General features: G+C 34.1%; 2 protein-coding genes and 1 long non-coding RNA gene across 11 annotated transcripts; 1 reads left to right on the top strand and 2 right to left on the bottom strand.

Moving 5' to 3' along the window:
- Nucleotides 1-16,092: 16,092 nt before the first annotated feature.
- On the bottom strand, nt 16,093-25,249 carry LOC124885601. Its single transcript, XR_007042862.1, has 2 exons — nt 24,765-25,249; nt 16,093-19,188 (listed from the first exon to the last, which is right to left on the bottom strand). It is a non-coding gene; the product is annotated as an uncharacterized LOC124885601 (long non-coding RNA).
- A 14,414-nt stretch (nt 25,250-39,663) lies between these two features.
- LOC107877820 (nascent polypeptide-associated complex subunit beta) lies at nt 39,664-42,522 on the top strand. 3 transcript variants are annotated; one of them, XM_047393643.1, is made up of 7 exons: nt 39,667-39,818; nt 40,168-40,246; nt 40,973-41,040; nt 41,580-41,728; nt 41,817-41,873; nt 42,073-42,111; nt 42,202-42,522. In XM_047393643.1, exons 3-7 carry the CDS (start codon nt 40,973-40,975, stop codon nt 42,384-42,386), a joined length of 498 nt encoding a protein of 165 aa, XP_047249599.1. In that variant the 5' UTR covers nt 39,667-39,818; nt 40,168-40,246; the 3' UTR covers nt 42,387-42,522. The 3 variants fall into 3 exon arrangements, with proteins under 3 accessions (XP_047249598.1, XP_047249599.1, XP_047249600.1); XM_047393644.1 differs by having other exon boundaries at nt 40,168-40,252; XM_047393642.1 differs by lacking the exon at nt 40,168-40,246 and having other exon boundaries at nt 39,664-39,818.
- Nucleotides 42,523-50,996: 8,474 nt separating this feature from the next.
- Nucleotides 50,997-69,469, bottom strand: LOC107877822 (pathogenesis-related homeodomain protein). 7 transcript variants are annotated; one of them, XM_047393639.1, is made up of 12 exons: nt 69,253-69,467; nt 68,247-68,352; nt 67,528-68,016; nt 57,048-57,213; nt 56,703-56,826; nt 56,434-56,546; nt 55,969-56,328; nt 55,645-55,881; nt 55,463-55,552; nt 52,655-52,705; nt 52,196-52,438; nt 50,997-51,486 (listed from the first exon to the last, which is right to left on the bottom strand). In XM_047393639.1, the coding sequence occupies exons 3-12, from the start codon at nt 67,986-67,988 to the stop codon at nt 51,214-51,216; spliced, it is 2,118 nt and encodes a 705-aa protein (XP_047249595.1). In that variant the 5' UTR covers nt 67,989-68,016; nt 68,247-68,352; nt 69,253-69,467; the 3' UTR covers nt 50,997-51,213. The 7 variants fall into 7 exon arrangements, with proteins under 7 accessions (XP_047249595.1, XP_016580061.1, XP_016580060.1 ...); XM_016724575.2 differs by having other exon boundaries at nt 68,247-68,295; XM_016724574.2 differs by having other exon boundaries at nt 68,247-68,292.
- Nucleotides 69,470-72,089: the final 2,620 nt, after the last annotated feature.

The raw sequence follows: 72,089 nt of genomic DNA, 5'->3' as shown, positions 1-72,089 counted from the left end.
GATTTCAAAAGTTGTATGCTTTACCCAATGTCATATAAATTTTTGAGCCTCATGTCGCCCTTTCTTTCTAACCCTTTCCAAAAGTCAAGTTACAACCAAAGAAAAACCTTCAGATCAATCTTAGAGAATGTCAAGGCTTAACATCTTATAGGTGCATGATATTTCATATTTTGCGTGTTATTTTTCATCAATAATAAAATTAAAAAATATCTTATTGGTGAAAATCCTATGGGCACTATAAGGCGACTGTGACTTGAGAAAGAAATGAAAATAAGATAGGTTCATTGGCAAAAACCCATTGAGATGCCATTAGCCGAAGGAGGGTTGTTATCCAGAAGGAACAAGTTCCAGATTGACTTAATTTCAAGATTCAATAAGTGGACAAAAGTTGTTAATGATTGGTGTAACTAGATTAGGTTGTTTAATTCAAAATGCATGTCATAATCATCGAAATCGGTTTCCTCATTCAGATAAGTTTTCCTTTTTATTTTTGAAAAAAAGATGCCTATTGTTTTTTCTTTTTTCTTTTGTTTTATTTTATTTTGATTTTTTATTTTTTGTGTCCTTGTCATCAAATGAAAAATTATTGTCATCTTTTGTGTATTTTGGAGTCAAATTTGTGTCAAGTTGAGTGACAAAGGACTCAAAACTTGCTACCAATGGTACAAAGCAAGACGAAGGGTCGATGCACAAAGACAACATTTCAAAGTAAAATAAAGTACTAAGAATAATTGTGATTTGACAATTTTGGACTCGTGAAAAGATAAGAGGTATATTGTAGTTAAATCCAGAAACATCATACAAGAAATATGCTTTGAATTAAGAATTTTAGTAGTCAGAATTTGGATCAGAAGTATGAAAGGTCAACAAATATTTATCAAAGAGTCAAAAAGGAGTTGAGCATGACAAGTGCGAAACCAGTCACTTCAAGAGCCAAATGTCACAAACTAACCACCACATGTTTTAAAACTCAGAATTTTTCTTTGTTTGAAACAGAGATGGAATGTTATTTTCATATAAAAGGATGCAATTTCACAATAATGTCAACAGAAGGAGCATGGTTATAGCACACGATGCTAGATTTCGATTATGGTAAATTTTATTCTTTGCGAGATGTATTTACTAAAGCTATTCCAACCATTGATTTATTCTTTCACTATATTTTTTAAAACATTAAAATTCAGTGACACACAAATTTTTCCAATTCAAACTGGGCAAAAAGTTTTATGTGTGAAAAATAAAAATTTATTTTTTGCTCAGGACCCTCCTGAAGAATGGGAAGTTATTTTTGCTCAGGACCTTACTGAAGAATGAGAATTTATTTTTTATGCTCAGGACCCTCTTGAAGAATGGAAATTTATTTTTTATGCTCAGGACCCTCTTGAAGAATGGGAATTTATTTTTTATGCTCAGAACCCTCTTGAAAAATGGAAATTTATTTTTACACAGGACCCACCTGAAGAATGGAAATTTCCTGAAGAATGAGAATTTATTTTTACACAGGACCCACCTGAAGAATGGAAATTTATTTTATGCTCAGGACCCTCCTGAAGAATGAGATGTTATTTTTCTGTTTCACTATTTACTTTGAGTTCAGGAGCTCGCCTGAAGAATAGGGTGAAGAAAAAGAAAGTCCAGGAGTCCGCCTGAAGAACAGGGTGAAGAAAAAGAAAGTTCAGGAGCCCGCCTGAAGAACATGATAAAGAAAAAGAAAGTTCAGGAGCCCGCCTGAAGAATAGGGTGAAGAAAAAGGAAGTCCAAGAGCCCGCTTGAAGAATAGGATAAAGAAAAAGGAAGTTCAAGAGCCCGCCTGAAGAACATGGTGAAGAAAAAAGAAGTCCAGGAGCCCGCCTAAAGAATAGGGTGAAGAAAAAGGAAGTCCAAGAGTCCGCCTGAAAACAAGGTGAAGAAAAAGGAAGTTTAATAGCCCACCTGAAGAACAGGGTGAAGAAAAAGAAAGTCCAGGAGCTCGCCTGAAGAACAGGATGAAGAAAAAAAAAGTTAAAGAGCCCGCCTGAAGAACAGGGTGAAGAAAAAGAAAGTCCATGAGCATGCCTGAAGAACAGGGTGAAGCAAAAAAAGGTTCAGGAGTCCACCTGAAAAACAAGGTGAAGAAAAGAAATTTTAGAAGCCCGCCTAAAGAATAGGGTGAAGAAAAAGTAAGTCCAGGAGATCGCCTGAAAAATAGGGTGAAGAAAAAAAAGTCCAGGAGCTCGCCTAATAAACAGGGTAAAGGAAAAGCAAGTCAGGAACCTGCTTGAAAATAGGGTGATTTTTCAAGATTCAAGTCATGAAGATTTGAATCAAGATTCCAAAGATTGCAATTTTCATTTGTATTTTTTATTTTTTATTTTTTATTTTATTAGTCATTTAATGTAAAAAGAAGAAGTCATTAACCAGAAACTCAACGAAATGTCACTCGACGTCTAATTCATTCTCTCACCATGTTACCTTTGAACTACTCGTGACCTGATTCCCTTATAACCCGGGATCGATAGAAAGTCCAAAACCAGGACTCGGTCATATTTTTTCTTTTATTTAAATTTTATTTTATCCTTACCTTTTAAATAATTGCAGGCTAAAAAATCATATCTTGTCTACTTCTTTATATGAAAACTCTTCGAGATTCCACACAAAGAGGGTCAAAAATGTAGACACGTGATTTTTTATCCTCCTCGAATTTTAATTTATTTATGAATATTAAATATTTATATCGATCCGATATTATTTTAAATCTTACTTCATTTTAGTAAATTTTTAGTTAAAAATGAATAAATTAAATAAAGTTAATTTTTAGATATTTTATTTTTTATTATTATTATTATTTTATTTATTTATTTTTATTTATATATTATTGTTATCTTTATCTATTATTATTATTACCTTTTATTTAAAAAAATAATTAATTTAAATTTTAAATCTCTCCCTCTCCTATCTGATAACTTTAACCGTTCCCCCCCCCCCCCCCCCCCCCCCCCCCCACAAAGAATCCCCCTATTAATGGACTCTTCATCCCCCCTCCCAGAAAAAGAACGGACTATCTTTTATCAGACACTGCAAAAAGAGAAAAAGAGAAGGAAAAAGACAGAGTGAAAATCAGAGAACAACAAAAAAAAAACATCAGATTAAGAAGTGAGAAAAGAGAGTTTTCTAAAGGTTTGTGGGTTGGAGTTCGGCTTTTGATTCCTATTTCGAGTTTTCGGCGAAGGCGTCCTTCTTTCTATTATAGTTATTTTACTGAAGAGGTTAGTATTCTATTCTTGTTCTATATTTCTAAGTTTCGTGTACATTTGAAGATGTGAATGTCATTCTCTATTTCAATTTCATGGAATAAATATAAGTTTCGTGTAAATCTGGAGATGTGAAGGTCATTCTATATTACAATTTTATGGAATCTGAAGGCTTTATATGTGACCTTATCGTATTCAAAAATACATTTTTCTATTAGTACTGTGTGTAGATATGTTCTTATCTGACATGAGATTATCATTTTCTTTATATTTAACTTTGTTTACTATAACTAGATTTGAGTTCATGTTAATAGTTATATCATTCTATTAGATAATGTTTATCAAGTATTTGTGTAAATCATTTCGGACTTGGTTTGTGTCCTGATGTTAGTTGTTTTAAAACAAAAATCTTTCTTTGAAAACCTTCAAATGATACGTGTTTCTTTTCGGATAATAATTAGGTTAGTTTATATAAACAATAATAAGGATTTTTTTTTAATTTTTTATTTTTTTTATTTTTGTTCTTTACTTAAGCTATTTATCAGAAGCATGCGGTCATTTCCTTTTAGAATAAGTTTTCTTTTAGCAAGTCTTTCACGTCTAGGTCGTTCTTGCTAAATGTATAAACAAGTTATGAAAAGAGCACTTAAGAAAAAGATAAGAATTTTGTTTTTCTTTTGGGTGTAAAGGTAAGTCACTGTTATGCTCTTAACATTTTGTTTTGTTTTGTTTGGTTAAGTTTTCTCCTCCTTTGTGTATTATTTTGAAAATCTAAAGATACAAAAGTTCTCCATTTGCATGTGTTTCCGTAAGTTAATGGCATTTTAAGTTATTATACTACCAGGTTGCTGGCATATCTTAGCAAATTATGACCTTTTAATAATATATATATTTGCAGTGATATATAGTGTCAAAATAATTAGTTGGGATCCTAAGGTCAATGGAATAAACTATTTTAGTTGTGTATCTATGAAGATTTTGTAATTGAAAATATCTTTTTTTTTTCCTCGTGGAGTTTAGATTTGCTTGGGTTAGGCGAGAATAAGTGTATTTTTGGGCATGTTATACTCAACATATTTTTATTTATTTATTTTATTTTACAAAAATAAAAATTATTTTTATATTTATTTTCGGCATTTCGTTTCTTCATTTCTTTCTTCGTGTGCCACAATTTGGTGTTAAGATGTTATATACTATCATTTAAATCTGGTTGTTTCTACTTTTTTTATTTTTAATGAATTTCTATCGGACATGAAGTTGAACTAACCTGATTTGAATCAGATCATTATTTAATCAGTAGAAGTTCTAGAAAAATGGAATTTGAGCCATGAAAATACAAGACCCTAAATATTTCATTAACATTTGTAAGGGTGTAAGATAAGTTGCGGATTAACCCAAAACTCATTGTAAATTTGAGAAGAAAGAGGAAACATTAATAAGAAAAATCATCTCGAGTTTACAAGAGAAAAACCAACGTCTTTAATGTTAGGAAAGTTTAAACGCGTTTAAAATATTCATCTCAATTAAAGAATGCGGCGTATGCATCTTTTCGAGATATTTTAAAATTCAAGGATGCAATAATGCACCTTGAAAAATATTTTTTAAAAATTAACTTTTCACCGATTTATTTAAATAAGATAATAGACAAATTTTAGATATTAAAAATGAGCAAACTTAGGCCCTTAACATAATTTAGCAAAATAGTTTAAGTCAAGATAAGTCAGTAAAAGCGACCGTGCTAGAACCACAGGACTCGAGGGGTGCCTCATACCTTCTCCTCGGTCAACGAAATTTCTTACCCGATCTTTTATTTTCGCAGACCAAATAAAAGAGTCATTTCCTTTTTATTAAGGATTCAAAAATGTGACTTGGAACACCATAACTCGATTTCAAGTGACGACTTTATAAATCAATTAATCCATATTCAAAACCATCACTTTAATTAGAAAGACCCTTTCGACTCGAATCTCGAGCATAAAAGGGGTGTGACAGGCACAACAACCATCTCGGTTGGATATGGTGGGCCTTTGGCAATTGACTCTTTATTCAAAATAGGGTGGCTCTCTTGGCCACCCATGATATTTTGGATAAAACGGTACCTATAACTGTTTGTGTTTTTGCTTTATATGATAAACTTCTCGGCTACCAGTAAGTTTTTGTATTTGATACGATAACCTTCTCAGCTATTAGTAGTGATCTTTTGCATGTGACCTCAGGTAAATCCTGCGCATCTTTTGTTTCGACACGACTCATAAATATCCCTCAAATTATCAGCCTTTGGGTAATATTATGTATTATTCAATGTTGGATATGAGACAACTTACAAATATCCTTTGGGTTGATAGACTTTGGTTAATACTGCATATTATCTAAACTTGGATAAGAGATGACTTAGAGATATCCCTAGAATCACCAGTTCTCGAGTACTCCTGCACATCATCCGATCTTGGGTACAATTTGGCTTATAGATATCCCTCAAATTGCTAGTCTTTGGGTAATCCCACTCATAATCAATCTTGGATATGGTGCAGCTTATAGAGAACCCTCAAACTATCAATTTTGGGGATCTTGCACATCAACTGATAAGGATTTAGTTGTGGATCACTATTAACATTCAAGCTGTCAATATTTGGGTAATCTAGCATACTATCTGATTAGGAGGTTGTCGCAACTTATGAATGACCCATACATTACAACTCATGGATAATCTTGAACACTATCATATATCAAATATTATGGATGATAAAAGACCCTCGAATTGTCAAATTCTGGGAAATCTATTATGTCATCCACCTTCAGATAGTGACTTAAAGACGTCATTTTCGATGATGTTCTTTTTCAACTTCATATGTTGATGCATTCAAATGTTGATAGATAAAATGCTGAAATATCCTCGACCCTGGGCTACATCACCTTTTGCGTGGTCAACAGATATAAATACGGAGATATCCTTGATGGCAGATTGTATTATCTTTGTGTGGTCAATGAATATGGTGCTCCAAAGCATCTTTCAAAGTAGACCTTATCGTCTTGCATGGTGAGCAGTTACAAAGACTTATCTGAATGGTATGATGGCCCTCTTGGCATAAAATGAAATGGACCTCTCGGTAGTGGAATGAAATGGCCCTTTTGATATGACCCTCTCGACAATGGGATCAAGTGGGCCTCTTGAAAATGGAAAGAAATGACCCTCTTGACATGGAATGAAATGACCCTTTCGATATGGATAAAATGGCCCTTTCGGCAATGGAATGAAATGCAATGCAATGAGATGTGGTTGAATATAATAAAGTGTAATGGAATATAATGGAATGCAGTGAGTTGCAATAGTATATAATAGAATATCATGGTATGCAATGACATTCAATGGGATTTAGTGGAATGCGATGAAGTGTAATGAAATGCTATGAAATGGAACGGGATGTAATGGGATGCAATGCTATGTAATGGAATGTAATAGGACACAATGAATTGTAGTAGAATGCAAATGAAATACAAGGGTATGTAATGGAATGAAGTGTCCCTCTCGACAGTTGAAGCAAATCTTTACCCGAATCTTTTTGTCAGTGTGTTAGCTTTCTGCATGAACCTGTACTCAAGGTAGATAGTTAGTAGGCACAATGTCACTCTCCCTGGTAACCATAGTCAAGCTTTATGAAAGTTTACAAATAAATACTCAGCATCACAATACGAATAATTTAGTATGCTATTAATCTTCTCTTTTCAAGGAAGTATTTAAAAAATAAGTCATCGGATGTAAACCAATGGGTGAAATCCCTTTCTGAGGACATCTCGAATACCGCTTGTTTTGACTCGCGGTGAATTGGAGAAGGACTTTCTGCTCTTCTTCCTATTGAATAATCCTTTTGATTGTGTCCATATCATGCCGTCTCTATTGAATGTACTTGCGCTCAAGGTAAACTTTTAGTAGACATAGAGTTGCTTTAGCTAGTGACTATTTTTAGAAAATATTCTGAATTAGATATTCATAAAGAGGATAAGACGTTTGTGTTTGTCATCCATAGTCTCTTGAAATGATATGGATAAGTCAAAAGGTCCTTGATAAATGGGTAATTGAACTTGTCTTTGGGGCCATCCAAAAGTACCATTCTTGAACATTACATGCTTTGGTGCAGTTCTCAATTCACTTGGGGATTTTTAAAGAAGACCCTCATTTTTGTGCATTGCTCCTTACATCCACAATTATTAGCTTTAGGTAAAACTACTCCTTTTTGGCCTCCTTCGATCTTTGATTTGGTTCTTGCCATCTTTCTGATGTTCCATCTTGATTGGACTTTAGCCCTCACTCCCCATTATAATAGATGTAAGGTAAAAGTAGAAAAGTAGAAAACATGTATAGATTTTCTAATATAGTTATTTTTGAAAATTTGAGTTTCAACAAACTTGTGTAAAAGCTTTTAAAAAATCTCTTCTTGTCATGTCATGTGCTATCTCAATGAACGTCTCCTCTTGAGGTTTGACTGTATCTAACATTTTATGAGGGATTTTTAGAAACTCATTATCATTGGTGGGAAGTTCCATAACATAGTTTTGTAAAAGTTTTGTCAAAGTTGTAGATTTAGTTTATTTAAACTCAGTCGCAGCTGGTGATTTTTGAAGGTTGGCTTTGACCTCCTAATGCTAAGGAATTTGGAATTCATTCTGGTATTTTTGTAGAAATTTTGAGGACCTCCTCAAAATTTTTGCCCCAGTTTGATACTGTCTGAGATAATCTGAACATGCGACGATCTCAAGATTTCTCCCAAAATCCGTGTTGGTGTTCCTTCACTCTGCCGGAGGATGATCTTCTTCTTTTGAACTTTTGAGATTTCTTCTCAAAAAATTTGCCCAATTTTTATTTTCTGGGGTGATATAACTGAGCCGTTGGGGCACCTACATATCTCATTGAAGCAGGAATTAGGTCAAACGTAGTTCAAGACTACGTTATGGGGACATAGGAAAAATCTAAAAGATTGACCGAAGTCGACTAGGCCACCTACGTATCTCATTATAGAGAATTAAGGTCATCACGTAGTTCATACATAAAAGAAAAGGTAAATTTTCATAAGGAATTGATCAAAGCTGACACAGACCACCTACACATCTCATTCTATAGAATTCAAGTCAAACATAGTTTGTACATAAAGGAAAAGGATAGATTTTCCTAAGGGATTGATCGAAGCCGAAATAGGGCACCTACGTGTTTCATTCTTGAGAATTAAGGTCAAGCATGGTTCATAAAGGAAAAGATAGATTTTGTTAAAGGGTTGATCGAAGCCAACATAGGCCGCCTACGTATCTCATTCTTGAGAATTTAGGTTAGATATAGTTTGAACATAAAAAGGGGGAGATAAATTTTCCTAAGGGATTGACCGAAGTCAACATAGGCCGCCTACGTATCTCATTCTTGAGAATTTAGGTCAAACACAGTTCAAACATAAGAAAAAGGGAATTTAAGCTACTATAAAAAAGATCACATTAAGAAAAGTATGAATACAAAGAAACAAATACAAAGAGAAAGTTAACTTCAAATGTAGTATCTCTTGATAGCGCTAGAGTCGATTAATCTTGGCTACTCTTGATGTCCATCTCAGACAAAACCATGATGTTTCTACCATTTTGGTGCAAATTCCCTTTTGCACATATATCAGTGTAGGAAGGATTGACCGTCCATTTCTTTGGATTGAATTTAGGATCAAATGGCGACTTGTGGGCACAATGTATGTGCTTAGCTTTAGTATACCACTATAAGACCATTTGAATACATCAATGTATTCTTTGAGTAGCTTGGTAAGCTCTCTCTTCCTTGTTTTTTTCAGATAAGTACCAATTGTGATCTCGTTAACTTCGTTGTACCCAGATTAACCATCTCAGTCTACTGAAGGATGGGGCTTTCCCAGCTCTTAAAGTCTTTCAATTCTTCAGTTAATTATTCTATAACTATTGCCTTTTTGTCATACTCTTGCCATTTATTTATCTAACTCATTTTATTCATTTAACTCTTGACATGACATCATATTAGCAGGTTTTAAATTACTATTATTGAAATAAATAAACAAACAAAGTCAAATAATTAAAAATTAATTTAAAATAGAAAAATAAACCTAACATAATTCAAAATAGTTTTCTAGCTAAAGGGAGACCCTTTTATTGAAATTTAGGAAATATTTACAAACTATGGCTCATGACCCACATAAGTACGGGCCCATCCTTTATGAAAACATTAAAAATGCAAAAAGATAATTTGTAAGATAAAAAATGGATCATGGGTCCTCCTCTGAATCAAAACTAATTTAAAGAAAAAACTAGAATTAGCCTTTCATCTAGCACAAAAGGCGAGAAGTCATGAGTAGAGTGGAGGTCCAATTCTGCAAAGTCTCTCCAGATGTTGGTTTCCTCACCCCACTAGCTTCTAGGAAATATTCCAATATAGCATTACAACCTTTGAACAAATTTCCTATCCCATTCTTTAGACCATCGTCTGTCGATATCTCACGTATAAGGAGTGACTGGTATAAGTGTGGCAATGCCTTTGGAAAACACATCTTTGCCTTGCCTTCTATCTTCTATAGCCCCTCTATATTGATATTGATGATATACTTACTATCCAACCATTCCTCTTCTATTTCAATCATATTGACAACAGCTCCTCCGTGGTTAGGCAATAGATTACTATTGGTATTCAATGTTGGTGCCTGAAGAGTAATAACTTTATGATTAATCAAGTCTTGGATCTTATGTTTCAATTTAATACAATCTTTGGTACTGCGCACGACTTCTCCTGAATGCTAAGCACAATTTTAATCAGCAGTAAGATTAAAAATTATTATTGGTGGGTTTTGGTTGAATAGGTTGGAGATAGCCGGCTGCTCTTAATCTTATGAAAAGTTGGGTGCGACTTTCAGCCAGTGGTGTGAAGTTTCGGGGAGGTTTATTTTCAATATTTGGACAAAAAAGGTTGTAGTTGTTTTAGTTGGTGGGAGGTAGAACTTGATGATAATTTGGTGGTGCTTAGACATTGTCCTGGTGATTTGGGATGGTGGTTTGGACACTAGGCAAATAATTCAATTGTGGATCTTGATATTGAGGTAATATATTTGGCTGTGGAGCTTAGTATTGAGGTTGGGAATAGAAGACAAATTGAGGACTCGGGGTGGTAGAGAAGAAAGGGTATTCCTGGGTATAAATTTCCTTTTCGACTTAGTAACAGGATCAGCGGGTACTGCAATCACATCTTCTTCTTCTTCTTTGAGAACTTAAAAGACCTAGATGATATTGGAGTCTTGATAATCTTTCCCATTTGAATGACTTCTTCTTGTGACTGGTTAATCTTTACTAAATCTGCGAATGTCACACTAACCGTCGACATTATTGTAGTATAAAATTCTTTTTCTTGAGCACGGGAAACACTGATACCGTCATTGGAGGTTGTACTTTAGCAGCTTCCTTCCTCCAGTGATAAGCATAGTCTCGAAAATACTCATTATTTTTCTGCTTAATCTTGTCTATGAATGTCAGTCAAGGACTATTTCTACATTATATGCAAACCTGTCAAGAAAGTCTTTGACTAGTGCCTTCCAATTGGACCATTTTTTCAATTCCTGGGATGTAAACCATTCCAGAGCTTCGCCGCTTAAACTTTGACTAATTAGGAGCATTAGCAACACCTCATTCCTTTCTATTTTTGATTATTTGGTCATAATATCTCCTTAAGTAAGTCATGCGATTTTCAGTGCCATCGAGTGTTTCCATTTTGGGCATCTTATATTCTTTTGGTAGGTCTACATCAAGATGGACACATAAATCATCATAACCAAGGACATTATTATCCACTATCCCATAAGACTTTTTGATGCTCATAATATCTTCATTCATCGCCAATAACTTTTTTCATGCTCGATCCTAAATTTTTTTCTTGCTCCTCATAGTGGTCTACCTCGGGGGTTAGGAAATGGATTATAAAGATCAAAAGGTATGACGACATGACGGGGCTCAAGTGATTTACTAGAGCGACGAGACCTTGAAAGCTACTTTTTCAAGTGTCAAAAATATTTTGTCAATTGGGGAAGGTTTTTGGTGACAAGACCTGGAGATATCAGAAGTGAAAATGCTGACATGAGTAATAAAAAATCCTATGACAAGCAGATAATCTCCCATTTCTTGATCTGGGGGAACATAGTCAAGAAAGAGAAGCCCATTTTTAGTCCCTGCTTCTAGAGCCTGTATCTTGCTCAAAAAGGGTTTTTCATGACCGGAGTCAAGGCATAAAGCATAGCACTAGAATTTCTATGTAGGCATTTTTTTATCGAGGGTTATAATCCCTCTCTTTCCACACTTTAACCTAATCCACTAATGTTCAATCATTTGTTGACCTTTCCTTGAACCAATCACAGAATTCTCAACTGAGTTGTTTAGGTTCTGTAATTCCATCTCTAGTTAGGGCTCATCCTAACGACCTGTCACCAGTCCTTACGACTTGTATCCTTAAGTCGTAACCAAGGCAGAAACCTAAACACCATCCACTGGACACCTTATGACTAGGGACACCTGACCCGTCAAGACACCATACGACTCATATGGTCAAGTCGTAATCAAGGCAGTGAGCTTAGAGCTCAAGAAATATTCAAGGTCCAAAATTTAAGGTGTTTTTATTCTCCCCCACTTGGATCATTCGTCCTCGAATGATGGTACAAGGTATTGACTAGCACGATTAACCCAAAACATCTCTACTCTTACCTTTAAGAAAGAAAATAGAATACCAAGGAATTCACAATCTTCCTTTAACAAAGATAGAAAACAAAGATTTTAAGAACAACACATACCTCAAGAACGATTTTTCCGAAATAGGGAATAGAAATGGATACTTGGGCTTCATGTCCTCTTCGTCTTCCCAAGTAGACTCTTCAACCTTGTGGTTCCTCATAGAATATTTACCAAAGTTATGTCCTTTTCCCACAATCAACGAACTTTCCGATCCAAGATTTCAACGGGTATTTTCTCATAAGCTAAGGAATCCAAAATACCAATTATGTTGGGTGTATTTATGTATTTCAAGCGTTACTGTTCTAGCTTTTTAAGCCTTGTTTTGAGGATGATTCATGTTCTTAATGTGTTAATAATGAGATAAATGAGCATTTATGTGTCCAAGTATGTGTTTTCACATGAGTTTTGACTCAAATTGATCATTTGAAATTCAACCGAGAAAACTAGTGTGACTAGCTTGAGCTAGGTGTGTGTCTAGTCTATCGTGTTGGGTTCTAATGTGTTTTAATAAGTTACTAAGGATGTTTTTATGTATTTATATGTGAAAAATCTTGATTATAATGTTCAAGGGTCAATTGGATCAATCCAAGGGTCAAAACAATGAGTTAAAGATCAAAATGAAATTAGCCTATGCTTAGCTCGTGTTTTTGATTCAACGTTTTGGATGTTGTGTTGTTTTGAGCTCTAAATTGTTGTGTTTAATGATATAGGATGCTTGGTGGATGGATTATTATGATATATGAAGGATATACAAGATTCAAATCAAGTGGAAAAAACTCAAAAAGGCTTGGAATGAATTACGAAAGCATAATACACAACTTGGACGCAATCTGGACCCCTAAAATGTTTTGTGCGCGTGTGGGCTGTGTGATTGGCCAATGTGCGCGTGGTGCACACCATTGGATTTAAAAGGGGCGCAAAATGGTAAAACACCACGTCGCGATGTTGAGTAAATAGGCATTTGTCCAAAAATATTAGCTCAACATGATAACACTGCTTCGCAGTGAGCACCAAAATCGGGAAAAAGTGCCCAATGATGGCATTTGGCACTATACCGCGACGCGGTGATAACCAAAGTCGGGAAAATTCTGCCCAGCTGAAAGAAAATACCATGAAAATCTAATCCAAGTCGGTTTATAACTTGTCTACTATAAATATAACGTCCCAAACTCCGTTTTGGACATCTTGGAACTCCTAGATTGCTTGGAACAATATTGGAGACTACCACAACTTCTTTTTAGGTTTTTATTTATTTAATTTAGCTTTTTTAATGGTTTTAATCACTCATACAATTATTTGGATGTTGATTACGACTATGAGTGGCTAAAAACTCCATTTCCGGGGTTGAAGCCAAGAACATGAGTACTATTGTTTTGGGTTAAATTCGTTTAATTTGCTTATCATTATTGGTTGTTTGTTTATTCTTGTTTTAATTATTTTATGGATTGATCACCCATAAAATACATATAATGTAGGGAATAGGGAGATAGAACATGGGACTAAACAAAGTTTGGGTTTTTATTCTTTTATGAAATAAGGAATTAAACTAAGCACCTAGGACAGGGATGTACTTAGGAGCCTTACTTGATTCAAACATAGGATAACGTTAATAACCTAATTGGATTATTACATCTCCGCTCAACTATGTAGTTGTAATGTCCATATTAGGTAAAATATTAGAGGTTGGGAGACCATGATCATGCAATTAACCCTATGAATCAACAACCAAGATAAGCAAGTTAACGAATAAAGTTCAATTGCATAGTATGATTGTTCGAAGTGCTTTAACCCTGGATTTTCTCCTATTGATTGTTCCAAGACTTTTAATTTACGCATTGTTCCTTTTCTTTATTTTACAAATTACAAACTCTCTTTTTGGTTATGCTTGCACCAATTGAATCTAAACTGTGAACTGAAATTAAATAGTTGTTAGATCAAGTCCCTGTGGGATCAATAACTCGGCTTTCTTAAAGGACACTTTACTACTTGGTAGACTACGTACACTTGCATGTGCGCTTAGGTGCTGTCAACTAATATCCTTGATAAGCACAATTAGCGATGGATCACCCACACACTTCATCAACATAGATACGTAGAACACCGGGTAAACGAAGCTCAAACTAGAGGGAAACTCCAATTCATATGCAACATTACTAACCCTCTTCAAAACCATATATGGACCGATATATCGGTGACTGATCTTCCTCTTTTTCCCAAACTGCATTACCCCTCCATAGGAGATACCTTCAAGAACACCCTATCCCTAACCTCAAACTCTAACTTCTTACGCCTCATATCTGTATAGGACTTTTGGCGACTTTGGGTGAACTTGAGACTATACCAAATCACCTTCACTGTCTCCATGGCTTGGTGGACCAAATCTAGGCCAAACATCTCTGCCTCACCGACCTCAAACCACCCAATAGGATTCCTAGACCTTCTACCATACATGGCCTTAAACGGAGCCATCCTAATCCTAGAGTGGTATCTATTATTATATGCAAACTTTGTAAGAGGCAAATGTTCAACCTAACTACCACCACAGTCAACCATACACGCCCAAAACATATCTTTCAATGTTTGTATAGTCCTTTTCGCTTGCCCATCCTACTATGGGTGGAAAGTCATACTAAGACTCAATTTAGTCCCCAAATCTTTCTGAAAGGACTACTAAAAGTGTGATGAGAACAGAGCACCATGATCGGACATGATAGAGACAGGCGCCCCACGCAACTTCACAATTTCTTCATAAATAATTTGGCATAATCCTCCGCCGAAAAATTTGTCCTCACTGGAAAAAAGTAAAGCAGACTTAGTCATCCTATCCATGATGACCCAAATCGAATCAGCCTGATCCTATACCGAGGAAGACCGGTAACGAAATCTATATTAATCATTTCACACTTTCACACAGGCAACTCAATTACTTGATACAACCCTTCGGGCCACAAATGCTCAACCTTTACCTATTGACACAGCATGTATTTAGCCATAAAACTGGCCACATCTCACTTCATATTATTCCACTAATAGATTTCCCTAAGATCATGAGACATATTCATCAAACCAGGATGAATGGCATAGCGCGACTCCTGAGCCTCGACTAATATTCTCTCCCACAACCCATCTATGTCAGGAACGCACAATCTCCCGTGGTACCGCAAGGTACCATCACCACTGATCTCAAAGGCCATCACTTTCTGCCCACCTACATCACCCTTTAATGCATTTGCATTAAGATAGGAACTAACATTTCCTTCTCTTTCACCTCTGCACCAAGAGATTAGTTTGCTACCTCTTGAAGAAACACACTAGCATCTTCCGAGTCCAAGAGATGAACTCCAATGTTAGCCAAATGGTGAATGTCTTTCACCAATTCCCACTTATACTCATCTACATGAGTTAGACTCCCCATGGATAACCTGTTAAAAGTATCAACAACCACGTTAGCTTTACCTGGATGGTAGTGAGACTCATGTCATAATCCTTGAGTAGATCAAGCCACCTCCCTTGCCTGAGATTTAGCTTTTTCTTAGTGAACATATACTGCAAACTTTTATGATCAGAAAAGACCTCCACATGCACTCCATACAAATAGTGATGCCATATTTTCAATGTGAACACCACGTCTAAGAATTCCAAGTCATGAGTCGGATATTCTTCTTATGCACTTTCAACTACCTAGAAACATAAGCTACCACCTTGCCATATTATATCAAAACACAACCAAGCCCACACAGGATGTATTACAATAGGCCCACAAATCCATCAGTGCCTTTAGGTAAAGTCAAGACCGGAGCCGAAGTCATCTTATCCCTTAGCTTCTCAAAACTACCCTCACAAGCATCGGACCATAAGAACTTTACCTTCTTCTGAGACAACTTAGTCAATGGGGCAGCTATGGAAGAGAAACTTTCCACAAATCTCCTGTACTAACGGCTAAACTACGAAACTCCGAATGTCAGTTGGAGTCGTGGGTCTAGGCCACTTCTTAATCATTGCAACCTTCTGCGGATCCACCATGATCCTTTCACTAGATATGACATGACCCAGAAAAGTGACAGCATTCAACCAGAATTCACATTTTGAAAATTTAGCATACAATTATTGCTTTTTCAGGGTCTGCAATACAATACGAAGGTAATCGACATAATCCACCCCACTCTTAGAGTACACCAGAATATCATCTATGAATGCAATAACAAACAAATCCAGAAATTGATGAAAGACTCAGTTCATCAAGTCTATGAAAAATAGCGGGGCATTAGTCAACCCAAACGACATAACCAATAACTCAAAATGCCTATATCGGGTATGAAAGACAATCTTAGGGATATCTGTCTCTATCTTTAACTAATGATACCCGAATCAAAGATTAATATTGGAGAAAAACTCAGCACCCTGAAGCGGATCAAACAAATCATTTATCCTTGGAAGATGGTACTTATTCTTTACCATCACCTTATTCAATTGTCGATAATCAATGTACATACGAAGGAAACCATCTTTCTTACGCATGAACAACACCGGTACACCCCGCAGGGATACATTAGGACGGATGAAACCTTAGTCAAAAAGATCCTTTAATTGCTCCTTAAGCTCCTTTAACTCAGCTGGATCCATTCTGTACGGAGGAATAGAGATAGGATGAGTATCCGAAACAAGATCAATCCTAAAATCAATCTCCCTATTGGAAGGGACACTAGGAAGGTCATCAGGGAAGACTTCAGGAAATTCATTTACCAATGGGACGGAATGTAAGGAAAGACCCTCCGAGTTAGAATCTTTAACCCAGACCAAATGATAAAGACACCCCTTGGAAATAACTTCCGACTCTAAGATATGATATGAACCTCCCTTTAGGCACTAGATAAATAACTTCCCACTCAATGACTGATTCATTAGGGAATTTAAAAATAACGTTACGGGTTCGACAATCTAAAGAGGCATAGCACGAGTGCAACCAATTCATCCCCAGTATGATATCAAAATCAACCATATCTAATTCAAACAAATCCACCAAAGTCTCCCGACCACCCACAGACACCACGCAACCCCTATAGACTCTCCTAGCAACCACAGAGGCACCCATTGGGGTAGAAATAGAAAAGGGGTCCAAAATACACTCGGGATCAAAACCAAAATGCACAACCACAAATTGAGTCACATAAGAAAGAGTAGACCCAGGGTTAATTAAATAGTACACATCACAGGAAAAGAGTTTCAACATAACAGTAACGACATCAGGTGATGCCTCGAACTCCTGATGAGTAGTGAGAGCATAGAGTCGATTTTGGCTAGTGCCAAAGCCAGATACCCTTTGGTGCTGGGGTTGATAATGAGTCAACCAAAACCTTGTTTGCCCCAAAACCAACCTTACCAATGGGATAGTATCTAAGCATATGCCCTCGATGACCACAGTTAAAGCACTTTTTCCTTCCGGCATCACAAAAACCCCGATGCAATCGACCACAAAATCTGTAGGAAGGAGCTAATTGGGCCTCACTAGCCTGAGATTGGCACCCAGTGCCCTAGAACCATCACCACCCTAAAATGCCTGTCATCAAATGGCTTTCGGTTTGGGTTGGGAGCACTAGCCGTTGAATAGGACCCATAATTTTCCACTTCTTTTTGGGCCACTTTTCACCATCCCTATCGCTCTACTGTTGACTTCCTCCTTGATCTGAATGTCAAAATTTCTTGCTCTGCCTTTCTCCAATTTCAACCTGCTTCCTCTTCTCTTCCTCTACTTATTGCATATACACAACCAGTCTAAAAATATCCATGTTTTTGTTCAACAAGGCAGCTACTCTCCAAAATCAAGTCTCAGGATAACCCAGAAGTAAACTTCCTCATTTTAGCTCTCATACTAGATACTAACTTTGGAGCATACCAAGATAACTAGTGAAACTTCAAGGCATATTACTTGACTGATATCTTGACTTGCTTCAGGTTAACAAACACTTCTGCCTTCACCTCCCTCAGTTCTTGAGGAAAAAAGAGATCAAGAAAAACTCTAGAAAAGTCATTCCACAAGGCGGACTCTATATCTACACCTCTGAGCTGCTCTCACTCTTCATACCACTAATGAGCTACATCCTTCAACTGGTAGGTTGTAAACTCTACACCTTCCACCTCAGTAGCATGTATCACCCAGAAAATCTTTTTCATTTCATCTATGAAGCCTTGAAGATCCTCCTCAACTTTCGCACCAGTAAACACAGGAGGATTTAACCTCATAAATTGGACAACTCTAGTGGCCCCAGATGATGGAGCAACAGAATCCACACGCTCAGTCTGAGAGGCGACCAACAAAGTGAGCAAATGGATCGACTGGCAAAATTAGGCATTAAACACGTCAGCTTGAGGTGCCTAAGGAAGGATAGAAGAACCGATGGAGCTCCATTAGGACCATCAGATACAGTGGCCCTAGACCTAGTCTGAACCTCTGGGTAGGATGAGCTCTATTTCTATTATCCTCAGTTAGGACAGAAGGGTTCCCACGAATATCAGATCTTCTCGGAGGTAAGATCTGAAAGGCGAACAAATAGGAATTAGAGAGATCCAAGACCATAGACTCTATAGCCCAAAAATAGAACTCAAGAAAGAAAAAGCCTCTCCCTTATGAGTATGGTGCGCTACACACCCTTAAAAGAGACTTTATTCGACACGGCTTTGTAGACACCCAATTGACATAAACCTACGATCTGATACCAATCTGATATGATCCAAATCAGGGTTTGTCCATGTCGGGTATCTCAAGTCCAACCAGGATCGAAGACCGCCTCTAATACCCAAACCATTGACCATCCTTTACCCCATGTCGGATGATTTCCAAACATATAACAAGATAAAATAGTATTAATTTGAAGACATGATAACAAGTCTACAATCCAAACCAAAATCCACAACCAATTAACCATCCAATACCAATCCCAATACCAATGCTAACACTAATACCGACACCACCCATGCCCATAGTAGTCCAATAAAGCCTCTAATAAAAATCAAAGAATATCCAGTCGGGACATGCCCCCGACCATAGCCAAAACAAAACCAAAAGAAATAATAAGGACGTAAGGAAATCCATCGCATTAAATGGGCCTTTCAGAGTATGAAAGCTCTCAGTTTGACTTAAAAGTTGTCCCCGAATCACTGAGTCACTGAGTAAGAGGAGTGGCAGTATGGTCGGTTCCTGTATCGCGTGGGGATACAACACTCGAAAACAGTTAGCAAGGTGAACGCTAGCATGTAACTAATAGATGATGATAAAGTAATGCCATTAATCCAAAATCAAATCAAACCAATACAATAACCATATGCAAATACATACATATATATACCATATTGTAATAGGGAACAAGGTTTAGCATGTATTTTAAAACCTTAACCTAGATTGTGTAGCTTTATCGTCATAAGTCCACCCATGGGCTACATGGGTCTAGTATTATCCCCTGAACGGGCCCCAACGCATGTAGCCGTACGAATCGGAGATACCATAGATGGCCGGAGATTTCCTTATACCGTTCACCCTCCATGATACATATATACATGTATAGGATTGGGGGACTCTTTTGTACCCCACAAGCTCAAGGTCATCAAGACCACCCCTCATGTCGGCAAATATGAGTTTTCAATGTCCGTCCATCAGATTTGTACCTTCACGGCTAGCTATCATAATCCCCATTATTGCCCAATTAAAACATTTAACACATAACAAACCACCAATACCAGGAGTCAATTATTAAGGCATTATTATGTGGTATCGTCATACTGACTGTAGCTTGCAAGCAATGTCATTAAGCCAAGACTTAGGGTATTCCCATGTACCCTGCAGACTCTATTATTAAAATCACTTAGGGAATTCCCATGTACCCCACAAGGTTTTCAAAACCATCATTAACTATTTTTTCATTTATGCAATCCATTAATTCAAGTAATAAATCAAACCATACACCTTAGGGATTCCATCGTACCCTTAATTCAAACTCCCACCTTTCTCATAACTATAAACCAATTTTACAATACAGAGTTGGGATCATAACCACTTCAAAAGCCACAAGTTTAGAGAAAATTACCATTCTCAAGTTCAACCACCATACCCATGCACCCATAGGTTCAAAATCATATTTAAAACATAGAAAACCATAATTAAACATGGAAAACATTATTCAACAATAAGCATTCAAAACCCTCAACCTTTATTTTAAAACCATAATAATACCATGAAATCCATACATTAAAATATGTGTTTTTAATAAAATAACAATGAGGGAAAAGTAATATGCCTGAAATACCAAGAAATTTGGAATATGTCCTTAGAACGCTAGATGATCACTTTCTTTGAAATCCTAGCCTTAGCTTGAACAAAGAGTTTGAGATAGAATTTTAGGAGTGTTTTATTGGGGATAATGAAGTCCCAAGGAAGGTTTTAAGTTGTGGGGTCCAAGGGGTTAAAGTTTAAAATGTCTAGAATGCCCTTAACTTAAAAGCCAAAAAAGTGTCGCCCTTGGCTACAAGTCAACCATTGACTAGTAACCACTCCTTACGACTCGTGACCATGAGTCATAACCAAAGCAGTGACCAAGACCCCCATACACTGTCAACCTTACAACTCAACCACCCAACTCGTAACCAGACCCTACGACTCGTAAGGTTCAGTCGTAGGAAACACATAATTCAAATGGATTAGACACTGGAAAACCTAAGATTTCACCACATGACTCGTAACATATCCCCAGGCTCTTAGTGAGTCACTCGTACTCAGAGCATAGTCAAGCCACAAACTTACAGATTTGGTTATAGCTCATCCTAACGAGTCATCACCAGTCCTTACGACTTGTATCCCCAAGTCGTAACCATGGCAGAAACCCAAACACCATCCACTGGACACCTTACGACTAGGGCCACCTGATCCTTCAAGACACCATATAACTCGTATGGGCAAGTCATAATCAAGGCAGTGAGTTGAGAGCTCAAAAAATTTTCAAGGGCCAAAATCTGAGGTGTTTTATTTTGGTTATTCAAACATAAGCTAGAGAATGTTAAAAAAACACTGAGCAAATGGAGCACAGACATGTTTGGTGATATTTTTTAGTAGTTAGCTATTAGAGAAGAAATTATGCAGATTAAAAAAAAGCTTTTTGAGGAACAACCAGCTCAACAAAACAAAAGTGTGTTACAATAGGCTCAAGCAGATTTTAAAAGGTATCTTCACCTTGAAGAACAGGTCTGGAGATAAAAAGCTGGCATAAACCTTGTTTAAAAAGGGGGATAAAAATATAAGATTCTTTCATATCCTGGTGAAAGGAAGAAGAAAGAGATTACAACTCAATAAGATTCAAAAAGATGATGGTGACTGGGTAAAATATAGCAATTTGATTACTGATGAAGCAATTAAATGTTTTCAGGATCAATTTACTCAGAAGGAAAAAGGGGCTAATTTTGGGTTGCTGAATTATATTCCAGAAATAGTGACCGGGGAAGATAATATGATACTGAATGCATTCCCAACCATGGAACAAGTTGGACTAGCAGTTTTCTCTCTGAATGAAAGTAGTACTTCAGGTCCAGATGACTTCACAGGTTTGTTTTATCAACAATGTTGGGACATTATAGGAGAAGAGGTTTTGAAGATTGTAGAAAGTTTTTGTGAAGGTAATACACTCCCTAAAAGTATTACTTATACAAAGTCGGTTTTCATACCTAAGAAGGAGTGGATGGGATTTGTATACCTCAGACCTATCAGCCTTAGCAATTTTATTAATAAGATTATTTCTAGGGTGATTCATGATAGATTGGAAAGGTTACTTCCAAAACTAATATCCAGTAATTAGTCAGTGTTTGTTAAGGGAAAGAGCATTATTGATAACATTCTTTTGGCTTAGGAGATAGTATCTGACATCAGGCAAAGAGGTAAACCAGCTAATGTAGTTTTGAAACTGGATATGTCTAAGGCATATAACAGGGTTTCTTGGCTATATTTGACTAAGTTTATGAGGAAAATGGGATTTATAGAAGCCTTCATAGATATGATTTGGAGGTTAGTGGCAAACAACTGGTACTCTAATCATCATTAATAGGCTGTCACATGGTTTTTTTTCATTCTACTAGAGGCTTAAAACAAGGTGATCCTCTATCGCCTACTTTATTTATTTTAATTGCTGAAGTGTTGTCAAGTTCTCTAAATGCTCTGTTTGAAAATGGAACATATAAAAGGATATGGTTTGCCTAAATAGAGTAGGAACCTAAACCATCTTGCATATGCAGATGATACAATAATCTTTACCTCAGCAGATAAATCATCAATGCAATTAGTAATAAAGGTTTTCACAGAGTATCAGGAAATATCTGGGCAGCTTATAAATAAAGGTAGAAGTTCTTTTTACATGTATGAAAAATGGTAGTATCTTTGATAAATGAAGTGAAAGAGATAACAGATTTTTCTCGTGAACAGTTTCCTTTCCAGTATCTGGGGTACCCTATTACCCATGCTAGAAAAATAAAAGAGTACTATAATGTACTCATCAAGAAGGTGAAAAGTAAACTTCAAAACTAGAAAGGTAAATTACTTTCTTATGGGGGAAAATCTTTTTTAACTACTAGTATACTACAGAGCATGCCTTTGTATTTATTATCAGTTGTGGTGCCTCCTAAGTTTATTATATGAACTTCATAAGATTTTTAACAGATTCTTATGGAGCACTAAAGAGGAAGATAAGAGTAAACATTGGTTGTCATGGGAGAAGATGTGTTTCCCAAGGGAAGAGGGAGGTGTGGGCTTTAGAAACCTTTTTGACATATCTAAGGTTATGTTTGCTAAACTATGGTGGATATTTAGAACCACCAGGTCCTTGTGGACTGACTATATTCGGAATAAGTATTGTAAGAAACTTATCCCAACAGTAGTCCAGTGGAAGGATGGCTCTCAAATATGAAAGAAAATGCTAGAGGCAAGGGATGCAATTGAGCAAGAAATCTGGCGGGAACCAACTATGGGTTCATCTAATATATGGTTTGATAACTGGTCAAGACTGGGTGCTTCGTATTATGTGGTTTATGTTGATTTTCCTATCAATGAAAAAGGTGACATTGAAAAGCTGATGACAGAGGACAAATGGAACAGTCAGAAACTGGAGAGTGTGTTACCTTCTGATATCACTCAACACATTATGGACAACATAATTATCAATCAGAATGCATCACCATGGGACTTGCCCTGGTGGTTGCCAACAACTAATGGGAAGTTTTCAGTGTCTAGTGCTTATTAGTTGGTTAGATATAGAAAGGATGTAGAGGGTCAGTGGAAGTTCATATGGAGTAAATGGGTTCCAGAAAAGATACTTTTTTCCTCTGGATGCTATGGAATTTTAAACTTCCTGTTGATGACATATTGCAAAAATGTGGTATCAACTTGGTTTCTAGATATAAGTGTTGTATAATACCACATTTAGAAATTGTTCATCACTTGTTTATTTCCAGCAATTTTGCAACTATGGTGTAGGACTACTATGCAGTGAGTTTAGAGGTGGAAGGACCATTTATACAATGCCATCAAGCTTTGTCAAAGTGGTGGAGTATAGGTTTTAGGGAGAGAATTAAGCCAATTGCTCAGGCTATTCCAAGTTTCATATGTTGGCAGCTACGAAAAAGGCAAAATAAAATAAGTCATGGGGGTTCCATGTCAATGCATAGGGTCATTTTTTAGATTAATGATAATTTACATCATTTGACCCTTGTAAGATATCCATGGCTAAAGGAGGTTCCTAAGAGGTGGCCTTTATTGACTGAATTTTTGTAGAATTACTGAATAAAAGTGAAAATAGAGGTAATCAAATGGAGTAAACCTGCACAAGGATGGTACAAATACAATTCTGATGGCACTTCAAAAGGGAATCCTGGCGCAAGTCCAATTGTATATTGTATTAGAAATGAAGATAGTGAGATGGTTTATGCATTTTGTAAATAGCTACAGGAGAATACTGGCATTTATGCAGAAGTATTAGCCATGAAAAAAGGCTGCAGCTATGGTGTAGAACATCAAATGTGGAAGGTGAATGGGAAATCCCTTGGAGTATACAGGAAATTATCAGAAGAATAAGGGATCTTAAGGAGTTTGGTTTAATCAGAGTACAACACATATACAGGGAAGAAAACTCCTTGGCAGATTTTTTTAGCTAACTGGTGTTTTAGTTTTGTAGGTACAACCAGCTTTAACACATTAATGGAATTGCCCAAGAGAGCAAAAGCAATTTTAATTCAAGATAAACAGCAGCTACCAAATCTAAGAATAAGAAAGATGAACCAAGATGAACCAGCTAGCACCAAATTAAGTCAAAGTATCTAAGGTCTCACAAAATACTCCCAAGGTCATCAAGGCAAACATACATGGGAGGTTCAAATACATCACAAAGCTTATACAGAAATGCAGGTACCACATGAACAGGACAATAGTGGAATTGTAAGTTCGCTACATTATGTAGAATTGCTTACACTAATGTAAAGGTGGTATTAATCTCTAAGAGGTTCATTCCTTTGCAAAAGAATAAGAAAAACTACAAACTAGTAAGTTATAATTGCTAGAGATAATCGGATCTGATTCTTACAAAACTAACATACCGTTAAGTATTGGAAATTAAATTCTTTTAGAATCGATTACATAACACTGGGTGAGAGATTTTAGGTGACTTGAAGTGTAATTGATCCAAAGCTACTTAAATCTCAAGGTTAGTTTGCACATATAAGACCGATTCCTTAAAACAGAGTAGCTACCTTTTAGCCATTTGTAAATGGGAAAAAATGTGATATCCAGACTCGAAGTAACATAAGAAGCTTCTGCAACAAGATCTAGTAAGAGCTTTGTCAATTCGTAATGGCAGTGTCAACTATGAATCTAAATGAAAAAAAGAAACACTTAGCTCTTAAAGATTTGGAAATTTCGAGCTCAGTAATGGAGTTCACGAGGCGACACCACCACCATAGCAACAACATCATTATTGGTAGACTAGAGAAAATGAGTGGTCGATTTGTACAGAAAATCACAAGGTGACATCACCACAACATCATCGGTGGTCGACTGAAGAAGATGAATGGTCGACTTGTACTAAAAATCATAAGGCGACACTTCTACGATAGTAGCATCGTTGGTCTCTACCATAGCAACATCGTTGGTCGATATCTCTAAAAGATTCATTACGTGTCCAACCTTCCTAATCTGGTAAATGATCTTTGATTTTATTTGTTATCATTTGGACCGGGTCACTTTTGGGCCCGGTCTTGTAAAGATCAGCTTTTGTTTTTTAATAAATGGGCCCTAAGCCCAACTTTAATCTATATTGTATTAAAAATGTGAAGGACCTTAGAAACTTTATTTAAACTGTTTACCTTTCATTAAAAGACTCTCTAATAGACAAAGTTGTCTTTTCACGTATTTGTAATACTAGTTTACGTATACGCGCTTTACGCATGTACCTCACTTTATTGGGTTTAAACGTTACACTAAATAGGATATTTGTTTAAATAATAAAGATGAACACAATAATTAAATTCAACATCTTTTGAAGAATTTATTTAATTAAACCTAACCTTTACCCAAAAAAAAATTCAAAGCCGATCGACATTCATTTACCACCTGTAAATTGCAACAAAACAATACGATGATAGAGACATAAAAATAATATAATTAAATCTAACTTTTACACAAAATTTCCTCAAAATGATTTGACACTCATTTACCATCTGTAAATTATGACAAAATAATAAGACAATAGAGATATCAAAATAATACAACTAAACTTTATCTTTACACAAAAAGAATCCTCAAAACAGAGATATTAAAATAATACAATTAAACCTAACATTTACCTAAAAAATTCCTCAAAGCTGACTGACATTCATCTACGACCTGTAAACTACAACAAAATAATACAATAGTGATCACAAAGCTTCAATTTTGATGAAAAAAATTCTTATCTGGGCGAAACTTTTGACACTAAAGAATACCTTGAATGAAAACAAAGAAGATATATATATATATACACACGCATGCACATGTTGAATTATATTATATTGATAAAATAGTAAAGAAGTTAGGTTAGAAAATTAAGCATCCATCAATCTATACATGCAACCGAATCAAGTTAGATGAGCATCAATTATATTTTCACAATAAGTAAACCAGTTTCTTCTCCAGTTTAACGTGCATCTCAATATTTATAGAAGTATTTTCTTAATAGAGTCCTATTTTAGGAGTATTTCTCTAATTGAACAGTACAAAGAAAAATATTAATTGATTCTTCTTCCATATATTTTAAGAGTCCCATATATTTTAGGAGTCTAGTTAATATAATAAAAATAATTAAAATTGAAGAAAATAGTGAAAAGACAATTTTATCTAAAGGAAAGACTTTTAATGAAGGACAAAAAGTTCAAATCACTTTTCTAAGGATCTTCACACTTTTAATATATTATAGATATAGATTTTAGATTATAGATAAAGATTATAAATATAGATTATAGATATAGAGTATAGATTAAATACAAAAATTAAATATTAGTTCAACATTCAAAAGCAATTTTCCAACGGAAATAGGCATAAAAATTGGCAGGATACCTTTTCCATATAAAAAAGACTATGTTTCACCATCCAAAAAATATTCCCACCAAAATAGGCATAAAAATTTGCAACAAACCTTTTCTATATGAAAAAAAAGACTTGGTTTCTATATTTGAAAAAACAACTTATTTTCTATTTTAGGAGTATCTTTCTAATTAATCAGTACAAAGAAAAATATTAATTAATTCTCCTTTCATATATTTTAGGAGTCTAGTTAATATAATAAAAATAATTAAATAATAAATTTAATAAATAGTGAAAAGACAGTTTTGCCTAAAGGGGAGTCTTTTAATGTAGGATAAAAAGTTCAAATCACTTTCTAAGGGTCTTCACACTTTTAATATATTACTAGTTTAATCGCATGTGTCTGGCACGTGTAATATTTAATTATTTAAAATTAAATAATTTTATCTATTGCTAAGATTTTTAATGAATGTAAAAAGTTCAAACACTTTTCAAAGATCCTTCATACTTTAATATAATAATGTAAATATAAACATATATTTTAGTGTAAACACATATATTTTATCATCAGAAGTTTCAAGTGGGCGAAGAGAGACACATTGATTTAAACCATATTTGTGGTACGGTTATTTTTCTTTTTTCTTATATTTAAAATCTTCTCTTATTTTTAAACTCAAATCTTTACAAAATCATTGATTATATTTTTATTACGTACTTACAACTTTTAAAAATTTAATACTTCTTAAAAAAAAAAATTATTCTAACGCATTTATATTTATTTTAAAATCAGATTTAGTTGATTTAAAATTCTTAAATCAATAAAAAAAAAGTATTAGTTGTCATTCTTCTATATGGAAAGGTTTTATCATAAATATATTTAATTAATTTGCAAATCTTAAATATTAGGAAAAAATAGTAAAACTATAATTTTGTCTAAAGCAAAGCTTTTAATGAAAAGCAAAAAATTCAAACAATAATAATCAAATTGAAAAATAAATTAACAAACTTACCCAAAAATAGTAGTTATTTGAGATGACCAGATGCTACAAAAATAAAATTAAAAAATCAATAAATTTGATAGGCACAAAAATAGGAATACATAAGAATTCTATCATGCAAAGATAGAAAAGCCAGATTTCATGAACTATGTCATGAATGCGTTCCAACATAAATCATAATCATGTTATTAGAAAATAAATAATTAAAATAAATACAAAACATGTCAACATAGGGAAAAAAATGACATAACATATACTAAAGAGGTAAAACCTCACGTATCATTAGAAGCATTGTACATATGCTTTCGAAAGAAAAAAAATTATAAATCACTTATAAATTAATAATAAATCCTATACCACTTGCAATTCGTAGCAGATTAAGATTCCTTTAGTGAAGTAATACACAAATTAGGATTTCTTTATCGTGATCTACACAATTCTAATTTTGGAAAAATACTAATACACCATATTTAGTTGGTTGCAATCTTTAAAGTCATAGAGTCCTAAATATTAGAGAATTAATTAAATTTCTATTTTTAAATAATTTTTAACTTTTAAATATTAGGAAAAAAGTAGTGAAAAGACAATTTTGTCTAAAGTAAAGATTTTTAATGAAGGGCAAAAAGTTCAAACAATATTTTTAAGGCCCTTCACACTTTTAATATATTATAGATTATAGATATAGATATAGATTATAGATTATAGATTATAGATTATAGATTATAGATTATAGATTATAGATTATAGATAGATTATAGATTATAGATTATAGATTATAGATTAATTACTAACCAATTAATTCTTTCAAGTATTTTAGGTAAATTAAAAATTTTGAAAAAGAAAAACTAGCGTATGTTTAAAAGTTTTTATATGAAAATTTTCAACTAATCTATATCTATATCTATAATCGATATCTATAATATATTAAAAGTGTGAAGACCCTTAAAAAGTGATTTGAACTTTTTACCCTTCATTAAAAGACTCTTCTTTAGATAAAACTGTCTTTTCATTATTTTTTAAAATTTATTATTTAATCATTTTTATTATATTAACTAGACTTCCTAAAATATATGGCATGAGAATTAATTAATATTTTTCTTTCTACTAGACTTCCAAAAATATATGGTTAGAGAATTGATTAATATTTTTTTTTCTACCGTTCAATTAGAAAAATACTCCTAAAATAGGACTCTATTAAGAAAATACTTCTATAAATATTGAGACGTACATTAAACTAGAGAACAAATCGGTTTGCCTATTGGGAGAATATGATTGATGCTCATTAACTTGATTTGATTGCATGTCTAGATTGATGAATGTTTGATTTTCTAACCCTCAACTTCTTCACTGTTTTTGTCAGCATAATAGAATATATATATATATATATATATATAATCTTCTTTATTTTCATTCAAAATCATTCTTGAGGGTCAAAATTTTCGCTTAGAGAAAAATTAGTTGGAACAAAATCGAAGCTTTGTGATTACTATTATATTTTTTTTATAGTTTACAGGTCGTAGATGAATGTCGGTTGGCTTTGAAGAATTTCTTATATAAAGATTAGGTTTAATTGTATTATTTTGATATCTTTATTATCTTATTATTTTATTTTAATTTACAGATGCTAGATGAATGTGGGTCGACTTTGAAAATTTTTCTTAGGTAAAGGTTAGATTCAATTGTATTATCGTAATATCTCTATTAATTTATTATTTTGTGGTAGTTTACAGCTTGCATATGAATCTCGATCGACTTTGAGAAATTTTTGTGTAAATTTAAGCTTAATTGTATTATTTTGATATCACTTTTTATCATATTATTTTGTTTACAGGTGATAGATAAATGTTGGTCGGCTTTGAGGAATTTTTTTATGTAAAGGTTAGGTTTAGTTGTATTATTTTGATTTCTCTATTATCGTATTATTTTGCTATTGTTTACATGTGGTAGATAAGTGTCAGACGTCTTTGAGAAAATGTATATGTGTAAAGATTAGATTTAATTATATTAGTTCGATGTCTCTATCATTATATTATTTTGTTGCAATTTACAGATGGTAGGTGAATGTCGATCGACTTTTAAAAATATTTTTGGTAAAGATTAGGTTTAATAAATAAATTCTCCATCTTTACATACTCAAAAGATATTAAATTTAATTATTATATTCATTTTTATTATTTAAACAAATATTCTATTTAATGTAATATTTGAACTCATTAAAGTGAGGTAAATGTTCAAGGCGCGTACACCTAAACTAGTTGAAAGAAAATAGAGAAAGTTCAAAGGAGTTCTAAAATATATGATAAATAAAAATTATAATATTTAACAATTGTAAATCAATTAGAATTTAATCTTATGTAAAAAAAATTAACAATTCTATTTAAGTGATATTTTCTATCCAATTTATAAGAAACAATTGTTCTTCTACTTTTCTTCTTATTTTAGTTTTGATTCAAGTCGTCTTCTTACTTTTGTTATAATCCCTTATGCGTTTTTTTATTTATTTTAGTTTATAGTTTTAAAGATTATATGAATTATATATAATCAACAATTGACAATGAATTCTCCTTTTTTTGATGATTTCTCATGTTTCTCTTTTAGTTCAAAATTTTGGATCAAAAAATTGGACGAAATAAGCATGTTGCAACCGAATGAAGTAGCAAAAAATTCAAAGGTTTATCTCTTTTTTTTTTCTTTGTTTAATTGTGACTCAGTTTTGGTTATGTTATTTAACTATAGTTTGGTATACTATTCATTAGTATTGTAGTTGAATCTTCAATTAAACTTATTTGCTGAATTTGAAATAAACTTATAGTTAAGTGTCGAATCTTGATATGCAAATTTTTATTTGAATGATGAACCCATAAATTAACTTGATCTTGTGTGCTAGTTTTTTCTTCTCTTACTAAGAAATTTTGTCAGGGTCGAATTTGGATGTTGTTTTCTAGAAAATCTTGAGAAATCTAGCAGTAGATGTTTGGAATTGAAAAAATATTAAGATTAATAACAGTTTCATCGTCTGGAATGGGCTCGAGTTCTCTAGAGATAGATTAATCAAAATTGGACGAAATAAGCATGTTGCAGCCGAATGAAGTAGCGAAAAATTTAAAGGTTTATCTCTTTCTATTTTTCTTTCTTTGTTTAAATATGACTCAATTTTCGTTATCTTATTTAACTATAGTTTGGTATACTATTCATTAGTATTGTAGTTGAATCTTCAATTAAACTTACTTGTTGAATTCAAAATAAACCTATAGTTAAGTGTTGAATTTTGATATGCAAACTATTATTTGAATGATGAACCCATAAATTAACTTGGTCTTATGTGTTAGTTTTTTCTTATCTTAATAAGAGATTTTGTCAGGGTCGAATTTGGGTGTTGTTTTTTAGTAAATATTCAGAAATTTAATAGTAGACGTCTGGAATTGAAAAAATATTAAGAGTAATAACAGTTTCATCGTTTGAAATGTGCTCGAGTTCTCAAGAGATAGATCAATCACGTCTCTCTCTCTCTATATGTGTGTGTGTGTGTGCGCGCGCACGTGTGAAATGGAGGCGGAATCTTGTGTGATAAAAAGGTACCTCCCAAGCTTAAAGGAAAGTTGTGATGGTTAGATCCACCTTGTTGTATGGGGCGGAGTGTTGACCTGTTAAGTAGACCCACATCCAGAAAATGAAGGTGGCAGAGATGAGAATTCTTCGATGGATGTGTGGGTATACTAGAAAAGATAGAATTAAAAATGAGGTTATTCGAGATAAGGTGAGAGTGGCTTCGATGAAATTCAAGATGAGAGAAACGAGGTTGAGATGATTCGGTCATGTGATGAGAAAGAGCGCAGATGCCCCAGTGCAGAGGTATGAGAGGTTGGTTAGGGATGGTTTCAGGCGAGGTACAGGTAGACCGAAGAAATACTGGAGGGAAGCAATTAGACATGACATGGAGTAGCTCCAACTTACCGAAGACATGACCTTTGATAGAAAGTTGTGGAGGAGACTGATTAGGGTAGAAGGTTAGTCGGAGTTTAAGATGTTGTATCTTTTGGTGTGTTACTTGGAGTATCTTGTTTATGGTATTATTGGATATGTTAATTTCTATTTTATCTTGTTCTTTTACTTTTCCTTATCTAGATTGTCTTATTTTGAGTCGGGGGTCCATTGAAAACAACCTCTCTATCTCACATTTGAGGTTGTGATATGGACTGTGTACACTCACCCTCCCAGACTCCACTCGGTGGGAATACACACAGACACACACATATATATGTACATATATATATACACACACATATATATACACATATATATGTATATATACACACACACACATATATATACACAAACATATATATATACTAGTTTAGCCGCACGTGTCTCGCACGTGTAACATTTAATTATTTGAAATTAAATGATTTTATCCATTGCGGAGATTTTATCTAACGTTTTTATATTTATTCTTAAATTTTTTAAATCTTCTTAAAATCAAATTTAGTTGATTTAGAATTCTTAAACTAATGAAAAAGAATTAGTTGTCATTAATTCTGATGACTTCTAATAATAAAAGGTTTTACCATAAATATATTTAATTAATTTTCAACTCTTATATATTAGGGAAAATTATGCAAAGACTATTTTATCTATAGCAAAATCTTTTAATGAAGGGCAAAAAATTCAAATACTATTTTTAAGATCCTTCACACTTTTAATATAACTAGATCAGCGTATGTGCGTTGCACGTGTATCAAGCGTTTATTAATAAAAATAATGATAATATATGTTTTGATATTCAAATTAATGAAGTATAATAACATATACAAATAACAACAATACAGTAGGGCTTTGGGAGGGTATAGTGAACATCTTAGCACTATCTTAGAGATAGAAAAGTTATTTTTGATAGATCCTCCGCTCAAATAAAAAATATGTCGAAGAAGTATAGAGAAAGAAATAACAAAAATAAAGACAATCATGAAAAATAGCGTAAACAATCTACCAAATCATCCTAAATAGTGGTTGTAAAAGGATACAATGATAATCAAAGGGTAAACGCCACAACTAATAACCAAACTCAAAGAACAAGAAAGTATAAGAGAAAATACAACTCATAGTATGACTAATAGTAAAGAATAATAAGCGAGACAATGCTCAGTCATCTAACTAACTTCCTACCCTAATCCGTGCCCTACATAACTTCCTATCTAAGCTCATGTCATCGGTAAGTTCAAGTTGTGTCATGTACTGTCTAATTACCTCTCACCAATATTTCTTCACTCTACATATAACCCTTTTAAAGTCATACATATATGGTCAATCTCTTACACTTTAGCAAATGGGCATCTATGCATCTCATTTGTACATGTCTAAACCATCTCAACATTATTTCTTGCATCTTGTCCTTTATAGAGGTCACTTTACCTTGTCGTGTATATCTTCATTCCTAATCCTATCTCTCCTAGTATATCCACTCATCTATATTAACATCATCATCTCCATAACTTTCAATTTCTAGATGTTGGAGTTATTGGTTGACCAACACTTTATTCCATACAATATAGTCGGTTTGACTATCGATTTTTAGAACATGACTTTAAGTTTTGATGACACCTTATTATCACATAGGTCTTCAGATGCTAGCATTCATTTCATCCATCCTACACTTGTATGATATGTGACATCACCATCAATCTACATATTTCCTTGGATAATAGACCAAGATATTTGAAACTACTTCTTCCATTCTAAATGAATTGTGTATCAAACTTCACTTCTACACCAACTTCAAGTATTATGTCACTAAACTTGTACTCCAACTATTCTATCTTGTATCTACTCAGCCTAAATTATATACCTTTAAACCTCCAACTTAGTGTTTAATCCACCTCAGGTCTCGTCAATCAAAACTATGCCATCTGTAAATAACATATACAATGACACTTCTCCTTGGATATATTGCGTCAATATATCCATTACCAACGAAAATAGAAATGGGCTAAGTGTTGATCCCTAATGCAAACCCATCATATTTAGAAAGTATTCTAAGTCTCCTTCCACTGTTCTTACTCAGGTCTTGATGACCCCATTATATACGTTCTGGATCACCTTAATGTATACACTTGTACAACATTATCCTCTAAGCACCTTCATTGAACCTTCCTAGAGACTATGTCATAAGCATTTTCCAGTGCAATGAACATCATATGCATGTACTTTTTCATCTTCCTATATTGTTTCATCCGACTCCTTACAAGGTGAATGACTTTCGTAGTCGAGTGTCTCGACATAAAACGAAATTGGTTCACCGAAATAGTCATGTCCATCTTTACTCTCATCTCCACCACCTTTTTTCATGCTTTCATATTTGAGAAAATAGTAAATGACTATCTACTGCAAAATATTTTAATGAAAGGTAAAAAGTTCAAACAACATTTTTAAGGGTTTTCACACTTTTAATATAACCAATTTAGTGTATATGCATTCCATGTGTGTCACGTTAATATTATTAATTTAAATATTATAAAAGATTGAAAAATAAACTTGAATATTATTTGAAAAATAAACTTGAATATTATTGGAAGCCTACTATAGATAGTAAAATACGGGTCGAAAAAATAATAGTCAAGATAGAAAAATATCACATTAATAATAATATTTGATTTCAATATTTGAGTATTACAATCTTACCAATATCCTTATTTTGAATTTTATAAAGGTTTGAAAAATAAACTTGAATATTTTTGTAAACCTACTATAGAAAATATGGGTCAAAAAATAATAGTCAAGAGAAAAATATAACAATAATAGTAATATTTAATTTCAATATTTGAGTGTTACAATCTCCATGAATTCTTTGATATTGTTTATTTAAATATAAACTCAAAGGCTTTTGAGCTTGATCTTGAATCTTGAAGGGCTTGATCTTGACTCATATTTGAATTCAAGAATTTTCGAGCTTGATCTTGAACCTTCATTTTGATCTTAAATTATATTTGAACTTTGATGCTTGAATTTTTTAACTTGTAGCTTGCAGAGAAATCAGTGGCATTTGATGCATGAGCTCCCTCTGGCTTCTATAATTATGTTCCTTTTATGAAATAAGGAAGACCCCTATTTATAGTTGTATACTGTGTTAACTAACAAAAGATCATATAAAATGAACAAAAAAATATTACGTATGTCAAACAATTCATTGCACTAAATAACTTAATAAATTATGTACCTTATTATATCCATAAAAAATGGTTGAGCCAATGAATTTGTTGCAAAAGTTTATGTCAAACCATATTTTAAGAAAACAAATAACAATTAAAATGAAAAAGTAAAAACTCAATATTATGTATACATATATATTGCTCATGTGATTAGTTTGAGTCGCCAGAGATATTAATCAAGTAATGAAGCCATAATTTTATATAAATTATTGAAGAAAATGGCAGCAAATTAACAGTAAATAAATATCATGACACTTAATTTGCAACGGAAGAAGCAATATTTGAGAGAAACAACTTGGTGCAAATTTAATGAAAAAATCCTATAGTATTTCTCTGACTTATTTGTTGTTATATAATTGTTGTACATTCATACCGAATGCAACTACACCATCATTCAATTTTAGAGAATAGGGTAACTACACATAAAATACTCATGGTTACTCGACCGTTGAAAAGAAAGATTGAATTCTAGAAATAGTGAATAGAAATTCTCAAGCAAGTGACATTATTCTCTCAGACATTGAAGATACGAGGCTTTTCCCCCCTAGGAAGCCAAACAGAAGTCCTGATTCTTCTCTTTGGTTGCTCCACCATTAGCTTTTATCATAATGCTTATTTAAATTCTGTTATAATTATGGCTAAGGTTAAATTTTTCTCTTTGAATAATCCATATGATTATACTTAATGCGAACTTATGTATGAATATCAGGAGCTTAATATTAAATTTAGAAGAAAATAGTATTATAATTGATTTTAACATTTTTAGTTTAAATCTTCTTCATACACGTTGTTCAAGTATAGACAACATCACAAATGTTCAGGTATAGACAACATCACAAAGCTCATATATGCTTCTATGGGTCGAAAAGCAGCATAAGTTGTATTTATTAAAGTCTATCACCTGAAAACACAATTTATGTCCATAATGTCTCTAGCAATTGAGGCTCCAATTTGATACAACAATACATAAATTTCATCAAGATCCTCCATTTCAAACTCATCTGGAGTTTGCTTTCCTTACAAAAATCTTCCATGAAGGAAAAGACCAATAATTTATTAATGGGAATCATTATAATAATAGTATTATAGATTTTTTTTTTATAAGGTGAAATTATATTTAAAAGTGTTAAATATTATAATTTCATAAAGATTTTGTTTTCATACCTCAAGTTAGGAATTTTAATTGTTAGTATTAAATTATAATTAATTAATAAAATATCCTAAGCTTTTGACAAAGAATCCAAGGTACCTATAGAAAATTATATGTAGTTGCTCAACTCTTTCCATCCATCTACGAACATTTATCCACATATTCAAATGATTTAAAGCAGAAAAAAGATTATAGCAGCCTATATTCCTTTTACTATGTAGTGTAACTAATCATATTGATAAATTATGCAAAACTTTGTGTTATTAAAAAGTTAAAAGACATTACAGTTACTTTTCTAAGAAGAAGATTAATTTATTGTGAAGTTTTATCTCCGATTTAAAGCTTTATTTGGTATGAACTTTAGATTCACATTACCAAAGCATAAGATATAACTTTATGATTCCCATCACTTCACTCCCGGGAAATCAGCTAAGACAACTTACTGAACTTGTCAATTGGATCACCAGCAAAAAACAAAAGCTTCTTATTTATGTCTTCATCAATCCTTGTACCAGTATCTATGTCTTCACCAGACTGGAAGAATGGAAGGAGAAAGGGATCAAGGAAAGATTCTCCCCACTCAAAGCACTCACAAAATCTTTTAAATTTCATAATGCAAATGACATTGGTTCAAAGTTGTGATCCCCATACTTTATAAGCGTGAAGTGGTCTCTAGTGAAAGATAATAGCTGAATTTCTCAGTTGATTCAACCTCACAAATAAGACTAGCCAATTTTCTATAGCACAATCAACAACTTCCAATCCATTCATTTTGTACACGTTTGCTTTATCATGACCTGCATCATCAATTGCCTGCAACTCAAAGATTGGACATACAACTATCCACCTCAAAAAAGGGCAGCTCGGTGTACTAAAACTCCTGCTATGTGCATAGTGAGTCTATTGTATGCACTCTTACCTTGAACTTCTACCAGAGGTTGTTTTCAAGGCTTGAACATGTGACCCCCTAGTCACATTTTAGTAACTTTACCAGTTACTCCAAGGCATGCCTTCTTAACTATCATCTCACATGAGATAAAAAACAGGAAAGAGACAAAGACTTGAAAGGCATATTCACAGGTTGATGTAAAACAACATAAGAAAATTACACCGAACTTGCTAAAACAATCAAATGTCATTCTGCGATTCTTCTTTATACTTTTATTATTCCTAAAAAGACTGTTATATAAACGTGAAGTCTAAAAAAGGCGACCAATGCATAGATATTCCTAAATGAAAACCTCCTAACCACCCCGACACATACCTTCATATCCTACAAATACGTGCATCATCTCATTAGGAGCATCCAATGTGACCCCATGGGTTGTTATTGAAAAATTGACCTTTTTTCAATATTTGAAGCTATCATAAGAAATATCTAAATGATTTTGATGTTAAACATTAATGTGGAGGAACCCAAATTCATAGCCATCAAACTGACCAGGCCTGTACTCTTCTTCTCTGAGCACAAAAACATTGGTTCAAGATGGTAGAGGTGCCACCATGCATGGACAGAGATGATGTATCTTTTTATATGGAGCTACCTATAACATAGAACAAATCAGAATCAGAAATAAGGCTCCAATCAGAAGAAAATGACTTTTCAAAATAAATAATAACGTATATGAAACTAAAGATTGATTAAAAGAAGATCCTGAATATCACAGAGGAATCAACAAGTTCATAGTTATACAACTCTCCTAGGAAACACACATGAGCAATATGTCTTTGCTTCATCCCATAATCATTCAACTTTAATCCCACCCTGATCGCCTTTAGAATCTATAGAAATTACAAAGTCCAAAATTTTAATTGTAAAAGCAACATCAAGTATATGATGCAATTAAAATCGTATAATCAATAGAATAGAGAAGAATAAACATAGAGGAAGCATAGAGAAGACGTAAATAGTTTGGGATTAGACTTATTTGATTGATCGATTAATAACGTGATTAAAGATACATAAGTCTTTCTGAACTATGTAACAAAGAAATTTTACTATTACTATTACTTTTAATAATTTGAATTTGAATACTAATAAAAATAAAATACTTAAGCAAAAATAATAAGTAAAACAAACAACATCAGAATATGCTATCGATTCTTGAATTTTACTGTGTATAACCTATCCTCAAATTGCAAGAGCATATCACATACTGGAACAAGAAAAACTTTCCATATAAGAGCTACGAAAGAGCCGATAAAAATCTTTGTCAAAGCTGAAGTAGAACGCCTAGTAAATAAAAATCACAAAAGAAAACGTCTCAATTAGTAATTATCTCAAAAAATACACCATAATTACTTACTGTTGTAAACTTCACAAATAGACTAAAGTTCTAGAAAACTTATCTCAAGTCAACTTAATTTACCTATTAACAATTAATAATTATAAAGCATAGATACAAATACATCACACCAATTAGCAATTATCTTCAAGAATACACCATAATAACTTATTATCGTAAACTTTATGAACAAACTGAAATTTTTAAAAACTTACCTTAACTCAACCTCACACATCAATTAAAAATTAATAATTATAAAACATAGATAAAATAGCCTCTACACATTACAATAGATAAGAAACATAAAGATAATTTTATTTATTGTGTAAGAAGAAAAGTACGTAGGCTAAGATCTAATGCAATGAAAAAAAGTAAGCGTGCCAATTTAGGTTTATGGTCATGCCATCTATATATAAACATAAAATCAATATCAAAATATAAGAAAGAAAAATAGAAGTAGAACAGTAAAAGTAGGTATGCTACTTAATAGTATTGTAGAAATTTTTCTTTATATGGTAAATTCTAATTAGTTTAGAAGTTTTAAATATTATGATTTTTTTAACTAAATCAAATTACCCAAAAAAAGTTCAAACTTTAACTAAATCAAATTACCCCAAAAAAGTCCAACCTTTTAGGACTTTTTATATAAAGTGAACTTATTAATAGCCTTTCCTTTTCCTTTAATATTATAGCAATCTAATTTTGGTGAAAAAAATAATAGAAAACAAAAAACCCACGCATGAGTCATATTTTTTTTTCCTTATATTAATTAATGTTTTTTCAGTTTTGATGAAAATCATGATAATTTTTTTTGTATCATATTTTTTCAGACTCCTTTTTGATGTACTCAAGGAAAAAAGAAAACTTACCAACATTAATTCTTCATATATTTTTCTCTAACCATTTTTAGAACTTCTTAGTTTTAAATATTATAAATATAATGATATATTAATTGAAGAAAATAAGTGAAAAGACGATTTTGTCTATTACGAAAGTTTTTAATGAAGGGCGAAGAATTCAAATCACTTTTCTAAGGGTTTTCACACTTTTAATATATTATAGATAAAGATACACACACACACATATATATATACACACACATATATATATATACACACACATATATATATATATATCTGATTGTCAGTTTTCAATTCTAAAAGTAATTATTTCTCGAATAGTTAGTAAACAACGTCTACTTCTTTCATAGTTTGATTTAAGTTTAGATCATTAGCAATTTAATTTTTGTATTAATTATTAAATAGCTTGAGATAAACGTGCAGCGTACATTCACATAAAATAGTTAAAAACAAAAATCTGGCCAATCAAACAAGACAAACAATGCAATTACTCTCAATTTAATTCTCAATGTGGCTTTCCAAACAGGCCCTAAAGAACATGGAGTATGAGAGAAGAAAAAAATGCAAAAAGAAGTGGGGATACATACGTCTTTGTAGGAGATGTGAGAAGGGCATAACTGGAAATTGAAATATTCTCACATTATATAGTAGGATATAGTTATCGGCACCCAAGCAAACCCTCCTTTCTGTCTCTTCATTTTTCCCTTCTCTGCGGCTAGGGTTTTAGCTCACTCTTCTCCTCACAACACAAGGTTAGCTCTCTACCCCCCCCCCCCCCCCCCATGCCCAACCCACACCTAGTCTCCCTAATGGGTATCCAATTTTATGCTTTTCTTGAATTTTTCGTGCACATATTTTTTTTGTTTGTTTGTACATGTCTCTGATGAATTGTGTTTGTTAGTATGCTTATTTGTTTGTATAATGTTATTTGAATGCTGTTGGTTTGAGTTATTATAGGTTTTGGATGAATTGATGTTATTGATTGGGTTTGGTTTATTGTTTCTGGATCTTATAATCTGTTAAAAAAAGTTGCCAGCTTTGTGGTTGAACTATGTATATGGTATAATGAAGATATGTTTACCGGATTTTTGTTCCTCTTAGATAACACTACTTTGTGGATTGCTTTGGACTGCTTTTGCTTGAGCTAAGGGTCTATTGGAAACAACCTCTATCTCTGAAGGTAGGGGTAAGGCTTGCGTACATTCTACTCTCCCCAAACCTTACTTTGTGTAGTTATACTCATTATGTTGTTGTTAGATAACACTATTCTCTCCCTCCTAACCTGAATAGTGGAATTTGATTTTCTAAGGATGACAATTGAATATTTTTAAATGAAATTTAAGTACTTTGGAACTATATAAAAGGGATAAGTGACCAATTTTTGAATGGCCCCTTTTCACTTGTTGATTTTGTAAGCTCCCTAAGCATTTAGATGGTTCTGTTTTGGCTTATTTTAGTTTGCAGTGAGGCTTATTTTGCTGTCTGTTTTTTGGCATCCTCTGGATTCTTATATCAATGATCAATTTTTAATAGCTCAGAAAACTGGTCTACACCAAAATAATGATGTAATGTTCCTGGTCTTACCTTTGTTAAGTTGGTACGTGCTATTAGCTCCAACATTCATGTGTTCTTGTGTTTTGAACTTCTATATAGAAGCCTTTATTTTTTAGTATGTGAATTTTCTGGATGTGGTTTAGTGTAGTTTATGACTCTCTACCTCCATGAGGTAGGGGTAAAGGTTTGTGTACGCTCTACCCCCTCAGACCCCACTTGTGGGATTACGCTAGGTGTGTGGTTGTTGGTCTTAGTGTAGCTTTCGTGGTGATTGAATGGAATGCACTAAGCATTTAGTTTCTTGATACTTGTTTTTTGAGAAATACTAACTTTTGGTGCTTTTCTGGGACAGATGAATGTAGAAAAGTTGCAAAAGATGGCTGGTTCGGTCAGAACTGGTGGAAAGGGTACCATGAGAAGGTCTGTTTAGTTTTCTGTAGTTTCTGTGACTCTTACCACATGGAAATAGACAATGTTTTGTATTGAGAAAGAATGTATGCTCTTGTCGCTTGCTCAAAAGATTCCAGTTACTTAAGAGCCTGTTCGATCATGGTTGTTTTTCATTTTAATCCCCGCAGAATTGTCCACTTCATTTCAAAGTCACTGTTTGGTCATAAAATTTCCAAATCCAACTTGGAGTTATTTTCCAAATTTGAGAAATAGCTCCAAACCTGTTTTCCAACTCCATCATCTTAAATTGCAAATAAATTTCTCTATTCTCTCTCTCCTTTGCAAAATGTACAAACAAGCAAAATTCAATCTTGAACTCCCAATTTCATAAATTCCAAATAAGATGAAAAATATTTGGAATATAAGCCAAACTTAGTTTTGTAATGATTAACAAGTTTTTGACTTAGGGTCAAAACTTGATTGAGTAATGGAGAGGGACATGAGAGAAGTATTGATAAGGTATCTTATTTTTCTCATTCATGTTTACTGAATGAGTGCTGCTTCTGCAGAAAGAAGAAGGCTGTACACAAGACAACTACAACCGATGACAAAAGACTACAGAGCACCTTGAAAAGAATAGGTGTCAATGCCATTCCTGCTATTGAAGAAGTCAACATTTTCAAGGAGGACGTTGTTATCCAATTCATTAACCCCAAAGGTATAAATATAATCTATATTTCACATAGTTTAGTCATTGGTCATTTTATTGCCATTCTAATATCCTTTTGTTTACGAATTCTGTTCAGTCCAAGCATCAATTGCTGCAAACACGTGGGTAGTTAGTGGTACCCCCCAGACAAAGAGTACGTGTTCTAGTCTTTCCTCATCCTCACGTTACTTGGTAGCTGGTGTATCTTTAGAGTGCAACTACAATATTAACTTTATAACTATGTCACAAAACAAATTATACTTTGAGACCAAGCACATGCTACAGCTCTTAGAATTGCTGGTTTGTGTATGATGCACAAGAAGTTCTAAGCTTATATTTCTCTCCTCTTGCAGAATTGCAGGATATTCTTCCTCAGATTATTCACCAGCTGGGTATGTGTCATTTTTTGGCCATACTTGTGTCGTGAGAAAGGCTTGAAGAATTAAACATATGTTTTGATTGTTGAAATATGCATTTTTCAGGTCCTGATAATTTGGAGAACTTGAAGAAATTGGCTGAGCAGTTCCAGAAGCAGGCACCTGGTGCTGCTGCAGGTACAGATGCGGCCGCAGGTGCTGTTGCAGCACAGGAAGATGATGATGATGTACCAGAACTCGTGGCTGGTGAAACTTTTGAAGCTGCTGCTGAGGAGGGTCACACTTCCTGAAGTTTTTGTTGAAATTTCCCTACTTTCAATGTTCTGATATCAGATTTTACCTTAGCTTCTGAGTGTTATATTTCATGTCTATCTCAAAAGAATTCTTAAATGCTTTTAATAGTAAGCCACTCTTTGCCCTTCAAAACCTAATACTCTATTTTAGCATGCCTATTTTTCTGTCAGTATGTCGATAGGTTGTGTAATTGACGTTGAGCAGTTAATTTGGTAGACTCGAGAATCCGAGTGAGCCAAGAGGCCATGCAGTAGCACTTTGAGATTGCTTTGTGGGAGCCTCTCAACTAGTGACTTAACCGTTACTAGTGACTTAACCGTTCCATCCAGTGTATGGTATTAGCTATTGATTTAGATTCGTGCCTGGAAACTCGAGACTTGATTATACATGGTGGTTATTACCGCAAGAAGCAGACAATGTTAATATGACTGCTGCTTCAGTTGCTCTGCGATTTTACTAGATTATCCTTAATTAATTATTTTAAGTTATTTATATATAAGAAAATTAATGATACTTAATTAAAAAAAAGGTAAAATAGATATTTATGACATATCTATTTCAACTGCTTCAATTATAGTTTTATTATATCACTTTAAATTAATTATTATAAATCATTTAGGTATTAAAAAATAATAATATTTAATAAATAATAAAATAGATACAAATGATAAATTAATTCTTGATGTTTTAAATTAATAGGACATCTTATATAAAACCTATTTTAAAAAATTAACAAGTATGTTTGTTTCATTATTTTACTATATTACCTCTAATTAGTTATTGTAAGACATTTACATATAAGAAAATTAATAATATTTAATAAAAAAAAGGTAAAATAGACATTTATGACATGTCTATTTTAGCCGTTTCAATCGTAATTTTAATATATCACCTCTAATTAATTATTATAAGTCATTTATGTATTAAAAATTTAATAATATTTAATAAGAATAAAATTGACATAAAATAATAAATTAATTCTTGATGTTTTAAATTAACATGACATCTTATATGAGACTCATTTAATTTTTTTTCACAAATATTTTCTCATAGTAATGTTGCTATATCAATTCTAATTGGGTATTATAAGTCATTTAGGATATATCCACTTCACTACTTCAATCATAAAATTTGGTTGACTCTCGAATTTATTTCAGTGCTGCTTACACTGAAATAGAAGAAAAAATATTATAAATCATAATAATTAAAAACTTAAATTATTTTAAGAATATAATTGAATATCAATGCCACAAAAATTTGGATAAGGAGAGTAACATATATTATTTGAAAATTACATAAAAAATATTATAAATTACAATAGCTAACAATTTAAAATATTTCAAAACATATTAAGAATTTGATTGATTATCTAAATTATATCTGTGTCACGTAAATTCAGGATAGTTTTGACATTTTATAATTTGCATGTTTTATTGTTTTAATTTAGTAATTTGTTGATCTAAATGATGTTTTCGAATTTAAAATGTTTTAAAAATTTAGTACTTTGTTTATTTTAATTAATTTACTTTGTTTTGGTAAAATATTATATATTTAAAAATTATGCAAAAAAATAATTATACGTCATAACTATTAACATCTTATAATATTTTAAAAACATAAAGTAAAAAATATGATTGACTTTTGAAATTCTAATAGTGTCACATAAGTTGCGATAAAGCAAGTAACATAAATTATTTGAAATTACATTAAAAGATACTAAAATCACAAAGATTAACAACTTAAAATATTTTAAAAAATATATTAGTAAACAAAAATTTACCGACTCACTAAATTCTAAAATTGGGATAAAGCGAGTAACATAAATTACTAAATTACATAAAAGATATTATAAATCATAATGATTAGCAACTTAAGTTCTATAAAAATTTATATTAATAAAAATTTGATCGCACTCCAAATACTATTTGTGCTACATAAATTGAGATACGTAAATAACATATGTTGGGCCCGTGTTGGCACGGGCTACAATATCTAGTATCTAAATAAAGGAGAAACATAGTCATGCTTATGTGGCATGCTTTAGAATCAAGGAATGCTATTTATCTTTTTTTTTTTTTTTTGAGTTTTTGTTATTGTTTTAAATTTTTATTTCAATCAATTGTTTGCTTTAATATTTTAAGTTTTAAAATTTAAACAGACTCCGTATTGGTCTCTTGAGACCTCCACTTTCATGGCTCGCCTACACAACCCTCTTTCAAGCCATATTAACACATTTATCACACATTCCCATTCATCGAATCATACTATACATTTAGGCATACATTGTTGGTATTGTCATGCCAACTACACTTGCAAGGTAACATCAACATGCTATCAAAATTTCATTAACTTGGGAAAATGACTTCCTGTGTTCATTAAATCAAACAACCATGTTTCAATAACCACTTTATATCATGCAATTATTTCAAAAATAGTTTGATGCAATTTTACTCGTACTCAAAATCACTTTCATAAAATTGGGTTTGGGTTATTACCAATTCAATTATCGATATTCACAAAATTTGGGGATATCACAATCTCCTAGTTTATTCATCATACCCATGTATCAAATGGATTTCAAAACCACCATTTAAACCATAATAAATGCATATGTAAACATGAAACATCACATCAACTAGTCATTCAAAACTCTCAACCCATGTTCCAAAACCAACATCAAAACCACATGAAGAGCTATTTAAAATACATGCTTTCACAAAGTAATAGTTGGGGAAGAGTAACATGCCTGCTTCTCCTCTTTAATGCCTCTTCTTTTACAATTTTCATCTTACTAAAAAACCTCTTTAATGCCTGCTTCTCTTCCTCTTTTTTAGCGGCCTTTCTATCCTTTCACTTCTTCCTCTTTATTTTTCACTTCCTTTTCGCTCTCTCTATATATGTCCTATTGTTCCTCTCAAATCATAATGTGAATTTTCTTTTTTGAAATTGACATTTTTTTTGGTTGGTGTTCATATATTTTTTATTCTTTATTATTCTCACTTTTGTTAGATCTTATATGGGCTTTCACCTACTCCTAAAAGGTAAATCTCTTTTTCTGATTTTATAATGCGTTTGTTCTTTTTTTTTTTTTTTTATGTTTGATTGGAAATTCATGTATGTCTATTCAGTATTCTAGAATTCTATTTAATTGTGGTAAGTCATTCTTTTCATTGTTTTATCAGTAAGAAAGGATAGTTTTTTTGGCTCTTTCTTTTTTAAAAAAATCACTTGGTGTTTGATATTTGAATTAGAATTCCACTAATTTGGATTTAGATCGGTAGATTCCTATAGTTTCTTTAGCTTAACTCTACAATACTTTTGGATAGTTGTACTTTGAGGAAAAAAAACACACTTCACATTTTTTTTTAAAAGTTCTTTGTAAAATTTGGTTATAGTTATTTGCTTCACGTTTATTTCCCAGACCCTACATTATTAGAGGGAAAGAAAAAAAAAACATAATGAACTTATTGTTGTTACGTCCTTTGAGCTACCAAATAATTCCCAACTCAAATAGAAAAAATTGATAAAGAATGTGAAAGTTATATATTATGTAATCTTAACAGTTTAACTTAATCTACACAACATTTTAGAATTTCAAAAAAATTATACTTGATGCGTGAAGATAAATTTAAAAGGAGTCATATCATAAGATTTCCCAACAAAGTACATGAAATAAAAAATTGTGGGTTGTATTTAACTGTATATGCTTTGCGTACTCATATTATTTACACTATTAACATATATAAGCTAAACTCTTAAAAAAATGAAGAAGAGATACATACAAATTGAAAAATTAAAAATAAGAAATGTAGTTCAACATATGGGTGGAGAATATTGTCTAGGAAGAAAAACCACTGGAAGTTTGAGCATTAATTGACTACTCCCTTTATTTTTTTAAGTGTTCTATTTAGGTTGGAGACACCTCATGATAAATTCTTTATTCCTATAAAATTCAAAGTACTTTTACTATTATTGTAATACCCCGTACTTTTACCTAACTTAAATTCGTCCCATAAATATCAAAGACTTGTTTTGAAGATGAATCCACTTTTATACACGTGAAATTTCTAAGATTTTCACTTTTTGTTGAGTGAAAAATTGAATAGGCTTTTCATCGATACCCATTTCATCAAAATTTGGTATCGGGGTAGGAAGTTATGGTCGAAATACAGAAAGCAGTCAAAACTGCCCAGGTGCGACAGTGAGAGCCGATGGACCATCGAGCTAGCGATGGATCGTCGCCCAAGCCGTCGCAACGGAGACAGTAAGACCACATTCTGTCTAAGAGCGACGGCTCAGGCCGACGAACCGTCGAGCTAGTGACAGACCATCGCGCAAGCCATCGTAGGAGAGGAAGTGAACCCCTATTCTGCCCAGGTGTGACGGTCAGGACCGACAGACTGTGGACCCAGCGACGGACCGTCGCACCCACTGTCGCATATTTCGTTAAGTTATTTTAAGTCATTTTTAAAAAGGACTTTTTGGTCTTTTACCACCCTTTCTAATACCTAATAATATCAGATCAAGGCACATAAGTTCATTATCCATCTACAACATCAAATTAGGATTTTCTCTCAAAGATAATCCCCAAGAACAAGATACAAATCCTTCTTCAAGAAACTAAGAGATACAAGTTCTTCAAGTCCAAGGACTTCAAGAAACTCACAATCAAGGTATGCTATGTGTTGATTCATGGGTCCCTTTCACCCATGAAGCTCAAGAATCTCTCTTCAAAATCCAAGATTTGTGTATTTATGAATGCTCATGATGTAAATTGAATTGAAATTCATGTTCATGATGTTGTGGGGTTTTGATTTATGTTTTAAATTACATATTTCAATGATTGACCCTAGTATATGAAGATTTGCATAATAATTATGATAAACCCTTCAAATTAGCAAATTTATTTATGCAACCATGGCAATTAGATGCATTGATGATGGTATAACCAAAGTATGCTCCCCATGTGTTTGATTAAATTCCCATGTGAAGAAAAAGTGCCATACTAGTGTGATAATATGAAATCCCCATTCATGTACAAGTTTATGCATGTCAAATGTTTGATGAAATATTTTAGTCAGTGAATTATGGATACATATGTAGCCCTTGTGGAGCTTTAGAACTTGTACTTCATGAAATCTCCAACTTATTATATTATGGATTGTTGATGTTGACCATGTATTCAAGAAAGTCATGCTTTGTCGGTTTCTTTCCATCGAGTCCTAGGGGTACTTGTACCCAAAAAATATAGCTATGTGCCTAGAGCCAGTGTCATGTTTTCACGATATCCTTAGTTAAGCCATGATCCATAGAACTCAGTTAGTCATGTGACTCAGGAAAGTTCAGAAATCCAGTAATCTTAGAAATCTCAGACAGTTATCAGATCTCAGTAGCATTCCGTTAGTCCACGAAAATTCAGTTAACTCAGTCCAGTCAGTTCAGTCAATTATGTTTAGTGTCTATTCAGATGGGATTAGAAATTAACACCGAGCGAACCCAAGGATGGGAACCCACCTGTTATATGAGGGTGTGAGTCTTACAAGCAATCCTTGCATTCCAGAACTACGTAGCCAGCATAGGTTGAGACATCATAGCTGTTATATGAGGGTAGATGAGGTGGCTTTACCTGTTACGTGAGGTTCCCACCGTTCTCACTAAAGTTGCCTGTTATATGAGGGTTACTCACAGATTGTCCTTACCAGTGGCGCGGTATTGACACCATTCTAATTGGGGTTACAGATTGGACCCCAACTCAGCTATATTGCGTTATTTGGGGAATGTCGGTTAGATGACTACTTCCCACAGTTTCAGTTACAGATCAGGACTGTCAGATACAGTCATTCAGTCTCAGTAATAAAACTCAAATAGTTCTACAGAATTCAGGACCGTCAGATACAGTCAACTCAGAACAGAACGAAACTCAGCTAGTTCCATCAGAACCTAGGCTATCAGATACAGTCGCTCAGTATTAGTTATCAGTACTCATGTTAGCAGTATTCAGACTCAGTAGTCAGTGTTATTACGAATTCAGTTACAGTCATTTATTTATGCATGTATTCTCACGTTTATGTTATATAGTCAGTTAGCATTACTTATGCATTTTGAACCCTCTGCATTTAGCCTACCTCGCATGCATACCGATATATTCAATCGTACTGACGCATTTGCATTATGGTATTTTATACCATAGGTTCAGAAACACGAGCTCCAGAGCATCAGTAACATTCCAGTCTCGACAGTTAGAGTTAGCAGTGAGTCCTCATCCTTCGAGGACATGACCATTATTTTATTATCTCATTAATTAATTTATTTCAGTAGTTGGAGTTAGTTGGGGACATGTCCCATCAAATTCTTATTCAGACAGTTTAGAGGCTTTCAGACTAGCATATTTAGATAGTTATTTCCGTTGTTTTGGTATTGATATACCATATCTTCAGATGTTATGTTTTATCAGATCTTTGAACCTTATGGCCTTTCAGCCTTTATTTTCGCATTTATACAGTATATTATGCAGTGTACAGGTACAAATATCAATCATGGGCTAGCTTATGGTCCTTCGGGGTCATGAGCACCTTGTGGCGTTTCGGGAACCAGACTCGGGGTGTTATAGTTATACACCTTATTAATTTTGGGTTGGGCACCCCCCTAATCTCTTCTCAATTAATGATCTTGGTAATTTGAACAAGAGCGTAGTAGGGAGACTTTAACCAAATTATTCTTGAAAAAAATAATAAAACACCTGAAAAGAAATACAAACACAATCTAAATAGAACACTTAAAAAGAAATGGAGAAAATACTTAATAGCAATACAGGGAGTTAGTGATGTTATTTGTTGGCTCAATAGTTATGACTTTTTGAGAAAAAAATTTGCTAACTATATAATTAGTCGCATCATTATCTGGATGAACTTTCTTTGATAAGCTCTTTAGGGGTGGTTTGGTAGAGTGTATTGAAAAGTTAATGAATGCATTAGTTTAATGTATATTACTAATACCTTGTTTGGTATATTTTTTCACTTTATGTATAACTAATGTTTGCATTAGCATTAGTTATACACTCTATTGTGTATCGAGGTGTGTATTACTAATACATCAAAATTCATGGTATTAGCAATGCAATGGATTCGATGCATGAATTAACATAATTAAAGATACTATTATCCCTCAAAAAATTTTTCGCATCCGTTCTAGCATATATTTGGAGGATATTTTTGTAATTTTTTTCTTTTAAAAATTATTTAATATATGTTATTTTTAATACATCAAACACTGCATAAGAAAAATACAAGCACAACTAATGCAAACATAGCTAACACAAGCATAACTAATACAAGCATTACTAACTCACCATATTTTGCATTATTCTTATACACTCTACCAAACGACCCCTTAATGTGGATGCACTTTCTTTAATAAGCTCTTTATTTAGTTTGAGTTGTGCTATAGGATATAATTGAACTTTGTTCAGTGTCACAATTGACAATTATAAAATTAAATTTTTATTTGTGTTCTTTATCAAAAAAAATTTGCAAATAAAAGAATCTTTCCATTGTATGGAGTCAATTTCATTCTTTATATATATATCAAGTTAAACTAAGGTTATCAAAATTTAGTTTTACAAATTTGAATTTATTGCCTTGTGTTTGCAAATATAATTTCCAAATTCATTTAGTTTAAATGGTAATCAACATAGTTGATTTGTTGTCGTTTGCAGGTTAGAATTTGTCACTCTCGAAGAAACTTTGAATGATCTTGTATTGTTTTTTTCCAGTTTTCTGACAGAAAAGATGAAGAAATCATGTCAATATGGAACTTCACTAAAATAAGAATGTGAATCCTTTGTCATCTGGTGTATACAAATAATTATTTAAGGTGACAATAGAAACAAATTAGATTACGGTATTTAGGCAGGACATGTTCTTTGATCGTAGTAGATTTTCTTATGCATTTTCTATGATTTTGTGGTTTTAGATAGTCCTTATAAGGTTGTTGCATATATTCTGTTTTGTGAATTAGTAAGGTGCATGATCAACAATCGACGGTAATAATCTTTTACTATTCGAATGGAAATATGATCATAAGAATGGGTGACATCGAGAGTCGAGGTTATATATATGTATATATATATATATCAGATCAAAGTTACTTAAAAGATCATCATATCTCAAAATAATAAGTATCATGATACGCACGAAGCATGGATAAGTTAACTAGTAACAAGAATAAAGAATGGTATTTACATTGTCGATATTTAAGTAGATATCGTTCAATTCAAGGTAAGGGCGCTAAAGCTAAAATTATCATGTAACTCAGTCTTTATGCAGCTTAATAAATATAACATGGTCTTTATGCAGCTTAATAAATACGGCTACGACGATTGACAAGATTATCATTTAGCAGATGAAAAATATTTGTACAAGTTACAACCTAGTAAAACAAGGTTAATTTTTTTTTTTTGTGCTGCAAGTAAAACAAGGTATGTTGCAAGAACCTACTTGCATCGAAGTGGCAAATGAGGAGTGCACTAAGAGCGTCACCATTTCATACAAAATTTTGAATACTGCAAGATACTCATGTAACCACATCTTGAGTTTGGCCGATTAACATAACTGAAACTGATCTATTATATAAGGTTACAAATTACAATCTTGTACATTCTATTTCGTTGGAAGTCCTAAAAAAAGATTGAAAACTATACATGTATATTGCAAAAAGAAGATTTCTTCTTATAATTTGCCTCGAACAACCTACTTGTTTGTCTTTGTTGATTTGTCAAAAAAGGAGGAACACAACTCTTAAGGGGAAAAAAAAAGATGTGATAAGTCACCTTTTGTCCTGTAACTCTGCAAAAGGTATAAAGACAACCAATGATTCGTCTAAACTAGAAGCACCCGCTCTTCTACATCTGTGATTTGGAAACCTTAGTAAAATGTCCTGGAGTCTCGCTATTTTGTCCTTGATTCTACAAAGCTTCTGCATCTCAGCTTCAGCTTCTTGTATTTTTTCCCGCTCCTTAAAATTGAGTTTTCTCCTTTCTTTTTTTGCTCTCTCTCGCAGAAGTTTCAGGCTCATGTCATCGCCAAATTCTACAACTGTCTGCTTTGGAAACACAAAAGTTCAGAACAAAAATTTAATGTACGACCGTCTTTCAACTAGACTTTCTAAGTGAATAACGACTAAGACCAGAAATACACCGGTCATTCAACTAAAATGAGCACTGAACAATAACTAAAAAAGAAATATGGGAGATTCTAGATTCCACCCGTTGGAAGTTCTCTAGAAAAAGCTGAACTAACTTCTGAAGTTCAAACTTGAAATGAGAAATTGCAAGCAAATTAACCCAAACCCAGCCAGGTTTAAAATATACTGTGTTTGACATGGCATAGATTGATAAAACGGGAGAGCTTATATGATTTCATTGATAATCTGGGTATCTGGAAGCATCGACATGTGCTAATCAAGCGTCAGCTATAGGATAATAGCAAGAATAGCTAGCTACCTTCCCAATCCCTGCAGCTAAATTAAGATAGCATTCTTTATATTTTAAACCTGCAGTGCATATCACTTGGTATAAAATCCTCTCACCGGCAAAAAGTACCTTCTCACCAAGAAGATGAGCTATTTCTTTTTTCTTCTTATTCGCGTTTTTTACTTTCCTTTTCTTTTTCCTATAGTTAAACCCCCGTAATAAGCATTTTCACGAAGAGAAAGTGACCCCAAGCTAAAAGGTAGAGCATAAACACAATATTTTCTTTATATACATTAATGTAGAAGGCCAAATGGGTTCTCAGCTAACTAAACGTACCTCTACTTTATATGTTGATTGCTTTACTGCTTTTTTGACATGCTTTTTCTTGGAAGGACGGATCACCAAGTTGGGAGTTTCTTCATTAGGTGATCTCCCAAGATTTTTAGGTGCCTGGGCTGCATTTTCTTCTGCATCACTTGATGAAATATGATCTGCTGGTTCACCCTTTACAGTATCAGGTATACGTCCTACTGATGTTGTAGGACTAGTAACTTCGCATGGTTTTGTGCTCTCAGCCTGCTGATACCCATGAATAAAAGAACTTCAATATAAAAATATCCAGCTCTAGGCTAAATGTTATACAGCCCCTAAAGTTCAGGCGGTAATGAAATCGCCACCACATAAAAGAAAAATAGAAAAGTACAAAAAGAACTGTAAGAGAAAAAATGACAGGAGACGAGGCACTGAGAAACTTAAACGGTGAAGGACACCTGTAATCTTTAGCTCAATCCGTACCTTTCTAGCCTTAAGGGCTATGTACCGTGCATTCTTGAACCATTTGTTCACCTAGAAATAGCATGTAAAAGACAAATAAGCAAATGGAAAATATCAAGCGAACAGATTAAGATAGCTTCCATGTTGAAAGTTGCTTTAGGAATGCACGTTTTTCTTTTCTTTTTTCTCCAGTTTATTTTTCGTACAAATCCTAGTTAAATTAGGATTCCTATCCTTGGTAGGAAATTGATTAGTTATTTTAATTTTGGTAGAAATAGGTTGTTTCTTTGTCCTATTTTTAGTTGTAATAGCAACTATTTAAGTTAACCAGCTGATGATCAATAAGATACGGCTTTTACAAGAAAATAATCAACCTCTCTGCATATTCTCTTCTTTAAACTCCATCTCTGTTTTAGCGGCTAGCTTTGAATTGAATTCCTGCGTTATTTCCCTTTAACGGTTTTAAACCAACAATTGGTATCAAGAGCCAATTTCTTGAGGGATCTGTGAAAGAGATGAATTCTGAAAATAACTTTTCCCAAATAGCTCCTCCTGTCTTTGATGGTGAGAATTACCATCTTTGAGCAATAAGAATGGAGACTTATCTTGAGGCTTTAGATCTTTGGGAGGTCGTGGATTTTTTCGCTGCCTGATAATCCCACGGTGGCCTAGATCAAAAGTCAAAAGGAAAAGAAAATAAAAAAAGCAAAGCAAAAGCAACTTTGATTGCTAGTGTTTCTCCAAAATTTTTATGAGAATTATGGTCTTTAAATCAGCAAAAGAAATTTGGAATTATCTGAAGGAAGAATATACAGGAGATGAAAGAATACGAGGCATGAAGGTGTTGAATCTAATAATGGAATTCAAATTGCAAAAGATGAAGGAATCTGAGATCGTCAAAGAGTACTTAGATTGACTTCTTGACATTGTTAACAAGGTAAGATTGCTTGGCAAAAATTTAAAGATTCAAGAATTGTTGAAAAAATTCTCGTTACGGTGCTTGAAAGATACGAAGTATCAATTAATACCTTGGAAAACACAAAAGACCGGTCCAAGATTACCTTGGCAGAATTGTTAAATACATTACAGGCGCAAGAGCAAAGGAGGCTTATGAGATAGGATGGTGTGATTGAAGGAGCTTTGGCAGCCAACCACAAGACTCAAAGCAAGGGAAATAATTCAAAGAAAAACTACCCACCTTGCCAGCACTGTGGCAAAATCATCCTCCATTTAAATGTTGGAAGAGACTAGATGCACAATGCAAGATTTGCAAAAACAAATCTCAAAAATCTGAAGCAGAAACCCAAGTCACCAAAGAAGAAGAAAATCACTTATTTGTGGCAACATCTTAAACCAAAAAATCTGATTTTTTGATGATTTGACAGTGGTTGTACAAACCACATGAAATATGACAAAACTCTTTTTAAAGAGTTTTTGCCTTTGGAAAATAAGAAAATCAGAATTGGGAATGGTGACAATATTCCTGCAAAAAGAAAAGGGAATGTTGCAATCAAAACAATTTCAGGTACAAAAATAATTTCAAATGTCCTTTACATGCCCGATATTGATAAAAGTTTGTTAAGTGTTGGTCAACTAATGAAAGAAGGATTTAAACTATTGTTTGGAGACAAATATTGTCGAGTCTTTGATTTCACTAATCATGAGAATTTACAAGTTGATATGAGAGACAAAAGTTTCTTATTTAATCCAACAGAAGATGCACACAAGTCATGTAAGAACAAAGATGAATTAAAAAATTTATTCAAGAGGTCAAATTTAGACGAAGACGAGACTGTAATCTACAATTTCTGATCCAAGGAGGAGTGTTGGAAATATGTTTCAGAAATAAAGTAGGAATAGATAATTAGAATCCTATGTGGCTTAGACTTAGGAATTAGTTGTCCCTTATTATTTGAATAGGAATTAGTTATCCCAATTCAAATTGAAGTGTAGTTAGAAATTTAACTATAAATATATGTTTTGAGTTATTAATAAAATAATTCCCTTTGACAATACAATTGCAGTATTTTCTTCTCTCCAACTCTTTCTCTGTTATTTCTCTAATTTCAAAGCCAAAAACCAACATTCCATCAACCTATCAGTCACAGGAATCTCAAGAGACTTAGGTGCGTTTGGTATGAATGAAAATGTTTTCCACAGAAAATAAGTGGGTTTCTTACTTATTTTTCGGTGATAGTAAACAGAAAATATTAGCCCAAAAGCATTTGATATTAGTCTAGGCAAACATTATGTGAGTTGGGTGGATGATAGGTGTGTGGTGATGGTGGGATGGGGGCTACGGGTGGTGAACGTGGGGTGTGTTAGAGAGTGAGGAGACAATTAATGTGGAATGCCTATGGAGCATGGTTTCCCTACTTTTATTAGGGAAGTCATTTTCCTTATTTTTAAGGAACTTGTTTTCTTGGAGGAAATATTTTCCAAACATTTGGACTAACCAAACATGGGAAAATTGCAAAACATATCTCCATACCAAACACATCCTTAAGGTTTAGGCTTTGGAACATCATTATTTATAATAAGATAAATCATCATGCAGCCACCTCCCACTTTTCTTCCTCCCTTACTTTCCCTTTTTTTTCTGAGCAAGAGCATGTAACTATCCTAAGAGCATACGGTTTGTAGCCAAAACATGTAACAAAATCAGTTGTTGCTAGAGTAACACTTAATACTTCGTGGACTATTGACCAATTTACTTGCCATTTTCTAACAGTTGTAACTGACTATACATAGCTCATACAATCACCGGACTGCAGTACTACAGGATCTAAACTTTCTAGGTGTCTATTGACATATCAAAATTATCATTACCTTCTCATATTCAATACCCAGCTTCTTGGAGAGGTTCTCCCGCACGTCTCTAGATGGAAGTTCATTCTCAGCAAATACACGGCGAAGTTCCTGGTAAAGCTCAGAAGTATTAAGCAGTGAGAAAACTCTAAAAGATGCTTCCTCTTTGATGCAACAACGAATAATGCAAAGAAGCATATTACCTCAACTGCATCAGGAGGAATCCTGAATATTTCTCTCTTGGCTGGTCGACCGAAAGACTCTTTTTCCACTTTATTTGCTGTTTTTTCTGAACAACTTTTCTCACTTTTGAAAAGGGTTATAAGGGTGCTTGCAGCATCTGATTCAGACTCCTTCCGTCTACGCTTTCTTTTACCTGGACCCCAATCTTCGTCTTCACTATTTTGCTCAATTGCGGGAGCATGCTTTCCAAACATTTCCTGGGATACAAAAGAGCATCATTGATTTCTTGTTAGCAGCATGCAGTAAAAAGCCAAAGAGCAACTTATCGATAATAATCTTCTCACATCATTTAACTTGATATAATCAACAGCTCTTCTCTGTCTGGGGGCAGATAGAACATCGACGTCAGTTGTCTCCTCGTAATCTAACCCAGCAATCTGTTTAGACAAATAATCTTTTCCACTGCTTCCACCTTCTGGCTTTCCTGTTAAAGCTAACAATTCATCTTCAAGTGATTCTAACATGCTTCCACTGCTTCCTTCACTAGAAGAACCACTATCAAAGCTATCAGTACTACTGTGACTATTAGCAACTTTTTCAGGATCATAATCATCATCTTCGGAGTCATCAGATGGCCAGTCTTGTTCAGGGCATAACAAGGACTCCTCACCTTCAGGCCGTAGAGCCTCTTCCTTAAAGATATCCTGTATTAATCAAATAGATATGTCATCATTAAATTACTGATCAACAGATAATTCTTGAGGGGTGAAAAATGATCTTATAGAGAGTACAACAGTATATTACTCAACCTCCCAGTTACTATCCATAGCAAAGTGGGTGCCGATATGAGCATTTGTTGCTTCTATTATTTCCATCTTACACTTGCAAAATTTGCAAAACCAGCCTTCATCATCTGGTGGTACTGCAAATTATCATTTGTTTTGGAATAAGTTTTCATAAAAATATGAGCCGGCAGCCATTTAGCTAAACAAAAGTTATAAATTTCAGATGTAAAGCTCTGCTCTGCATAAGCAGTTGAAGAAAAGAGAGAAATGGAAGCATATGCAAACTAACTTACTATTTTCTGTTGATAGTGGAGGATCAAGACATTTTTGATGGAAGGCGCAGTTGCATGTACCATCACAAAGTATGATGTCATTGTCAGAGAAAGCTTCTTGCAATTTGCATTTGGCACAAATAATCTGAAAATAGAACAAGAAACTTTGAACTCTGCATCCGAGTTTGATTATCTGTTTATTTATGCAGATTTTTTCCTATTTCTGCTTCGATGCTGCTATGAGTTTAAAAGGGGGTAGGGAAATAAAGTGCAATAAACAGAAAAGAGAACCAACTATCATTATCTGGATGACATGCAAGTTTTAGCAAAGTCAAAGACAAAAACACTTTGTGAAAGGATGCTTACATGATCGTGATGGACAGATCCATCTGGAGCAATAGCAGAATCATCAATCTGCCCAGCAGAGCTAAGCAGATCCAGATGATGAACTATCTCCCTTATTCCAAGCTTGCAGTTTAATATTTGTTTCTTCGCTCTCTGTAGTTCTTTTTCTGGCCTAATTTTTTCTCGACTGGATGAAAAGACAAAAGTTGTCACATTAGCTGCTCGCGCAAGGATAAAGTTACACTAATATTTACATATTGAATTTGTTTAAATAGGCCAGAGCTTGTAAATGCTCCTTTACTTTTGTGCTGATTCTACTGTTAAGGGTTTAACTGTAGGGTAGCCACTTGTGCAGTCCACAATATTCGGGTTGCAGGACAGAAAATGAGGGGCGTCAAAATTGCTACCCTACTTCTAAACATAAATATATCTCTTAGACTGGAAATAAATTGTATCATGTCTTATCTTGTCATACACAAAATCCCGAACTCAGGTCCACATTTAAGTTAAAGTTCTTTTCATTACTCGACTAATAAATCTTATAATCCCACTACGTCCCAATCTTACATTTGACACATCATGTCTCTCATATCTCAAACAACATTGACGAATTAACTCACAACTTTTTCCCTTTTAAATATTTGACTTACCGTTATTTCAAGTTTACAAACTTATTACTATTAACAATGCCATTATACAATGTTCAAGCCCCATTTTGCCATAACAACACCATCCCTAGGTGGAAACTCAAATAGAGAGACAGAAGAGCTATAAGCCGTTTTGGCAAATGACTGAAGCTGTAGAGAAAATTAGCAAACTCGACAAAGGTGCTAGTCGCACACATGAAGGATAAGTAAACTATACCCTATCCTCTCTAGAATGGTAGTGGTGGTGGAGCCACCCTTGTCAGTGGCTGTAATTTTACACTCTTTCGCTAGAAAATTACATTTTGTAGATGGGTAATTTTCTTTTTTAAGTATATATACTATATGTTGAATCCCCTTGGCTTCTCCTATGTTTAGTTCTATATATGACTCCCCTTATTGAAAATCCTAACTGCACCACCAGATGGAAGATTCTGAGGTGATGAATGCATATTGTATTTCGGTGACTGGATGGAATTTTCATTTCAGAAGCAATCAGTCTGATTGGGAATTGGCTGAAATAGATGAGTTTAATCAGAAATGAACTTTGTAATTCTGGACAAAAACAATGATTCTCTACAGTGGTTAGCCTGCAAAGATGGGGTCTATACAGTTAAATCCTTTTAAAATTTCATACAAAAGGAAAAGGAGAGTTATGATAATCATTAGCCTTGAAAAAGGATCTGGAAGACCATTGTTTTATGGCCCCTAGTTCTGGATCGAGTCGCTGGACGACTAACTTGGAAGTTAGACCTAATGTTATGGTTTAAGCCCTTGTTTTTGTTTCGTGACTTGCCTATGATTGCTGAATTTTGCAGCTCATACAGGGAACTGCAGACCTGGGAACTTGTTTGAGAAAGTCCCGACTCTCTTGATAAAATCCAACTTGTTTTATTAATAATGCCAACTCTATTAAATAGAGGTTTACAGTGGCAAAGAGTCCTAACAAACTAGAAATAGAAAAAGCCATATAAAACTGAATTAACAAGAGTCCTAATCCACTAAGGGAAGTTCTATTCTACTAACAAAATAATTCAGAAAATAAACATCATTATTAGTCCTATTAATCCTATTAATTCTTGCGTGGAATATTGTTTTCCGACAAAAGCATCAATAACATTATCCCCTTCCCGGAGAAAAAGCTTGTCCTCAAGCTTGAAGTCTGGAAAGGCAGATTTGAAATGATGCACTGTCTCCCAAGTGGAGTCCTCAACAAATAGGCCGCACCATTGCACCAGAATTTCCCAATTACCATGATTCAGACGCGATTTGAGCACAGAGCAAGGGGTGGGAACAACACGCCCTTCTTCAACTGGTGGAAGAGTAGGTGGAGTTGTAGGTAGCTCACCCTTGAATGGCTTAAGAAGTGACACATGAAACACATCATGAAGTTTGCAACCACTTGATACCTAGGACAATGTCAAAAGCATCCAAAGGAATCACATATAAATCAACATTGAAGGAATGGTTAGCTAAAGAAAATTGCATTGCCATGCAAATGCCCAAACTGGAAATTTTCTCTCAATTTGCCACTGATACATAGAGATTTCTTCGACATTGGATAGGCAAATCTAAGCATTGGGAAGCCGTAGAGCTAATAAAATTATGTGTACAGCCTGAATCAACTAAGCTAAGCAACAACTTCTTATCAATTACAACCTGCAACTACATAGTATCGGCATGTTGTTTGCCTGTGATAGCATGGAGTGAGATGGCAGGCTCTCCACTATTCGTTGGTACATCTTCATATTCCAACTTCTTATCAGTTGTAGCTTGCAACTGCATATTATCTGCATGTTGTTTGTTTGTGATGGCATGGAGTGAGATGGAAGGCTCTCCACTATCTGTTGATATGTCTTCAAATTTTGCATCCTTTATTTACAGCCAAAATAAATTTTTGCACTGATGTCCTTGAACATAAGGATCATCACAGTTGTAGCACAACCCTTTTGCTCGCCGGGCAGCCATCTCGGCACGAGTCAACCTTTTCACAAAAGGATTAGTAGCAATTACCTTAGCCCCCGGAATTACTGCTGCCGCGGTAGTCTTTGAGGTTGAATTATAGCCCCTTTGTGTGCTAGAAGAAATTTGTATCTTCTTCTCAAATGCTCTCGACAAACTCATTGCCTGTACTAGGTTAGATAGATTCTGTAATTCAACATCGAGATGAATCAAATCAACTAAACCCGCTGTAAACATATCTACTTCTTGGTCTACACGTACAGATGATGCACGAGCCAACATCATTTGGAAGTCCCTCTGGTAATCTTCAACAGAACCATTTTGTTTCAAGTTGATCAATTCCGCTAATGGATTGCTTTTCATTGTGGGCCAAAATGAAGAGTACAATATTCTTTGAAGACACCCCATGTTAAATTTGGTTCCTCCAGTTCTAGTTGATAAACCCATAATTGCGTCTCCCTGTCATGTGAAAAGCAGCTATGCCTACTTTTTCTTGGTTGGCAGTACGCTGGTTAGCGAAAAATTTCTCACAAAGATGAAGCCAAATAAAAGGATCTTCATGTCCATCATAAGTTGGAAAGTCTAATTTAGTGTATCTGGGAACTATACCTCTTCCTCCATTGTTGTCATCAGTCCCAAAGTTGTTGTTTCTTCCTCCTAGACGCACATCCAGTTGTTTTCCTGTGTTACTGGTTCGTTGAACAGAAGCAACACTATTGTCTCCAACTTCAACTCCCTATGCACATGCCGTGGTGCGGATTAAGGTTTCAATTTGTTGAGATAATTGCTGGAATTTGACGTTCAACCTTGCTTCCGAAGCTGCTACTTTTGCTTCGGTCTAAGTTTGGGCTTCCAGTAATAGACTTTGCAGCCTTGCTTCTCCGGTACCCTCGTCCATGGTGACAAGCTCTGATACCAAATTGTTATGGCCCCTAGTTTTGGATCGAGTCGTTGGACGACTAACTTGGAAGTCAGACCTAACGTTCTGGTCTAAGCCCTTGTTTTTGTTTCGTGACTTGCTTACGATTACTGAATTTTGCAGCTCATTCAGGGAACTACAGACCTGGTTTGAGAAAGTCCCGACTGTCTCCAACTTGTTTTATTAATAACGTCAACTCTCTCACATAGAGGTTTACAGTATCAAAGAATCCTAACAAACTAGAAATAGAAAAAGCCATATAAAACTGAATTAACAAGAGTCCTAATCCACTAAGGGAAGTTCTATTCTACTAACAAAATAATACAGAAAATAAACATCATTATTAGTCCTATTAATCTTATTAATTCTTGCGTCTGGAATATTGTTTTCCGACAAAAGCATCAATAACACATTGTTCTTATGAAGGTTACTTGTTTTGGTTGTAATATAAGCCGAATCGGTGCCAACCTTTTTGATCCAATAATTCAAGGTCAACACAAAGAGATCCAAGCCATGATCACCTTATGGACGCAAAAACGTGTTTGGAGGACCCTTTTGGATCTCCCAGCAGAGCAATACAACATGTGGATAATAGCTTGGAGCACGACAGAAGTTATATCCGATGATACAATCCAAGGGACCATTAAGCAATATCGTGTTTGGATGATAGCTTGGAGCATAGGAGGCGCATCATTAAAAGTGTCAATTGGGTCGCTTTGTTATACTGGGTCATTTTTTGACTCATTTTGTAATAAATAGCTCATGGCTATAAATAGCTAGGATTTCCCTTTTCTTAGACTTGGATGATTTTGGATGAACATAAAGCTTGTTGGAAGTTTATTGATTTGCTTAGAAACGTTGGTTGTGAGGGGTTTAATTACCCTTTCGGTCGTTGTAGGAGTTAGGTGTTTGTTTTAGGATTACGTTCAAGAATCATTGGTTTAATATACCTTTGGTTTGCTTACGTTCCTATTCTTGTGTCTATCTTTTATCCCTTTTCCTTATTGTCTTTCAATTGTTTTCGTATTTTGGTTCGTATTAGGTTGGTTGGCTACACATGGGGCCTACTTAACTCAAGATAAATTGCAAAAGAAAGGCTATATATTATGTGTAGTAGATGTGCTTTATGTGAAAGCTCCTCTGAGACAACAGATCATACTTTTCTCCATTATAATTTACAAGGCTGATACAGGCCTATTTTTGACTATCCATGGACTACGCTGGGTACACGTCAACGCTTCAAGAGCCCTATTAAGCTACTAGAAGTCATTGGAGGCTGGAAGGAATCTAAAGAAGACTTGTATGTCAATCCCTTTATGCGTTGCTTGGAGTGTATGATTAGAAAGTAATAGGTAGGTGTTTTGACAGAAGAAAGAAACATATCTCTTTGGTTAAGAGTAGATCTATTCGTAATTTGTATTACAGGAAAAAAGGAATTGTTTTTAATTTGAGTGATATGCTAGATTTGTTAGCTTCTACAAGTTTATAATGTAAAACAAGTGCACCTCTGCTATATTTTTTGCAGTACTATATTTTTTTTTTTGATAAAGGTACTGTTGTTTTCATCGCCATTAAGGGTATGCTGGAGACCTCCAAAAACATTCCAACAAAAATAGAGAAAACTAGTAGATTACAACGATCCTATAAAGTCTAAAATCTGTGCATCTTCTTCTATCCTTTCTTCTTTACACCAAAAATAAAAAGTAGTCAAGCAGTTCCATTTGACTCTATCTATTGGGTTAGCTTTGTTTACGAAGCATCTGCTATTTCTCTCCTTCCAGATTGACCACCAGACGCAAGATGCTATTATACTCCATCATCTTTTCTGAGAATTGCTCCCCCTCTTCTGATCCAGCAACTAAGAAGATCTATTGTATGCTCAGGCATAACCCACTTAGTTTGTGTTGATCCTAGAAATAGATTCCACAACTGTGTTGTCACTTTGCAATGGAGAAATAGATGCTTATTGGTTTCCTCAGTCTCATTGCAAAGAGAGCAACAAGAGGCTATCCGAAAGCCACTCCTTTTCAGTCTCTCATGTATAGCACATGCTCTTCTGGCAACTAACCAAGAGAAGCATTTTATCTTGGTTGACACCTTATTTCTCCATATTTGTTTCCAGGGCCAGACTTGCATCCTTATTGCTCTTTCACTTCCTTAACATATAGTTTGTTGACAGAAAAGATTCCATCTCTAGAGTGCTTCCATCTGATAGAGTGATAGAGTGATAGAGTCATGCTCTGTTGATAACCTCTTGAGTCCATTCAGTACTTGCAATAGCTCGGCCACTTTCCCAATCTCCCAATCATTTAAATGTCTCTTAAACACAATATTCCACCCCTGTTCGGACCATACCTCAGCCACTGTTTCTTCTGGATTATGCACAACGAGAATAGGTCTGGAAATGAGACCATTAAAGTCTCGTTTCCAATCCAATTCTCCTACCAGAATAGGATTTTAGTCCCATTTCCTACTTTGTAGACTATGTTTCTGCTAAGATTTGGCCACAAGTTCCTCATTGATCTCCAAGTTGACACCTTATAAGTGCTATTCACAGCGCTAGAGCACCAATTTCCATTTCGTCCATACTTGTTGGCTATCACCTCCCTCCACAATGCATGTTCCTCGGTGGTGTACCTCCACATCCATTTAGACAGGAGACATCTACTTTGTAGCCCTAAGTTTCTAACTCCCAATCCACCTGATTGATGTAACTGTACAATCTGGCGCTTGACTAAATGTAGACCCTTTCCTTCTTTATTGCCATGCCACAAGAAATCTCTTCTCAATTTGTCAAGTCTTTCTTCCACCTTGACAGGTAAAGGAAAAAGAGACATAACATAAGTTAGAAGAGAATCCAAGACTAAATTGATCAAAGTGACTCTTCCTCCCAAAGAAATATACTGAGCTTTCAAGTTGGATAATTTTTTCTCTGTCTTTTCAATGATGCCATTCCATATTTCTAGCTCTTTATGTTTGTGACCCAGTGGCATGCCCAAATATGTCGTTGGAAGTTGCTCTATTCTACACCCCAATATATTGCAAGACTTTGCAGTTGTGGGACTTCTTTAATTGAAAAAATACTCTTTCTCCAATTTACAGATAACACAAAACTGCTTAAAAAACCACTAAAGTCACTCTTATGAAGGCAACCTGGTCAAGTGTTGCTTCACAAAAAATAATTGTCATCTGCATAAATTAGATGACAAATTTGCATAATCCCCCGAAGAGAATTGTTAACTTTGAAGCCTCTTATCCAGCTACTTTGGACGGCCACTCTCATCATGCTATTGTAGCCCTCTATTGCTAGCATGAAAAGAAAGGGAGAGAGTGGATCTCCCTGCCTGAGACCCACCCCTTTCTAATGGAAAAGAATCAGTAGGTTATCCGTTTACAAAAATGGAGAACCTAACAGTTTTTATGCAAAAGTCAATCTACTTCAGCCATTTCGCCCCAAACCCCATTTGCTCAAGTTCAAGTATTCTGATCAAGTAGTCCCAATTGACATGGTCGTAAGCCTTTTCAATATCCAGTTCGCACATAATTCCTGGATCACCCCCTTTAAGCCTAGTGTTACACATTCACTTGCTATTAGTGCAGCATCAATGATTTGCCTTCCTTTAATGAAGGCCATTTGGTGTTTGTTTACTAACTTGCTAATCACTTTTTTAAGCCTTTCCGCTAAAAGCTTAGCAATGATATTGTAAACTCCTCCTATCAGGCTTATAGGTCTGAAGTCTCTCAAGTCGACTGGTCCGACCTTAGGAATTAATGCAACAAAGGTTGCATTCAGGCTCAACACATGATAATCATGGGAATGCCTCAAGGTGCTCATAATATCTTCCTTTAAGTATTTACCAGAAGTTCTGATAGAAACTCATTGGGAAGCCATCGGGGCATGGGGTGGGGCCTTGTCACTAGCACACAACTTGAGTGCCTCAAAAACTTCCTCTTCTTCAAACTGTCTATGTAGCCACTCTTTTTCTTCCCCGCAAATGCTTTCACTTCCCTGGAAGATAAAATCTGGCCTCTATCGTTCTGTTTCCTTGTACAGATTCGGGTAAAAACTTACAATTTGTTGCTTGATTAGCATTGGTTCAGAAATAACTGCCCCTTCCACTTCTAAATTTTCAATTAAATTGAATCTCTTGTGAGATGTGGCAATTCTGTGAAAGTACTTGGTATTTTTATCTCCATGTTTGAGCCACTGTACTCTAGACCTCTGTCTCCATGTTATTTCCTCATTCCTAGAAATTACAGCAAACTCATTGAAAAGGTGAGCTTTATGTATCATCTTCTCCTCATATAATGATCTTTGCTCCTGAATTGCTTCGATGTTGGCAATCTGATTCAGCACATCCTCCTTTTGGTGTTTCCAGTTAACTCTGTTTTCCAAGCCTCATTCCTTTAATTTTCCTTTGAGCAGCTTCAGTTTTGTGGCTAGTGTGTAGGAGGCTGATCCACTAACAGAGAAAGAGTTCCACCATTCTTTGACTTTATTATTGAATCCTTCCACCCCCATCCACCATTGTTCAAACTTGAAATACGTATTCCTAAGGTTTAACTCTCCACAAGTTAGAGCTATTGGACTATGATTGGTACTGTGCTATCAAATAATTCTTACCTTGTAAAAGAAAAGCACATATAAGGGATAGCTTCAGAATAGGTGGCACAAGATAGCTTTTCCCTGTCATATGTAGATCTCTAAATGAATAAGTCCAAGTCCAAGTCCAACACCCTGACAATTGAAATTGCTGAAAGAAGATGAAATAAACCTAAAATCACATTGATGAAAATTGTCTCAAAACACATAAATCTCTCAAAAGCCGCGTGAACTTGGTGAATAACCGAACAAAATGGAAGAAAAGAATTTATAAAGGACATAACAATTAGTTAAGATTAAGGTTTTAGCTGTTGTTGATACAATTACATCGGTAAAGTGCTAAATCGGGAGTATTTTCAATTGGGTTGGAGATTGATATGTCAGAGTAAAAATAAGTGTGAGATTTAGAGAATCTATAACTTTATAAGCCTCTGGAGTTTTGTGTGATAAGAAGATACCTCCCAAGCTTAAAGGCAAATTCTATAGAGTGGCAGTCCGTCCGGCCATGCTGTATGGAGCACAATGTTGGCCAATTAAGAACTCTCATATCCAAAAGTTTAAGCGGAAATGAGGATATTGCGTTGGATGTATGGACTTACTAGGGGAGATAGGGTTAAGAATGAGACTATTTGGGAGAAGGTGGGAGTGGCTTCTGTGGAGGACAAGATGCGGGAAGTGAGGTTAAGATGGTTTGGGCATGTGATGAGGAGGGGCACTGATGTCCCAATTCGTAGGTGTGAGAGGTTCACTTTGGATGGTTTCAGGCGGGGTAGAGGTAGGCTGAAGAAATACTAGAGGGAGGTGATTAGACAAGACATGGAGCAGTTACAACTTACTTACTGAGGACATGACCCTAGACAGGAAGGTATGGAGGACGCGAATTATGTTAGAGGACTAGTGCGCGTGGGTGAAGCGTAGCTAGTAGATAGGTGTGCTTTGGTGTAGCTTTGCTAGGTTGTAGGGCTTTGCACATAGGTTGGAGTTTCTAGTCAGGAGGGTTTGAGTGAGGTGTGTGCTTTCAATTAGATAGTGTATGGTACTACACTTTAGGTGTCTTATTTCTGTTATTTCATCTTCTTTCATGTTTTATTACGACTTTGTTTACTGTCTGATGTCTGATCCCACTATGTGGGAATACACTGGGTATGTTGTTGTTGTTGTATAGCTTCATAAGCCCTTAAATTGTCTTAAAACACAAGTTATTAAGTATTGGAATGGAAGGGCACATTAGATTGGAATGTTATAGAGGATTCATATAACCGACTATCACTACTTTTTGAGATTGAAGCATAGTTGTTGCACTGATTCTAGCTTTTCTCTATAGTAATTCTCATTTGCTAACGGATCCCAATAATTCCAAGAATTAAACAGTCCAGGCTTGAGTTAGTTGCATCTGTCATTGTTGGTCATGAGACCCTACCTTCAAGAGCCATAGTAATAAATTCTGAAAGCAGGTACACCTAGCTGATTTCCCAAAATAAATACCATGACGATGTAAAAGACCATAATATTACATGGACGACCATACACTTTATAGTTGTATCAAGTGGCTACATTTGTGTTTTTCTTCTTCTGTCTCCTTTTTTCTGGGGTAAGTACCATTATCTACTTCTTTTAAACAAAATGTGCTAAACATTTTTTTCTCATAACTATAACAACATTGTGCAACTCAAACACGACAGTCTTTCACACTATTTGAACCAACTTCATATCCAACTTTCTTTTCCAGTTTTATATCAAAATGGTACATCATTTCAACTCTCAATAATTAAAACCATACAGACATTGAACCATGATATTCCATTGAAGAGCAAATGCTATGAGCTATTTTGAACCACGTGGAATCTCTCCCTAACAATGAACTTGAATTTTCGTTCTGCTAAATCTCTTACTAGAAGCTATAGGATATTTGCATAATAACTTTATACCCTTCAGGATATCAATTCAGCAACTGGTTGAAGAAACTGCCCAGCACCCTCACGATTTAACAGTAGGGGAACGTTTCATATCTTTAATGTCAAACATTCAGGTTCCTCAATCTCCCATTCCTAAAGAGCAGACAACAAGTTTGAAAAATTTACGTAGAAAGGCTTATTAGATCAGAGCAATCAACCATAAGCGAAAGGTTAAACTTTTTAGTAAATGGTTAACAGGGAAACAACTCCCTCTTTTTAGTTAATAGTTAACAAGGAAACAACCCCATCAAACATATATATTTGTCACACCTGTGACCCTTTGGACACAAACATTTTACTTGTACAATTTGTTTCTTCAGTTTCTTACCATTTGAGGACCAAACAGTTACCATACTCGATAACGAGTCTCTAGGAAAGACAAATACATTTATGTAGATAAGAAGGATAAAGTACATACCTCTGACCTTTCCAGCCTTCTGCAGAATAAGCATCAATAAGGTTCTGCTCTAGCTTCATCTTGATCAAGAGGTATCTTGTCCTCCTTTGTAAAGGTGAAACATCATCTGGATCTGCATCACGTTTTCTTCTCCTCTTTTTTCTCCTTCTCTTTAACTTTTCAGACCCAGTATCCAGGTTTTCATGTTTTAAGTTGTCCTCCCCTTGGCAGCTCAATACGGACTGCTTCTTCGATGATTCAGCTTTTTGCAGTATTTCTTTCTTAAGTATGTTTCCCCCAGAACTGCACCTTCCCTTACCTTCAGCAGCAACTTTTCTCTTTGATGAAGATGCCTGAGTAACCTTTCCATGAGATTTTGATTTCAGCTTAGACCTCTTTTTCTCTAATCTTCTCAACACATTTTTTACTTGTGATGAGCTCACAACTTCTTTATGCAGATATTTATCTGTTTTTCCAGGCATCGTAGCTTGTAGTGTGACATTAAAAGTCCTACAAGGACAAGACAATCGATGATCAATAACCTCTAAGACAACATGAAAAAGACAGATGAGAAGATGTCTTTTTTTTCGATTAATAAGAAAATGTCAAATCTTTGTCAAGCCAAAGATACAAAAGTTGCAGTTCTTGTTTCAATGTCACTTTTAGTTAATATATACCACAACATATATTCGCTGAAAAGAGGAAGAAGGAAAAGAAAAGAAATAAAAACTGCCAAGTACCTCTTAGTTCACTAGGAAGCACAAGTACAGTACACGTGAATCGCTTCTGCTACAGGCAAGAACTTTCATATATGTTAAAACTATTAACATTCCTCGAACACAGCAACTGTTAGTGAAGCATGCTAAATAATAAGCAAGACATATGAGCAACTAACAAGATACTCACGGATTCACCTCTACGATCTAAACATTAAGAAGTATAAAGAACCAATAATGAAGAAAGGCTTATTATGCTCAACTCAGTAACGAAGAAAACAAGCAACCTTTTCGAAAATAAAAGAAACAACAACAACATACCCAATTTAATTCCACAAGGGTCTGGGGAGGGTAGTGTGTGAGCAGACCTTACTCCTATTAGGTAGAGAGACTGTTTCCTATAGACACTCGGTTACTTACTATTAGAGCAAAACTAGTTTAGTCTTAGATCAGTATCAATTTTCAGATGACAGGGAACAGTGCTGGAACTCATCAGACAAGTTGACTTGTCACTGGAAAATGACAGTTCCAATAGATATTTGGGAAAAAATTGGAATTTGCTTTCACCTAATACAATCACAAATCCAATGTACCTAGCTCACAAACAAGATCCAATCTTTCAATCAAACTCTTCCCCAAAATAAACTCCAATTTTCAAGTCATTAAAAACTAGACGCCAATCCCAATTTAAGCATTCTATGCACAACAAGAGAAAAACTCAATGCATTCAAGTGACACATACATTCACACTACTAATCCGTTATCACTTACACTGCCAACCAAAGATCTAATTACAAACACAGACATATACACATAAACAAAAGACTTCAAATTTCAATTATCGATCAGCCAGTTCATAACCCCAATTAAGCACATTCAAGAAAATACAAAATAGCTAACACTACGGAAATTTGACAAACACCCACAAAAGATTTAACAAAGAATTGTCTGATAAACCAACAAAGACTAAAAATTTATCATAATTAATAAAATGGGTATCCTTAAAAATAGGAAAACACAAAAGGCTAACCTTAAAGGGGAAGAGTTGGAGAAAGATCTGAAGAGTAGCAAAGATTCATCAAACGGTTAAGTATCTAACATTCTAACTATTTTTGAATGCAGAGAATTTCCACCTTGTTGCTCTTGGGAATAATTTGGATTAAGATAAGTACTAGTCAATGGTTTAATGAATGATGGGAGTAATAATGATTATACTTCATTTAGTGTTCAAATATTAGTACTAATGCTTTTCACTAATTAGTATTCATAACTTGCTGTTTATGTCTGTTTCTTTTTCCTTAATTGCTTCCAAATATTGAGTTTCTTTTTTTTTTTAATTATTATTTTTATACATACACCAAATTTAGTATCACTATAACTAATTAAAACAAGCAGATTGTCACAGGTAATTGAATCTCATAAAAGGATAGCTCGATACACTAGAGATTTCACTATGTGCTAGATCTGAAAAGGAATCGAACCACAATGAAATTGTAAAAGACACAATTAATTAAATTTTATAATATGATGAAAGTATATTTTCTAAGTGTAATTGGGTCTCGCTTCTTGAGTTCATTCTAGTGTAAGAGGTTGTATGCAGTCAGATAACAAATTTATACATCAAATCAAAGTAAGTTAATTAGGTATTCTTAGAATAGACCTTCACGAAATTAAATTAAAATAAAGAGGGTATTGCAAAGCTAAATTCAATGGGTCAATATGGAGCAAAAGAAATAAGCGGAGTTATTCGATATAATAAAAATAATTCAATTATAAATTTCATGAAATATTATTTTATAATATATTGAGTTGAGACATTTTTGATCAATTGTGTCTCCACTAACAACTTCTTTGAATTCTCAGCATTAATATAGGAAAACTTGGCTGATGATTCTTGAGAAAATTGAAGAAAAGGTGTCTTGTAAGTCTTGAATGAAAGATTGGTGACATTGACTAACTTAAAGGGTCAAACATCATTAGGAAACTTGATTAAGTTAATTGTGGACTTGATTAATATTTTCAAAACTTTCTAATCTTTTCAAAAATACAAATCAACCCAATCCACACCCCTCTTCAATCCAAATCAACCAGTCTCTCTCCTCTCTCTCGACAGCTTCTCTCAACTCTCCCCCAACCAATAGTTCTGCAAATTTCTCCTTTCAATCCTCGGTGATTTCAACATCCGACGATAAATAGTTGAGCTTCGAGTTCCTTTTTGACTTCAACCTTCAATTGACGTGACAGCCTTGCGCTCCAGCCACAACAAGTTCGAATTCTTCAACCTTCAATCGACGTGACTGCCTTACTCTTCGGCTACAACAGCTTCGAATTCATCATCATTTTTTTTCTTCCTCCACGGGTGAAAATTTATGGCCTTTTTAGTTTTGAAGAAAACGAGGAACTTGAGCCAACTTCTCTTATAGTATTGGTTAACAATTTCAATATTTATTGATTTAATTTGAAATACGGTCTCAATAAAACTCTAATTTCTGGTATTTCTTCTCTTCTCTTTTTGAAGTGAATTATGATTTTTTGTTGTTTGTTGCATTTTCTTGAAGTTTAATTTTTGTTGTTTGTGTTTATAAAAACAAAACAAAGATTTAGGTTAATTTGTTCTGTTCTTGTTTTTGGTAAAAATAGTGATATTGTTGTTTTCTGTTGAACAAAATTGTGCTACTGTTTTTTGTTTTATCCAACAAATATTTCATCTGGTGCAACATATTAACCATCTGATGCAACAGATTTATCAGATGATGCAACAGATTAACCATCTGATGCACCAGAGGAGCCATTAGATTACAATTCTGATGCAACAGATAATGTGTGAGCCCATGCTAACACATTTACAGCTTTTAACTCTAAATAATTGCAAAGTCTTGAGCAACTTTAGTCGTTTTTTATTAGTTTACTTTGATTTTGTATTATAAATAGAGAAGAAGGGGAACCGCAAATAAAGGAAGCAAAAAACATGAAATCGGAAGCAAATAAAAAACAAAGTGTGGCTGACGACATCCATGACACGTCGTCAGCCTGGTGATAGGCTGTCAAGTATGCCGTCAACCTTAAACAGAAGATGGAAGTTGCAGAAAGTTTTCTGACGACATTCATGACACGCCGTCAAGATGATGATAAGGCATCACCGTTGTTGTCAACCTTAGGCAGCAGAAGCTAAACTTGCAGAGAAGCTGACGACGTCCGTGATAGGCTGTCATACTCCTGATAGGCCGTCACGAGCGCCGTCATCTATTCCGAAGAAAATCTGAACTTTAATTTTATTTTCTTATTTAGGGTTAACTATTTAAAGCCTTGTTTTAGTTTTTTTTTATTATTGATTCGATCATTAAGAATTGGACTTATCCTACAAGATACAATATATGATATTTTTCTCTCTCTCTCTCTCAAAAACCAATATTTTGGAGTTTTGTCTTGTGAGTCAATTCAAAGTATACTTTTGATTTTCTTCATCATTGTAAGTTAATCCTTTCAGTTATGAATTCAATTTCCATACTTGTTTCTTGCATTATGAGTGGCTAAACACCTTTAATCTGGATTATGAGATCTAGGGTTAGGTCATGATAAGGTCTTAAATGTTCAAGATTTAAGAGGTATTAGGATTTCTTGGTAATTCTGAGATTATAATTAAAGTCTGCTGGTTGCAAATAGTAGGCGTACCTACTTTGATTTGCTTGAGAAAGAAATCATAAACAGTAGGAAGTGAATTATCAACAAGGACTCGGAAAGACTTCGTTTAATAATCAGCACTGTAACAAGGTTGATTAACCTGAGGTAAAATTTGAACAGTGAGTAGCGATTCCCTAAGTCCGAGAGGATTAGGAAATTAGACTCTTGAATAGGTCGAGAGATATT

The sequence above is a fragment of the Capsicum annuum genome, chromosome 7 (assembly GCF_002878395.1).
Source record: "Capsicum annuum cultivar UCD-10X-F1 chromosome 7, UCD10Xv1.1, whole genome shotgun sequence".
Lineage (NCBI taxonomy): Eukaryota > Viridiplantae > Streptophyta > Magnoliopsida > Solanales > Solanaceae > Capsicum > Capsicum annuum.
The sequence above is the reverse complement of the archived record's forward strand: the minus strand, read 5'-3'. Positions and strand labels throughout refer to the sequence as shown.

Coding starts and splice junctions, on each gene's coding strand:
- LOC107877820 (XM_047393642.1), top strand. CDS start 40,973: ATGAATGTAGAAAAGTTGCAAAAGATGGCTGGTTCGGTCAGAACTGGT. Junction 41,729..41,816: donor CCAATTCATTAACCCCAAAG/GTATAAATATAA, acceptor AATTCTGTTCAG/TCCAAGCATCAATTGCTGCA. Junction 42,112..42,201: donor TCAGATTATTCACCAGCTGG/GTATGTGTCATT, acceptor TGCATTTTTCAG/GTCCTGATAATTTGGAGAAC.
- LOC107877822 (XM_047393639.1), bottom strand. CDS start 67,988: ATGCCTGGAAAAACAGATAAATATCTGCATAAAGAAGTTGTGAGCTCA. Junction 55,882..55,968: donor ATTATATCAAGTTAAATGAT/GTGAGAAGATTA, acceptor TTTGTATCCCAG/GAAATGTTTGGAAAGCATGC. Junction 52,439..52,654: donor TAGCCCTTAAGGCTAGAAAG/GTACGGATTGAG, acceptor CATGGGTATCAG/CAGGCTGAGAGCACAAAACC.